Below are 70,837 nucleotides of genomic sequence, written 5' to 3' on the forward strand. Positions count from 1 at the left end.
GCTTGCATAATTTTCACAATTGCACCACGAGGCACTTATTTTGGGACCGTCTAAGTGAAAGATAAGAGCCATGGCCCATGTAGCTTGGTTTGCTGGATGCTATTTACTTGCTACACTCTCTTGCAGCTAGTAGTGCTGAGAACTTGTATTCTCTTGTTTTACCACATGATGACAAGAGTACACGAGGACATAGAAAATAACTTTTCTTGCCAATAACTTGTTTATCATAATTGTTCAAAATCATAGATCACGCAGGAAGGAAATCCAACGTGGTACATCAGCAAGTCAATATCCCACATGATCATACAGATATAAAGATATATTTCATCTAAAAAAGCCTTTTCCATATAATTATTGACTTGACTCCGCCCTCATCATATCAATCCACTTTCACTATTTTCTACTTCCTCCGTTCATTTTGGTTTTTTAAATGCATACTCCCTCCATACTAAAGAAAATCGTTTAGGACAGCATTAAGTATACCAAGGAGTGATTAATTGGGGTAGAGTTTTTCCTGTCTACCCCTATTAAATACGGTTGTAGATCCTTCATAGATAACAACCTCACGCAGCTTGATTGGTTAGTGCAGCAACTCCTGAGACTTGAGGTTCTAGGTTCGATTCTTCATCTTCCTATGCTCCTCCAACTTCTTCAAAATGTTCTCAGGCACAAGTATGGTGTAGCCATCCATTTGAAGTTTCTTGATATTAGGAATATAGATCTCTTAATCAAATTTTTCCATGTCATCCATTATCCTTGCTGTGAGATCGTAGTCGCGGTGAACAAGACTGCAACGGGCACACCTGCTAGCGAGGGCGGCGAGCTAGGCGGCAGCCTTCATCGTCATTGTCATCGTGGATCGTGCCGCAGTGAACATAGAGAGAAGGCTTGGACTCCGGCAGCAAGGAGTATGGCACGAAGGACTCCGAAGTCATCTCCATGGCGCCAACAACGATCGTGGGTTCCTGCTCGAGGTCATCCTCCGTCATTATCTCCATGGAGTCCGCCGGCGCTAACTCCTCCGACGTCACAGAATCCGCCGCTGCATCCATGGAGTGACGAAGCGGTGAGCACGGCGTCGGCGAGGAAGCAACGAGCGCAGCGTCTGCAAGGAAGCGTTGGCGAGGAAGCGACTAGGCCAGGATAGACGAGCGGTTGAGGACGAAGGGAGGCGAGCCGGCGACGCGGCATGAAGCGAGGCTGCACTATTATTAGTAGCGGTGATTAAATGAGCGATAAACGGATGACGCGGTGTGCGAAGCGGTAGGGGCAAAGCCATCCCAAATCACGCATGCAAGTGCTTGGCGACATCCTTTACAAACGAGCAGAACGCCTTCCTTTTTCTATGCGGAGGAGTACATCTCAATTAAGCGATAGAAAGATTCGCTGCCATTGTTAATAGGCTCCGTTTGTTGGTGGGTGTGGACGACAAATCTAGGCATAAAAGTATATTACTAGTAGCTCCGTTGGAGGCTCCACTCCCACTGAATGCCACTCACTTCAGTTCTTGCGCTGCTGAAGAGGTTTCTGCTTCTCCTCCGCTCCACCCACCACCATGCTCAAGTTCCAACCCAGGTACTCTCTCTCTCTCTCTCTCTCTCTCTCTCTCTCTCTCTCTCTCTCTCTCTCTCTCTCTCTCAAGCTGTTAGTTCAGCAGGGTCTCCGTGTCCTCCAGCTGGGCTGTGGATCAAAACAGTCCTTACACACTCCAGGTTTTGTTGGAAATTTCTGTAGATTTGAATACTCAATTGCAAAGGGAATGAAACCATTGCATCATTCAAAATAAAAGGAACCTTTGCATATACTGGGGAGAGCTCTTACCCGACAGCTAGAATAATTTGCGCATCAATCTCATGTGGTGGGATTGTGTGAATGCCGGCCTTACCTACCAGACAATTAAAGCAGGAATAATTAAAGTCGGCCTTTTCTCGCTATATTTCTGTTTTGGGACTTGGGAGGAATCATCGCTCCATTGCTCAGCCGACCAGATGGCGTTGCTTGCAAGAAAAATATTTTATGTTCGCAAAAGTGTCATTTGATCAATTCTTATTATATCTACAAGGCGACGATAGCATTCTGGTGTCTTGACGAAATGAAAAAAAAAGAGCATATGCTGCAAGAATCATGAAGTAAAAAAGAGAGCGAATTACAATGTAAACATTATTTTGAATAGAGTGTTTACTCATCTTCTTGTCCTGTTCTCATGTCACTGTTAGGCCGGCAGCAGAGTAACCAACTGACCATATTATATATGTGTAGATTCTTTTGTTGCAAGTTTAAACGTCCTCTGGATTCCTTCATCGACATTGCCCATAGGCTATAGCCTTCTGAGTACTGACCTACCATGGAAGCAGCTGATGAGGAGACGCCATTGATTCACTACCTGCCTCCACAGGTAATTCTCTTGCCTTGTTAATTACCGTGCTTCCATATGGTAATCATGTTAAGTAGTCGCCTAAATGTTGCTACTTTATGGTTCTGAACAAAAGTATAGTTGAACTATGGTCTATTAGAAAAAAACACCTTTCTATTGGAAACACACAGAATTGATTCTTTTAGCAACTATAGGCAAGAATAATGTATACACTTGAATTAGCGTAATCAGCTTTACTCTTTGTATTATCATCCAGGATGAGGGTTCACAATATACTAGCGACGGAACAGTTGATGTTAACAAAAAGCCGGCTCTGAAACGGAGTACAGGGAATTGGAGAGCATGCTATTTGATTTTAGGTACTACTGAAAAGTTTGCATATTCTACTCTTTCAACATACAAATTTATAATCTAGCTAGCTATTGAATCCTGATCGAGCATCAGGTTCTGAAATCAACGAAAGCCTGGCCTTCTCTGGGATACAGAAGAACTTGGTGACCTATCTCACGAGCGTGCTCCACGAAAGCAATGTCGACGCTGCCAAGAATGTGTCCACCTGGATCGGCAGCTGCTTCTTCACGCCGCTTATCGGAGCTTTCCTGGCCGACACATACTGGGGAAGATACTGGACAGTGGTGATTTTCATCTCGATCCAGGCCGTTGTAAGTTGCAACAAGCTAAGTCGTAGTAACTTGCCAATTTTTATTGTGATGCTCCATCTGCAACTCTGAATAAATTCGTTCTGTCAGGGGATGATCGCCCTCACCGTTTCAGCATGGCTTCCACTGCTCCTGGATTCATCCTTCAACAGCACCAGCATTCATCGTGCTGCGGTGTACGTTGGGCTCTATCTCATCGCTGTCGGGTCCGGTGGCATCAAGCCCTGCACCTCGGCCCTTGGCGCCGACCAGTTCGACGGCGCCGACCCGGCGGAGCGGGTGAACAAGGGCTCGTTCTTCAACTGGTTCTTCTTCTCCATCAACCTGGGCTCCCTGCTGTCGTCGACCGTGCTTGTCTGGGTGCAGGACAACGTTGGGTGGGGGGTCGGGTTCGCGATCCCGATGGCGCTCACCGTGCTCGGACTCGCTGTGTTTGTTGCCGGCAGGAAGGTGTACAGGTACAAGAAGCTGGAAGGGAGTCCTCTCACGAGAGTCTTGCAGGTGGTTGTTGCAGCGGTGAGGAATTACAGTTTGACGCTGCCTGAGGACAGCTCAGCTCTGCATGAGATGTCTTCGCCAAATGAGACGAATCGCAAGACTGCCCATACCTGCCAGTTCAGGTACTGGAGTGCGTCCAAATTACCGTAAAAATTTTGCAAGTTGAACTTGTTTTAACTTTTGAAAAATTGAATGATGTCTTGTCCAGATTCTTCGACAAGGCTGCCATTGTAGCGCCGTCGTCGTCCGGCGAGAAAGGCGCGGCGTCGACGGTCAGCCCCTGGAGGCTCTGCACTGTGCCCCAGGTGGAGGAGTTGAAGTTGCTGCTCCGGATGTTCCCCGTGTGGGCATCGATGGTGCCCTTCTTCGCGGTGACCTCGCAGGCGTCGTCGACGTTCATCGAGCAGGGCATGGCCATGGACAACCGCGTCGGCCCGTTCACCGTGCCGGCGGCCTCCCTCGCCACCTTCCACACCATCAGCATCATCGTCGGCATCCCCATCTACGACGCCGCGCTGGTGCCGCTGGCCCGGCGCGTCACCGGCAACGACCGTGGCCTGTCGCAGCTGCGGCGCCTCGGCGTCGGCCTCGCGCTATCCGTGGCCGCCATGGCGTACGCGGCGCTGGTCGAGGCGAGGCGGCTGGCGGCCGCGAGCGAGGGGGCCATGAGCATCGTGTGGCAGGCGCCGTCCTTCGCGGTGCTCGGCGCCGCGGAGGTGTTCACCACCTCCGGCGTGCTCGAGTTCTTCTATGACCAGTCGCCCGGCGGCATGAAGAGCCTGGGCACCTCCCTGGCGCACATCGCGATCGCGGCCGGGAGCTACCTGAACTCGGCCGTGCTGGGCGCCGTCGCGTGGGCGACGGCGCGCGGCGGGGCGGCCGGGTGGATCCCCGACGACCTGAACGAGGGGCATCTGGACTATTTCTTCTGGTTGATGGCGGCCCTCAGCGTGGTGAACCTGCTGCACTTCGTGCACTGCTCCCGGAGATACAGGGGCAACAAGACAGCGTATTGACACGCAGGATGCCCCTTTTCTGTTCATGTGTACAATCCCCATTGTTCAGTTACTATCTACTACTACTACATTGCAGCCTAGAGTAGACATCCAAATGTCATTCACTTTTTCCAGGACCAGATCAACAACTTGAAAAGAAAAAACGCCATGCCCCCTCTGTGCGTCTCGCTCCCGACGACGGCAACCCCGCCCCACCCGACGCTCCTCCGCCACCCCAATCCACCAGCCACGCTCCACCGCTTCAATGCCGCGCCCAGGGCCTCTGCAACCGCCTGGCCGACGCTGACGCTTGTCAGAATCCCCAAAATCAAATCCCAGCGAGATCTGGGGGCCCCTACCCGCAGATCCACTCCCCCCACCTCCCGCAGATCTTTCCCCCCAAATCCAGGAGCGGTGATGCTTCCCAGGTATGCTCCGTTGTGCAGGAAACACCGGAGTCCCGGCAGGGCTCCTCTCCGTCGCTCCGCCGCACCTTCGCCCAAGTTGTTTTTGGAGACGATGATCAAGGGCATGTTTAGTTCCCAAAATGCAAACTTTGGCACTATGAAAAAAAGATTCCCATCATATCAAACTTGCGGTATATGTATGGAGTACTAAATGTAGACGAAATCAAAAACTAATTGCACAGTTTTGTTGTACTTTGCGAGATGAATCTTTTGAGCCTAATTAGTCAATGTTTGGACAATAATTCACAAATACAAATGAAATGCTACAGTTGCGCATTTATGGCAAAATGCAAACTTTGTCACTCCCAATTTGGGAACTAAACAAGGCCCAAGATCCGCCGCACCAAGTTCAAGATCCGCAGCAAGCTCAAGGCCCGCAAGGAATATTTACTAAGGCCGCCCGGCGCAGTAACTCCAATCGCCACAGCGCCTCCTCCTCACCCACCCGTCGTCCGTCTGCCTGTGAAGCCGAGCCTGAGTTGACTGGTGCGCGGCGCAAAAACGATGCATTCACTACCTCGGGATGGTTGGGAGACTGTCAGGCGCCCGTACTGGTGGAGGAGGGAGCCACATTCATCGCCTGTTCGCCGGCCAGCGACGCCTGGACGCGACCCGCATTCACAGCACAACACCAACACCCGGCCGCAACACCAGACCTCCGCAAGCCTGCGCGCCTTCCAGGTCAGAACAGAAGGACGCTGCTTCAATTGCCTGGCTTCCGACCACCGCGCCGCGACTTGCCGGGATCCAATCCGCTGCTTCACCAGCCACCGCTTCAGCCACTGCGCAAGAACCTGCTACTACAACCGCCACAACAAATTCAACTTGCCTCCTGTTCGCCAACAACCAGTGCGCTGCGACAGCAACCGTCCTCCTGTTCAACACCAAGCAGCACGAGCTACACCTCCACTTCCTCCTCCACCTCCGACGCCAGCACGTAGGAGCGCCATGTCCAGGCTGGGTGACCCCGCGACCAGGCCGGAGCAAGCGGACTGCCTCGTCCAGTCCACCGGCGACATCAACGCCGATCTAAAAGACTGGGACTCCACGGCAACGTCACATGCGCGGTGCGTAGCCGAGACCAGTGGACCCACGGGACATCGAGAGGGCCATCAGAGAAGATTTCAAGCTGCACCACGGTGAGGTTACTGTTTCACGACACTTTCCAGAAGCTTTTCTCATCAAGTTCAAGCACAGCAGCCATTGCACTTAAGCGTTGCAGAGGGCAAGGCTACAGGCACTAGCGTCGAGGTCTTCTTCACCAAGTTGCGGAGCCTGCACGATGCAGAGGGCGCTGCTCTTCTCTTTAGGGTCAAGCTATGTCTAGATGGCGTGCCTATGCACGCCTGGAGGGCAGACATCGCGGAGCGGATCATCAGCAACTCATGCGCGCTTAAGGCCATCGACACCAACCTCGACCAGCCGGAGGAGACGAAGACCATCAACTTGTGGGCTTGGACCGCAAATCCGAGCTCCATCCCCAAGTGTGTGTGGCTCACGTTCACTGGCCGTGCGCGGGATGCTAGGCTCGAGTCAATAATGGTGTCCAAGATGCCACCCAGGCATTGGCAACGTGGCGTCAAGCACTGCATCATCATACACCTTGAGGAGATTCAAGACTACACCCTCTCCTCGGTCAACCTTGATGACAGGACGTCGTGCACGCCCGTGGTGTGCCGGCTACCTCCCTAGCATCTCAGCTACATCGACGGGGAGACAACGCCACGTAGAGCGGTGACCGGCGAAGCAAGGTAGCGCTCACCCCTGCGCTCGGACCAACTGTGACTTGGCCCGAGCAGCACAGCGGGGGAGGACGAACGGTGCCAAGACAGGGAGGACCGCGATCGCCACTGGTGAAGCTACAACAACACCACAACAGCTCCAAGTGGAACATCTGGCGGCCAGCACAAAGATGACGACGATGACCAGGATCATCATGCGCGTGGTGACCACGCTCGCCGCGGCCACGACGCGCACAAGCACACAGGAGCAGACTCCTACCGCGAGCGGGAGCATTTGCCCAGGAGTAGGATAGGGGGCGGTGGGAGCAAGAGCGTGTCACGAGCCAGAGGACTGATGAACCTGATGAATCAACAGAGAAAGACAAGGAAGAACTGGACCACTGAAAGAGGTCCAAGAAGCCCACCAAGAAGCTGAATCTGTAAACGTGTCTAATGCTGGGCTTGGTCCATGTAAGCTGAGCTTATGTACCTGGGAGAGAGAGAGGGAGGGCAGACATGATGTACATCGCTAAACTCTAAACCTTTTACCTCTCTGAAGAAACCTTCGCTGCAATCCTTCTCTGGGATTCAGCCGAATCGCTATCTCTTCCCTTCTCCAATCCTTGATTCCAGTCCATCCATGTCAATTCTGTGACATTTGGTATCAGATTAGGTCGATCCCTTGGTCCTGTGTTCGGATTTGGGTGTTCCGGCGGCGCGTGGCAGCGGTGAACAGATCTGTGTTGGCAATGTGCGGCGGCGGTGATTTGTTCCAATCTGGCGAAGGGCAACAAAGCTCCGACGCTAACATCAAGGATGGCGGGGGCGGAAGCGGAGATCAAGGACATCAGCAAGAAATTGGACATCATCCTGACATGATAGATGGCGTCAACAAGTGGCGTCCTACCATCGACACCGCGGTGGACGAGCTGTCCCAGGTGGTCGGCATGCTCACATCGCGCGTTGAGGTACTGGAGCAACCCAGTGCTCAGCTCTTACCTCCCAAGGTCCCGATGCGCGAGGAAGAGGGACGGGCCAACGGCCACCGCGTCGAACAAAGTTACCAGGGGTCTGCTGATAGGGCCCTTGTCCCTAAGCATCCCCTGGTCAAGGGTGAGCAATCACAATTCCATCCTCGCAATATACTTGAATGTGGTGACTCTATAGGCCGACCATATGCATCATACCATTCTACTCATTCCAATCACACCTTCAAAATGCCTAAAACTGATTTTCCTAGTTTTGATGGAGATAACCCAAAGTGGTGGAAAGATAGGTGTGAGAAGTATTTTGACATGTACCATATTCCTTATCATGCTTGGGTTGGATTTGCTACTATGCACTTTGTGAAGGGGGCTGCTTACTGGTTTCAGACCTATGAAGCTATGCATAGAGTTGAGACATGGCCTGAATTGGTGATAGCTATTTTTGACAAATTTGGTAGAGATCAGTATCAAAAATTGATGGATGAACTACTTAATATTAAGCAACTGAGTACTGTTGAAGCTTATCATCTAAAATTTGATGAACTCCAACATAGAGTATTGGTTCATAATGGGAATTTAGATGACACCTTCTTTGTTACTAGATTTATGCAAGGGTTAAAAGAGGACATTAGCTCTGTCATTAGACTGCATAAACCTAAGAATGTTGATACTGCTTTAGCTTTGGCCATCACACAGAAGGAGATTATGACAGCTCGAGATATGTACAAGAAGAAGTCCTATTATAAGCAGGAAGTCAAGGAATCTTATAAGAAAAACTTCAAGTTTCCCAATCCAGCCAAGGGGATATTGGGTGAAGCTCCTGGTGATCCTGGTTTTTCTACAAACAAGCCACCACCCAAGAAGTTTGAAGGCAAATTTGACTCTATGAAGGCTATGTTGCGAGCTAAAGGGTTATGTTTCAAGTGCAGGGAGAAGTTTGGACCCAACCATAAGTGTCCAGAACATGTCTCTCTACACATTGTGGAGGAAATGTGGGAAGCCTTCCAGCTTGAGCAGGAAGGACAGGAGACAGTCACCTCTGATACTTCTTCTGATGTTGATGAGATATTGATGCAATTATCTGAGGCTACTCAAGAGGGGACAACTCATAAGAAGACAATGAGATTAATTGGTACCATCCAAAATCAACAAGTGCTACTCTTAGTTGATTCTGGCAGTTCCAATACTTTCATTAGCAAGAAGATGGTACAAGCTCTGAATTGTCCTATGCAAGCAGTAGCTTCAACTCAAGTCGTCATAGCAGATGGCACAAGGCTGAAAACAAATATGATGGTGCCACAGGTGGAATGGTACATTCAAGGCCAGGCTTTCACCACTGACATGAGAGTGTTAGATATCAACTGCTATGACATTATTCTGGGCATGGATTGGTTATCTGAATTTAGTCCCATGTGGGTCCATTGGAAGAAGAAACTTATGAGGTTCACTCACAACAAGCAAAGGGTTACTATCAGGGGCATTAAGGACAAAGTTCAGCATTGCAATATGATTTCAGCAAAGATTCTTCAACACCTTCTCAAAAAGAAACAACTAGCACAAGTGGTTCAGTTATGCAGAGTAGTGGAGCCAAAAACTTCATCAGAACAACCTGTGGAGATTCAGCAGTTGCTTCAGAAAAATGCTGCCATTTCTCAAGAACCACAAACATTACCACCTGCAAGGCCCATTGATCATACTATCCCTTTGCTACCTGGATCCCAATCGGTGAACATCAAACCATACAGATATGCTCCGCGGTTGAAAGATGAGATGGAAGCTCAAATCAAGGATATGCTCAGGCGAGGTATCATACAACATAGCACTAGTCCATTCTCTTCTCCTGTGTTACTGGTAAAGAAAAAAGATGGGACATGGAGGTTTTGTGTGGATTACAGAAGGCTGAATGCTATTACTGTGAAAAACAAATACCCCATGCCAGTGGTAGATGAATTGTTAGATGAGTTGAGCGGCTCTAACTGGTTTTCTAAATTCGATCTGAGGTCGGGCTATCATCAAATCAGGTTTGCACCCTATGACATTCACAAAACTGCATTCAAGACGTATAGTGGCCATTATGAATTCAGGGTGATGCCCTCTGGGCTAACAAATGCCCTAGCAACATTTCAAGATACTATGAATAAGATCTTTGCTGAATTCAACAGGAAGTTTGTCTTGGTGTTTGTAGATGACATTCTGATTTACAGCACATCATATGAACAACACTTGCAACATTTGCAGTTAGTATTTGATGTTATAGCAAAGCATGAGTTTTTCTTAAAACCAAGTAAGTGTTCATTTGCCCAACAACAGCTGGAGTATTTGGGTCATATTATCAGTGCAGAGGGGGTGGCCACAGAACCTTCCAAGGTTCAAGTGATCCAAAATTGGCCCACTCCCAAGAATAGCAAAGACTTGAGGGCATTTCTTGGATTGGCTGGTTACTATAGGAAGTTCATCAAGAACTATGGCGTCATGAGCAAGAGCTTGACTGAACTGTTAAAGAAAAACATGCCATATCAATGGACCGCAACTAACCAAGAGGCCTTTGAGGCTATTAAGGCTGCTCTTACATCTGCTCCAGTCCTCAAATTACCAGATTTTCAACAAGAATTCATTATTGAAACTGATGCCTCGACTCAAGGAATTGGAGCAGTCCTCATGCAAGGCTCTCATCCTTTAGCTTTTCTCAGTAAAGCATTGGGGCCTAAGAACCAGGGACTATCGACATATGAGAAAGAGTGTTTGGCTGTGTTAATGGCAGTGGCTAAATGGCGCCAATATCTTCAACATGCTGAATTTGTCATCAGAACAGATCAGAAGGCTTTAATCCACTTGGAAGAGCAGCACCTTAACGCACCTATGCAGCAAAAGACTTTTGTCAAATTGCTGGGTTTACAATTCAGGATACAATATAAACAGGGAGCAGCAAACAAGGTGGCAGATGCTTTATCTCGACTACCATATCAATATACTGACACCCCTGATCCAGAACAAGTAATGGCAGTTTCAGTGGCAAAACCCACATGGTTGTCTGCAGTAGTGGATGGATATTTCACAGATGCTCAGGCCACTAAGTTGCTGACTGAACTAACAGTTCAACCTACTGGGGTTCCTCACTATACTTTGCAGGATGGTTTAATCAAATACAAGGGATGAATTTGGGTGGGCAACAACACCCAGGTACAAAATTCCATACTCTCAGCTTTGCATAGTAGTGGGATTGGTGGGCATTCTGGCATCACTGCTACTTACAATAGAATCAAATCCCTGTTTGCTTGGCCAAACATGAAGAAACAAATTGAGACATTTATTCATCATTGCCAAGTCTGTCAACAAGCTAAAGTAGAACACACTAAGCTACCTGGTTTATTACAACCACTTCCTGTACCTGATCAAGCATGGTCTATCATCAATTTAGACTTCATTGAAGGGCTCCCCAAATCTCAGAGTTATGACACCATTTTAGTAGTCATTGACAAGTTCTCCAAATATGGACATTTTATTCCATTATCACACCCTTTCACTGCCCCACAAGTGGCCTAGTTGTTCTAATCACATGTCTACAAGTTGCATGGTATGCCCAATGTCATTATTTCTAACAGGGATAAAATATTCACAAGCTCATTTTGGCAAGAATTGTTCTCCTCAAGTGACACAACATTGAACATGAGCTCTTCCTACCATCTACAAACAGACGGTCAGACTGAACAACTCAATCAATGCCTGGAAACTTATTTAAGGTGTTTCATCCATTCTTGTCCTCACAAATGGCATCAATGGCTTCCCTTAGCAGAACTTTGGTACAACACATCCTACCATTCAGCATTAGGTAAAACACCATTCTTTGTGTTGTATGGTCATGAGCCATGCCAATTGGGGATAAGGGCAGTCACCATTTCTACAACATCCAATCTGGAGGAATGGTTGTCTCAAAGGGCTCTGATGACAACTGATCCAACAACAGTTACAGCGCGCTCAACAACGCATGAAACATCAAGCTGATAAAAGCAGGTCAGAGAGGAGTTTTCAGGTGGGTGATTGGGTGTTTCTCAAGCTACAGCCATACATTCAGATGTCGGTTGCTCACAAACCCAATCAGAAACTGGCCTACAAGTATTTTGGACCTTATTTAATTGTTGACAAGATTGGAGCAGTAGCTTACAAGTTGCAGTTACCGGCTGGGAGCAGGATTCATCCTGTGATACATGTCTCTATGTTGAAGAAGGCTATTCCACAAGATACACAAGTAAGTATTGACATTCCTGATGCTTGCTCATCTGATAACAATTCTAGTATGTTCCCTGAAGAATTTCTAGAGCGACGGCTGGTGCGTCAAGGTGACAAGGTCACAGTTCGGGTGCTCGTCAAATGGAAGGGACTGTCCAAAGCATTGGCCACATGGGAAGATCTCTCTATCATGCATGACAAGTTTCCTGATACCCTAACTTGGGGACAAGTCATTGCTTATGGAGGGGGGGATGTCACGAGCCAGAGGACTGATGAACCTTATGAATCAACAGAGAAAGACAAGGAGGAACTGGGCTGCGGAAAGAGGTCCAAGAAGCCCACCAAGAAGCTGAATCTGTAAACGTGTGTAATGCTGAGCTTGGCCCATGTAAGCTGAGCTTATGTACCTAGGAGAGCGAGAGGGAGGGCAGACATGATGTACATCGCTAAACTCTAAACCCTTTACCTCTCTGAAGAAACCTTCGCTGCAATCCTTCTCTGGGATTCAGCCGAATCGCTATCTCTTCCCTTCTCCGATCCTTGATTCCAGTCCATCCATGTCAATTCCGTGACAGAGCGGGGGATGACAATATGATGACACCATCAACAACGACCGGCGCCAACACCACGACTCCACCAACTACGGCAACAGCGATGGCAACGCCAAGGCCACAAATTACAAGCCGTCGTAGCCTCCGTCCCTCCGCCCTCTCCGTGACAAGACAGCAATTGAGCTATAGTTTCTATTTTCTAACCGCGCCTCCACTCTGAAGGAGGCAGCCAGAAATTACTTGTGCAGGAATGAGGGAGTGGACCTGACCAACATCTTCCTCGACTACGACAGCAAGGCGGTGGCACTAGCAAACAGGATTAGCTTACCCCATGAGGAGATGAAGCCTTGTCCGAGGAGCGCAACATCAACGAAGCCAACAACGACCCGACGATGGTCAAGGTTGCAAATGCGTTCGCGTGCATTCTGGACGACATTCAGGACGCCGGCAACAGGGAGGTCACTGTCCAAGAGGTGGACGCGGCTCTGCAGCAACTACAGGTTCAACTGCATGCACATGCCCAGGAATCGTATTCCTGTCCAGAATCAGTCTCTTGGCTATGCTAGTAACTCCTCGCCTCACCAACCTTACTCTGATTGTATCCATCATGCACAGATGCAGCCCAGCACCAACCATGAAGTCCAGGGCACGGCGGGGCTTGAACACGGCAACGATGGGGACCTGATTCATGTTATCAACAACAGCCAGAACTTTCAGGTGCAGGCAGTGCAGCAACCCCAGGAACTAGATAGCCTCCCAGTCTCACTGATTTTGGCCAACGGCCACAACTCACGGATCCATCAGTGCTGCTCTGATCCTCTTGGAGCAGCTCAGGTTCTAGCCAACGGCACTGACGACGTGGCTAGCATCGTTGTCGGCACAGGTGATAGAGCTTCCACCGACAGCAATATCCATGGGAGTCAGGAAGGAGGCACCCTCAGCGGCAACACCATCGTCAAGGCACTCTTCATCACGCCACAACAAGTGTTGCAGGAACCTCCTAGAGAGGGCCAAGGGGCGGAGTAGAACCAGCACCTGAACTGGGAGAGGACCAAAAGCCGCCATCCACGACGCGTCTTCGACATGTCCACAGTATGCCGCAGTGCGCGACTATCCAACAGAAGACCAATGCCGGCAATTCAAAAGGCACAGCAAAATTTGTGCCGAAAACTTGGTATTTTGACTGAGGAGATGCAGCCCATCGAGGCTGCACTGCAGAAATTTTTGGCCATGTTTCAGGACCCCTTCCACAAGATATAATCGCGGCGTTAACAACGGCTTTCAACCTGGATGACCCGGCGGCGGAGGCACTTGATGAAGCGATGGCTGCGGTGGTAGGTGAAGCCATCGATGACATCCATGCAAAAGATCTTCAAGTAGGAACTCCCCAGGCGGAACCTCTATAGGAGGCCAACTGATGCCTGTTTATCAATCTACCCAGAGTTGTTTCTTTCTTCATGTTATCTAGCAGTACAAGAAAGCGCTACAAGCTTCTGTTATCAAGCACTCTACCTTTCATTTGGAATGTAATGTTAAAGCCGGAACACTTTGATGGCCATCTACCGTTCAGCACTCTACATTTCATTACTCTACTTCTGCATCGTTGTTCTTTCACCTCCTGCCTGTGCTTATGTTGGTTGTGCACCTGGAGCTTTGACTGCCATCTCCCTAATGCTGCATTGTTCAGTGCCATACGGCTACATCAACATTTTCTCAACGCCTGCCTGTGCTTATGCTTGTTGTGCGGCTGCCTGTGTTTATGCTTGTGTGCTTGGAAATTTGTCTGCCATCTACACACTGCGTCGTCGACGTTTTTTGTTCACTTCCTGCCTATGCTCACGCTGCTTGTGCGCCTGGAGCTGCATAAACTCCTTATGACAAACTGTCCATGTGGCTCATCTTGTTGCGGCATCAAACCAAAGCTACTGCCACGCCGTGCATACGCTGCTGCTGTCAAACAGCAGCATTAGAAGTTCATGGAGTTTAACCAGATTGCATATGAATCTTGAACTGCTGTGTTGGAATGTGAGAGGGCTAAACCAGAGAGCTAGGAGGGACACTGTCAGAGAGACAATAGCCGCCACGCTATGCCACATTGCCTGTCTACATAAATGAAATTAAGCGAGATAGATCATTTTACAGCCGCATATTTAGGAGGACATAGACTCGACAGCTATGCCTACAAACCAGCAGGGGGTTCAGCGGCACGAGGGGCGGTATGCTTCTCTTGTGGAACAGCAACCACGTCGCAATCGATGATGTTGTGATAGGCAACTACCACATAACAGCAAAGGTTAAAATGAAAGAAATGCCAAATGACTTTACACTAACAGTGGCCTACGGCCCAACAGGATCCAACGGGAAGGTACAATTCCTATTAGAAGTTCAAGCGCAAAAGCCGCAAGCAGGCGCTCAATGGCAGTCCTAGGCGACTTCAATCTCATCTACAAAGCAAATGACAAAAACAACAACAGATTAAACTTGAGGCTAATGAACTTGTTCAAACAAGCTCTAGACGACTGTGACCTACGCGAAATCAACCTCCAAAATAGAAGATTCACTTGGAGCAATGAAATCCTACCCTTTCTAGGCTTGACAGAGTTTTCGCTAATGAAGAATGGGAGCTTGCTTTTAGTAATCACGTCCTGCACGCCCTCTCAACCTTGTTATCCCATCATTGCCCACTGTTGCTCTCCAATCAAGGTGGACCGATTCAAATTTGAAAACTTTTGGACTTTGCTTCCGGAGTTCAAGAAGACAGTAACCCAAGCGTGGAACGAGCAATCATCACATGTAGAGCCTTTCCAGAGACTCTACCACAAGCTTCATACCATAGCCGTAGCATTAAGGGAGTGGATAGTTGTCTCATTCCAGATGCGAAGCTGCACATGCACATGGCGCTAGAAGTAATATTACGGCTCGACATCGCGCAAGAACATCGACAGCTTATAGAGGCAGAGCAGCTACTGCGCCGTCGGCTGAAATTAAGGGCCATGGGACTAGCTGTCATCGAACGTGCAAGAAAGAATCAGGCGATCAGAATAACAAACCTTAAGCTAGGAGATGCCAACACATGCTTTTTCCACCGCCGAGTCAACCATAGGCAATGCAAAAAGTTCATACAAAAGCTAAAAACAGGAAATGGATGGGCATGCACACACGAAGAAAAATCAAATGAGATACAAAATGTCTTCAGAGCAATGCTGCAGGAACCTCTACCTTGCCGCGCAGATTTCAACCGGGACCTCCTAGGGATGACCCAACACGATCTATCCTCGCTAGACTCAACCTTTTCCGAAGAAGAAATAAAGCAAGCCATACATAACATGCCGAGTGATAGAGCACCAGGATCGGATGGATACACGGGGCTGTTGCTAAAATCGTGCTGGGATATTATCAAGCAGGACGTCATGCAAGCAGTAAATGCGTTCTACTCCCTACGATGCAATAATCTCCAACTCATCAACACAGCCATTATTGTCCTACTGCCGAAGAAAGAAGGAGCTGACACCGTGCAAGACTTCAGGCCAATAAGCCTCATCCATTCATTCATCAAAACCATCACCAAGGCGTTGGCAATTAGGCTGCAGCTGCACATGAACTCTATTGTCTTTAAATGTCAGAGTGCATTCATCAAGAAGCGGAGTATTCATGACAACTTCATGACGGTACACAATACGGCTAGATGATACCATAGAAATAAAATACCGACCATCTTCCTCAAGTTGGATATTGCGAAAGCTTTCGACTCCATCAGGTGGGATTACCTGATATCGTTGCTACAACACCTAGGCTTCCCGACATGTTGGCGTGGCTGGATCGCTAGCGATACTATCCACTTCTTCTGCCCGAGTACTCCTAAACAGGGTACCCAATCAGCCAATTAAACATGGCAGGGGCTTACGACAAGGCGATCCCCTATCTCCGCTGCTTTTTGTCATAACAATTGACCCACTGCAAAGGCTGCTCGAATTGGCAATGAAATGGGAGCTCTCAGCAAGATCCGTGGACGAGCACCATCATGCCGCATATCGATGCATGCCGACGACGCGGCGATGTTCATCACACCAAGAAAGGACGAGATTGATGTGTTGGTCCACATGCTAGACATGTTTGGAGAAGTGACGGGACTAAAATTAAACTTCCACAAGTCTACCGCCGTACCTATCTACTGTGAGGGCATTCAACTGAGGGCGGTACTGTAAAATCTTCCGGCAAAGCAAGGCATGTTCCCTATCAAATATCTAGGTCTACCGTTGTCCACTACGCATCTAAAGATGGTCGACTTCCAACCTCTAGTGGAAAAGGCTATTGGCAAGCTTAGCAATTGGAGCGGCAGGAACATGACGATAGCTGGACAACTCACGCTTGTTAAATCAATACTGACTTCGCAACCAGTCTATCTGCTCATGGCCCTCCAAGCTCCTAAAGAAATCATGAAGCTCATCGATGCTAAAAGGAAACAGTTCCTATGGGCGGGATCAGACCAAATCACAGGAGGGAAGTGCAAAGTAAATTGGACACGGTCGGCAAGACCTCGGAAAGGGGGTGGACTCGGAGTGCTCCACTTCGGAAAATTCTCCCGAGCTTTACGTCTTCAATGGCTATGGCAGGAATGGACAAATGAAGGGCCGCAGTGGGAGGGATGTCATATCCCTTGTTCCCAAACTGACCACAAATTATTTGCTGCGGCCACAAAGATTACAATTAGAGATGGAAAAAAGACATCATTCTGGCATAGCAGGTCAATGGGTAGAGACCGAGGGATATGGCGCCCAATTTGTATAGCATCTCCTGGAGAAAAAACAAGTCCTTCTATGAGGCGGTGACTAGTGGCAGATGGATTCAGGATTTAAACCTTCTGCATCGTGGTTTCTCAGTATCACATTTTATCGAGTACCACCGTTTATGGGTAGAAGTAAACCGGGTGCAGTTAAGCTCGGGTTTCCCGGACACCATCGTATGGAAGCTCACAACAGACGGACAATATAGTTCATAGTCGGCCTACCGTGCGCAATTCCTAAGATCCATGATGACTAATTTCAAGAACCTCATCTGGAAGACGTGGGCACCACCGAAGTGCAAGTTCTTTTGCTGGCTTGCTATCCAGGATAGGGTATAGACAGCGGATGGACTGCAACGTCGTGGATGGCCCAGCAATACACATTGTGCGCTGTGCAGCACAACACAAGAGACTGGCCTTCACCTCTTTATGGATTGCACCTTTGCGAGGACAATTTGGGCGGAGATGTCTGCATGGCTAACCTGTGGAAATTTAGCCCTGAGCAGCTGGGATAGACATGACTCCCTGCATAGTTGGTGGACAGAACGGGTGGCCACTAACGTGACCCATAAGAAAGGCTTGCGAAGCCTCATTATTCTGGTCCAATGGGAAATTTGGATGGAGAGAAATGCCAGAATTTTTCAGCATAAGGAGCAAACAGTGCATCGCGTATCCGATAAGATCAAAGAGAAGGTGGCTACGTGGATCGCGGCAGGAGAAAAACATTTAGAGTCTTTCATTTACGCGGCGTGAAATTGTAGTTTTTTTTACAGAGTCCTAGTGGAGTTTTTTTTCCTCCATGAGGATGTAAAGTGTGTACAGTTTTTGTACTTGGCCCGTCGGACCTTCCTCTTTTTCAATATAGCAGCAGCTCTCCTGCTGGCTCGTTAAAAAAAAAGAGTAGACATCCAATTATATATAAATGTCAGGATAAGAGATGCAAAGGAAAATTAAAAACACACTAGCAAATTCATCCACACTTGATATACTTCATAGGTGACTGAAGGGTGAAGACACTACTAATATCAGTTCGATATCAGCGCCGACGAGGTTAATGTGGAGGATTTCGGGGTTTCGGATTCTGGTGCCGTCTGGCTTCTGGTCTAGCTACGGTGGCGAGAGGGCCTGTAGTAGGCTAGTAGACCATGGCTTGAGCCTTCAGGGCGGCCGTGTTAGCGCTTTCAGGAGAGAAAGCAGTGGTCCAGTGGAGCCAGCACCACTATCCAATGAGAAGAATAACGCCAGCTCAACTGAGTTGGGAGGGTGTGAGGGTGGCAAGATAAGATGGCGAATTGGCGATGATGTCGCATGGCAAGATAAGATGAAGGATATATTTGGTTGACGGGATCTGAAGGGAGAGCGACAACAGCCATCACGAGTTCACGATGGTGGTCGGAGACAACAATGGGCAGGGTAGAGTATGATGGAGGTTGGCACATAGGCACACGCGCTAGCGTCTCGTCGGGGCTACAAGCGGTGGGTAGAGGAAAAGAAGTTGTACGGGAAAAAGTAGATAATGAACGGTCGTTAGATTTTAATCTGACGGTGGGAAAAATTGAGTGTGAACATGCACAGAAATACACAGGTAAGCACCAAATAGCCTTATTGTTTTTTTAGTACAGTAATACTACATCCAGATAAAAAATATTTGTCACAGTTGGTCATGACATTTGACCATTTACCTTATTCAAAAATTATGTAAGTACCATTTATTTTGTTTATAATTTACTTCATCATCAAATGTATTTGAAGCATGATTTATCTTTTTTTATATTTACAATAAATTTTAAATAAGATAAATGATCAAATACTGAAAGGAAAATTATGTAACTCTAGTGTAATTTGCATATCACATGCAAGGATTTCTCATAGACGGAACTAAAATAACAAATGGACCACTAAAAACGTTTTACGGTGTAAACGGTTTAGGACAGTTCCAACCTAAGACACTGGTCATAGTTTTCGTAAGCTTTACATCATCAAGAAACTAATACTAGACACTACTCTTCCAATGCAAACACCGCTATTTCATACTTAAATTTAGTACTATTCATTTCTCATTATATCTTGAATGGTGTATGGAAACCAGATCTCATGCAAGACTCGATTTCTTTCTCTTTATTTATTTACTCCCTTACCACATCATCTTTTATCTAATTGACGGTTCGTTTAATTCTATGAACATCATCCTGATCATTGGGTTGGGACCGTCGTGGCAGGTACTGAAAGCCCTTCTTCCGCCGCTTTTCCATGGTTCCAATACAATCTCTCATTCTCCCCACCTCGGGGCGTCGTTGACCCACAACGGCCACCTCCCTCCGTACACTGTGTACACATGTCAGCGCTGGAAAAGAGTGGAGTGGAAGCCCTCGTCGCACCAGCACCGACAGTTCCGCTCGCAAGCACGGCGAAGCGGTGGCCTCAGGTGGTGGCCGTCGAGCCGGTGAGCTACTCCTGGAGTCCTGGTGCGCGAAGCAACGGCTTCAGGACCAGCATAGGACAGGGCGCGCAGGCCTCGCCGGGTCTGTGTAGCGCCCACCAACTGTTCGCTATTTTGCTTCACAGAGTAAGAACCCTCTCTCATCAATTGTGAAGCATGGGTTCTGGCGTTTATTCACGAGTGCGAATAGTTCTATAGATTTTATGTTTTACAACTGCATGCTAGTTCGAGCCAATTGTAGAATGTTATGATGTTACTGTCCTTTTTCATAAATTGTAGAGCATTTATGTACAGTAGAAACAATCATGGCTAACAAATTCACAAATTGTTTGGTTACAACCAGCAGTGTTGGTAGCAGAAGAATCCCCATTTCTAAGATTGCCATGGTTGCCAATTTGATATGAACAAACACCACCAGAGGCTGCCACTTTCTGCTATCAAGTAACTATCTTTATGGTCACTGGTCTAGTCGTCATGCACTTAACAAAATTTCCTTGTTACCTGGTGTTCTACACTGTCATGGTGCTTGCACAGGTCTATGTGCCGTCAAATGGTTAATGATTGCTTGATGTCTTCGTGTTATCTCTGGTTAATGTCTTCAGTCCTTCCTACAAACTCCATCACCAACTTTGAAAAAGCGGATGATTCATCTCTCAGGAGGTTGTTCGGAGAATCATACTCTAGTATCCTACCTGTGGTAGAAAACATAGTTTTGTTTAGATTCATCTCAGACCCCAGAAGAAAATTAGTAAACAAATGTTGTTAGTTCTTTCCGATTTATTTTACCTTCACCTAGTACAAGAACCAGGTCACTGTCAAGCACGGTGGGAATCCTATGTGCAATTGTTATGACTGTGGAACTTTTTGTTTCTTGCCTTATAGTCCTTTGGATTATATTGTCAGTTGCAGTATCAACTGAAGCTGTAGCTTCATCTAAAACGAGTATTTTCCTTTTCATTAGCAGCACTCTGGCCAAGCAGACAAGTTGCCTTTGACCCCCACTCCAGTTCCCTCCATCTTCAACAACTACAAAAATGCATTGTAGTTATAAATCAGGTTATATTAATAATAAATTTGGGAAGATGGAGTAGTTAAATGAATGGCAAGGAAGGCTGTGATACCTGGTGCTTCTAACAGTCTACTATCTTCTTTAATAATCTCCTCCAAGCGGCATTTACACGCAACCTGTAAATACTCAAAAGTTAGAACTGGCAAATAAAAACCTAACCTAAATCTGCATTTTCGAACAAAGGTAAAGAACTGAAATTAGAACTACTTTCCAAATAGCCTACAACATCATAAAGACACTGAAGTCATATTAGTGTAGAAATGCCTACTATTAGCACAACCGCATTGTTTACCTCCCATATTTCAGCATCCGTATGTTGTTGTAGAGGATCTAGGTTTGATCTGACAGTGCCTTGGAAGAGAGTTGGTTCTTGAGGTATAATACCTAGTCTAGACCGCAAATCATGTAATCCCAAAAGTGATATATCCACTCCGTCTATGATTATCCGTCCCTCAGATGGTTCAACAATCCGAAACAAAGCCTGGATGAGAGTTGACTTCCCACTCCCGGTTCGCCCTACCACCCCAATTTTTCTCTCTCCTGGAAATGTGCAGCTTATACCTTTGAGAACCATCGGCATGTCATGGTTGTACTTGATTTGGAGACCATCTATCTGAATGGTTCCGTACCATGGCCATGTTTCCATTGGTCTGTACTCTTCAATAACTAGAGGAGACTCACTTGGTATGTTTGAAAATTGCAGAATTCTCTCTACTGAGATCATCTTGTTCTCAACATCGCACAAGTTCCATATAACCCATGCTTGTAACACATTAAGGTTGAGACCGTAGGTTGCTGCAAGCCCTGCAAGGCCTAAAGAAGGAGAAAACCCAAACAGTTGTCATTTCTATTGGAACTATCGAAGTAGTTTGAAGCAATGTATGAGTTATGGGAAAACTTACTTGGGTCAATAGTATCACGAGGCAGGGAGACAAGGATGACTAGCATCACAAAGAATACAAGGTTGAAGAGGAAGTTGATACGGAGACACAACCATTCGATTGCTGCTGCATTATGGAAAGTGATGCAGGAGTAGTCATCTACTAGTGCAAGGCTCTTTCTCAAGAAATTTTCTCCCTGATTAAAGCATCTAATTGTTGCAGCCCCTGATACAGTCTCAGAAAAATGGTGGAGAACTGGAGCCTTTTTAATGCCAACCAACCTTGCTAGCTCTCTCGCTGAACTGATGTAATAACTCTACATAAATTTAACAATTAATTCATTATGCATTTTATATGTGTTAAATCAGAAAATGTCTTTCACAATATGTGAAGATGTACCTGATAGCAAGTGGACAAGGAAATTATTATTATGAATAAAAAGAATATGGGCCAAGCGATTTGGGACATGATGAAAATGATACTGAGGAGCTGAATTAGTGCGAATATCAGCCCTGCTACCCTGTAAGGAATGTCTATGTCAACTGTGCTTTGATCTGTTGAAACCTGAAAAACAGAAAAGCTGAACTGTAAGGACTAATTGGAAGGAGAGTATTTGCTATGATGTTACATCCAGGAAAGTAGTATGCTGGTGCTCACCCTGTTTAGGATTCGACTTGATGGAGTAGAATCAAAGAAATTCATTGGTGCTCTGAATACATTTTTAATCATGCCTAAGAACAGCTGCTGAGCAGTTTCGATTGCAATTGCTGATAGGACAAAAGCTCTTCCCAATATAAATGCGGAGCTTCCTGCAGATAACAGCACAAAAATACCAATCATCTTCTCTCTGCTTACTCGTTCTTGACTCTCTGAGGCCCAAGCGATCCAGTAGTTGCTACATATCTGCAGTGCCTGGAAAAGGACTTGGCATGCAAGAACAACAGGAACGAGAGCTCCCCTATAGGCTGAGGTAACAAACTTGCGGTAGATACCCCATTTGACCCGTCCAGATTCACGCTCTTCCTCACTTTCCCTTCCTAGCACATTGTGGTCTGGCTCTATCTCTGTGAGCTCCATTTGCTTCTTCTTGTGTTTTTTGTTCCTAGTCAAGCCATGAACTTTTGCAGGGGTGACTTGACTAAGGGACTTGTTATGCGCGTCCATTTGCTTTGAGAGCTCGCCATCTTTGTCTGCTATTAAATCATCATATTTTCCGGATTGAACAATTCTTCCTTCTTTCATGACCTATAACTAATGAGTCATTAGCATCAATAGAATTGTTTTTTTCTGTACATGCACGTTTTTAGTAATTTTTTTGACCGAAGCAGCAGGTAGGTAGATTTTTCTATAAATATATATAAAAAAGAATATGTACAAGTACAGGGCCTCAGGCCCAAAGACAGACCTTTAGCAAAACAAAAGTTAAGTGAAATTACATAACCAATTCTCTTAGTAATAGTAGATATCATTACTTACAGCAGTTTTAATTAAGCAATAGGCAGTTTCTGTCTTTTTAGTACCAAAAGACTTGCAATATACTATTTCATTACTAGCAAATGAAAGTTCCACTGAAATTTGTTTTTGCTATATTTTTTCTCAGGGTTAAGAAGATAGCTGTCTTACCAAAACAAGATCCGCATCTCGCAGAAACTCTAGCTGGTGAGTTACATAAATGACTGTCTTTGAGGACATTTGCTGCATTAAGCATTCCTGCATGAATATATAACATGATATTATTATTCAATTTATTGTTATTAAAATATATTTTGAAGGTTATGTTTGGTTCGTAAAACCAGTACGTTTAATTCTAATCATCTAAAGAATCTGGAATTGCAAATAATGATGAGATTCCAATAATTGATGCAAGTGCTTGATTGCTTATCGCTGCAAAGACCTGATTTATTATATATATATATATAGTCAGGGATTCCCCAACAGAGAGATTATGCATATTTTTTGTTTTGTTATGATTCTTGCTTTGCATGTTAGTGCTACAAAATTTCCTGGATTGCGGCACCAAAATTTGCTTTAAATTACAGATAAATCTCATGAAGAAAGATACATTGTTGCATATTACTCATCTGCACTATACCTTGAAGAGGTGTGCTCCAGTGTGTGCATCAACAGCACTAAAGGGATCATCCAAGAGGTAAACATCAGCATCACTGTACAATGCTCTGGCGAGCTGAATCCTCTGCTTCTGGCCTCCACTCAGGTTCATGCCTCTTTCCCCTACCAGAGTCATGTCTCCATTAGCCCATAGTTCCACATCTTTATCCAAAGCACACCCTTGTAGCACCTCATCATATAGGGCCTTGTCCATGGCCTTCCCAAAAAGCACATTGTCCTGAATTGTCCCGGTTTGAATCCATGCACTCTGCGGGACATATGCCATTGATCCAACAACTGTTGTTTCTGCACCGCTGACCCTTGGAATCTCACCCATGATGGCACAAAGGAGACTTGATTTTCCTGAGCCAACTGACCCAGAAACTGCAACCTTTTGACCCTTAATGATGTCCACCTTTCTATCGATCTTCAGTGTGAACTTTGTCTTCTTCAAGATGTTGTCAGGGGCTTCCCAGCTGTATTGTCCTGCTTCAATCTCTACAGTGCCTGCCACAGACTGCTTCTCTATGCTACTTCTATTTCCATAGCTACTTGGCTTCCCATGGTGGTCTTCTTTGATGAACTCTTCGATTCTATCTAGGGACACCTTGGTTTGTGTGGCCATTGACACTAGCTCTGGAAGGTTGTGGATTGGATCTTGGAGGATTCTGAAAGTAGCAAGGGCTGATAGTACAGTTCCTGCCGACAATGGAACATCTACAAGAATGCAGATGCCAAAGGTGACAACTGAGACTAGCGTCGGTGATGCCCAGAAGAGGAAGGCTATCGCTGAGCATGTGTACAGATACCTTCTGAGCCACGCCCTCTCCATATCCCTGAGCTTCAGAAGCTTGTCCAAGTAGGCTGTCTCCCATGCATGCAGCTTCAAAATTCTCATGCTTTTCAGCACCTCAGCTGTGGCCTTGATGCGTGAGTCCTTTGCCTCCATGATCTTCACGTTGAGGTTTTTCTGTGACTTCGCCAGTGGTGTGTTGCTCACCATCACCAAAACTGTCGCAAAAAGTGCAGAGAGCGAAGCCGCCATCCCAAGACTATGGTACAGGATGACAAGTGCCAGTGAGACTTGCAAGGGAAGCAACCAAATTCCATGGATGTACCAGAAGAACTCACCAATCTTCTCTATATCGACATCGAGGAAGTTCACAATTTTTCCTGTCCCTGTGGTTGAATTCTTTAACAGCAGGGATTTCTTATAGATGGACACCATCAGTGCTGCACGCACCCGAAATCCAATTCTACGAGCGCCAAAGTACCACAGACGCTGTGACAGTGACTCTATTGTCTTTGATATAAAGAAGAGGCTTACAAGTATGTATCCATGTCCATGGCCTCTGTCAGGGTTCTTGTCGGAGAGCAGCGCCACTAAGTAAGTGATCAAGAATGGCCCCATATAAGAAGCTAAAGTGTTAAGCCCTGGTAATTAAAGCCATGCACTGTATTAGTAAACTGTGGGGGAGAAAAGAGTGGCTCTGTTTCTGATAAATTTTGTCGGGACAATTACCTGCAAAGACTGCATTGATGACCAAAGGTGCCCAAACAGAACAAATGATAGCGTTTTCTAGCGACATCGGCTCAGGTTTTTGCTTGTGCAGTGTTTCTTGAAGCAATGCATACGACTGCTCTGCTGTATCTGACTGAGGAAGAGATGGGAGGTGTTCTAGCTCGAGCCGCACCTTGTGTCCCTTCTCAAAGACCGGGTTCAACCACTGGAATGTAAGATGACTCCACCACCCAGAGCTGGAGAACCTGTCCCTGCTGCTGTCACCACTATCTTCTCTGATGAGCAGTGGTTGGTTCAGTTCTTCTTGGCTTGTTTTAGCTCTCATGGCTGTTGCAACCAGACACAGACATATGATAGCACAGAAGGGTAGTGAAGTGAAATTAACGACAGTTGCAGAGTTGATTAGGTGTAGCAAATGCAATGAAGTGAGGAGCGATTCTAACAGGGAGCTGAAGACCCACCAAGAACCAAGAACTGCAGGCCAGTTTAATACAACTCCTGCTCCTTTGTGTTTGCAGTAGAGTGAGAAGAGAGTCACCAAAAGCCACGACAGTGATGCAAAGATCAAGCCCAAGGAGACAGTTCGGTGTTTCCAAACTCCAAGAACAGCAAACCCGATATTTATTGACGTAATGGAAGCATTGCAGACTGCAATTATATGGGATGGGAGTAGGGCCACCCCCTTCCTTTCTGCTGAAACCATGGCACTATTTCTCTCATGTTGTCTCTTCTTCAGTTTGATAAAGTTTGCAGGGATCCAAACCAGCAAAATAGCAAATGCTGATATGCGCACATAAAGCAGTGCTAGTGATATCTCCATCGAATGCGGAAATCAACAGAATATGACAAAGAGCAGCAGAACAGCAGTATGGAAAGAATTGCCCTGTCACAATGAAGCAAGATGGAATCAGAAACAGAGAAAAAAATTAAGTGAAAGAGAAGCCAAGAGGGGAAGATCGTATGGGCAGACCGAAATGCAAGTCTGGGGGCGCATGACCGCTATGCTACCTCTGGGCTGGGGGCTACCTACTTTCTTAATCAGACCTGCAGCTTACACACATACTGTGCATTGGTCTTCTAAAAGTGATGCGTCATGTTACTTCTCACCTAAAATGAGATCTGCGACAGCAAAGAGTTGAGCGGGCAAAATGTTAGTGTTTGAACCAAGAATCTTGTTTGTGTTTGTTTGATAGTATTTGTCTGGCACTCTTTTAGCATAAAAACAAGTTGCCACCATTTTATTATCCATGTCCAGGATATGTAACTGCACCAGTGCAGATGAACCTGGCTAGGACATAAGTATCAGATAAGCATACAACATTCAGATCTACTTCATTTATGATTTAAATGAATTCACGTCATATATGAGTAGAAATATATCATAATGTACTGAGGCATTGAACGGTTTGAACCTGTTGTTTGCCTGATTTTTCTTTATGTATGCCTAATAATGTGCTCCCTCTTTTTTGCATGAACATGACCGAACAAGTAAACATACTAGAGGAAATCAAGATTCAGCAACACTCATGTCATTTCAAGGGGCACAGAGCTCAGATTTAGGTACTCGTTGTCTCCAGTGTCGTTGCTATACCTGATCAAGAACTCTGGAGTGAGTGACCGACCTCCCGGTGGCCGTGCAAGAGGCCACATGATATTTTGCCCCTTTCTTGAAATGACTTGGCCACACGACTTGCAACGTCTCTAGCCCTATCTATGCATAGCATATCATGCATGTGGTACAGGAGCCCGTTGGCCTTTGTGTAGTCGGTACTGCATGGTGAAAATTTACCCAACGATTGAATTTTTATCTTGTGAGCTCGAGACATTCAGATATCACTAGAAAACTGAAAGATGGCCCTCCATCCCCATCGGTTATTGGTGCTCCAAAGCCGTACGTCCAATGCCGGTACTATATGCCATTCCGTGTGTTCTCTCGAGATCCATACGCGCTATGCGTCATATGCTCACATACTGATCCGTACACGCAACCGCGAGGGTCGACTCTGATACCACGTAACATCCTGTACTCCAAAGCGTCCAGTTCTTCCGATGGACGGTCACACGTATACGTAGCACCCTACTTACACTTTCACCCTCGCTTCGTGTAAAAAGTTAACCTGAAGGTGCTATAGTTGGTGGACAAAGGCTTATCAGTTGGCTCCACCCTTACTCAATACCTAACCATGCGCATCTGCACTCATGGGCAGGGGCGGATCCAGGGCCCGGGCTGCAGCCCGGGGCGAGACCATGGAGTCCCTTTAACCTATGTGCTGTTTAGCCTAACAAAATGAGACTTAGGAGACAAAATTAGACTATTTTAGGTGTGATTCAACAGCTCAGCCCGGGGCGCAGTCCCGTTCTGGATCCGCCCCTGCTCATGGGTCAGTATTGGGCCATCCAAATTTAGGCCGGTGGTCACGTCAGCTGTCAGTGTAGTTTTTAGTATTACGATCTGACAAGTAACACTTGCGCTCCTTTTTGTTAGCTGAAGTTATGCGAAGATGTGTGATATAGATGAGGCTGAGGTACAAGGCAAGGGATTATGAGTTCAAAGCATAGTTGTGTTGATTCAGTACAGTTATCTACCTCCAACATTTCAAATGTTTTGGCCACTCGTTTTGAAGTTTAAATTAGTCTACCTAGGGCTGCATCTCCAATATTTGCGTTTGTTGTTTCAAATGAGTGGGATGGCCTGGCTTTATAATTTCATATTTCTCATAAAAGGTAGCTGCACAGTACCATTATAACCACTGTGCGCTCGTCAGTCGTTTGGGTAAAAGAAGGCGATACATCTAAGCTCGCATACGTCTCGTGAAGTTGTCATTGGACACGACTTGGTTTGTCCAGCAAAGGACGTAACGTGTCGCCTCTCGTGTCCTATCTCTAGACTCTGCTGCCCCCCGGTCCTTGCTGCCCTTGGTTGGAGATTGGAAGCTGGAACGCATGTGCGTACAGAGCTCAAAACGGAATGTGGATGGGATGCAGGGTTTTGAGCTCCATGTTTCAGTATTTTGCAACTTATGAGACATGCATGCTCACTCCCTGAAACGCTGCACATGGTGCAATCGTGCTGCAAGTTAAAGTGAATCTCGTCTTCACTGTCCATTGGCTTAACTACCAGCTATATTAACGGTAAAACTAAAAAATGTACTGCTACTACATTAACTCGACAAATTAAAATGTACTGCTACTACAACATGTACTGTTGCATCATCAATCATATTAGCCTTTGCACATAGGTTAACAAAGAACTGCATGCTGGATCACATATTTGCGCGCGTGTAGTAAGAAACGTAATACAGAGGAAGCAAGAAATGCTGTGAAAACTAAGAAAAAAAAAACTAAACCACAAACGAGGATGGCCACCAGTAGCAGGCGCACGAAAGATTCAAAGCGGACGCCTGAACACCAAACGAACTCGGTTTCATCTTACTCACCGCACTGTCGCCAGCTCTCAGCTCATTCTTCTGCTGGTGAACGACGCTCGTATTGCAATCCTTCGGAGGAAGAAGTAACCCAGGAGGCAGCAGGTAGCCGAGCCTCACTTCGATCACCCTGTTTATCTGTTCAAATGAAAACATGCATGGAGGTTAAGCTTGCGATGACAAACCTCTCTGCTCTCACACTCACAAAACAACATCCAGGGCACAGATGTGTTTTGCTCACCACGAACAGAATCGGCTCGCGGCGATGGATTGGGCAACGTCGAGGAAGAAGAGAGGTTTGCTGCTGGGGGTTTCAGGAAAGATGAGATCGTGTGATGCGGGGCTGCGGGCTGGGCTTGATGGAGGCGAGGCGGTGGAGAAGAGGAGCCGAGGAGGGGGACGGTGGAGGTAGTAGGACGCGGCACTTTTTATAGAGGTGTATGATGCGACGGTTCCTTGCTCTGTTCTGTACTTCTCTTCGGCTCCCTGTTCTGGATTAGCCACGCCACCGCAGAACTTATAAGTAGGCCCGTGTGAGTAACATGCTTTTGGTGAGCAACATACATTTTTGTTTTCTTCGAAATAAGCCCTAGGCATCTTATAACTAATTTGTATTAAGAAAAACAAGATCAAGTATGAAATGTTGTGCCAAAAAGAGAAAATTACAATTAAAAATTTCAAAATCATCTTCTCCCCGCATCCATAGTACGTATATGGTTACTATGTGTTTTTCTTGATCATCACCGATAGTGGCGGCAATAGAAAAGAGGACAAACAGAGAATCTGATAAGATCTGGATAAAATGTGATCATATAGTGGCTTTTGAAGTTTGAAGACCACAATAATCGTCTACATGTGGATTCCACTTAAAGATAGGCCGATAGGGTTCAACTGCTAAGGGTTTGTTGCTCGGCTACATGTGGAGGGTGATGGAGCATTTTCAAGCATATGTCTGGTTACTATGAACGTTTTGTCAGAATTCCTTGCTGGATTTTGAGGATGCAGCACTTTTATATAGGTACAATGCGACTGTGCGTTCCTTCCTTGCTCTGTTTTGTCGTCCTCTTCAGCCCCTCGTTCTGGATTAGCCACTGCAGCACTGATATGTGGGCCCTGTGTAGGTAACAAGCTTTGGTTCGCTGGTCCAATATGCTTATATTATAATCTAAAATCTTCCCATAAATCCAAGGACGGCTCACTTGCTTGGTTCGTACACGGCGCCGTCAAGCTTCCCGAAGCTTAGAAACTTCTACAAGCTTCAAACTGTAATCAGCATACTAATTGCATAACCTTTTGTGTTGAGAGGATTATTGGTACTTAGGTTTGCCATTGACAAGATATTGCAGCCACTTTTTGTTGGTTGGAATGAAAGTGGAAAATGAGGTTTGAAATACTGGGGTTTGTCGAGTTCGCAACTCCCTGTCCATGGGTTCATCACTTGGTTCTTAACACACTAGTACTTTCAATACTCTATTTTTTATATGCATATACACCTATATGTCAAGGTATTGTTTCAAGTGTGAGCTCCGATCGATGGATCAGATATACGGAGAGAAGGTTGTGCCATATTTCGTAATCGTTTGTGCCTACTGGTGGCAGCGCCAAAAAAAGAGCAGTGCCGTGCCTAACTGAAAAAAAAAATCACTTTTTCTTGGACAACCACCGATCCAACGCGCTATTTTTATCATCCTTGAATGATATTTTTATCTGAGAAGCCACACAAATAATGTCACAAGATGCCTTACACTATGTCATAGAAGCTCAGTGCCTATTTGGTTTTTAGTATCTGTTTTCTTTGGCATCGCCTCCGTGATACGGAATGCATAAGCTCTCTCTCACTGCAGAAGGGGACTCCAGATAAGCTCTCTCTCACTGCAGAAGGGGACTCCCACTCAAGAAATTGCTTGACTTCAGATTACATGATTTTGAGCTGAAACTCCTGAAGTTGTTTAGGTGTGCAGCAATGGTTTGAGATATCTACTATTCCAGTCCTTAAAGATGTTATACAAAATATGAAAAATATGAGCTGTCTTGCAAACCGAGCTTAGCTCGGTTGGTGTGCCTCCCAGGTGAGGAGCGCACCAGCATGGGCTCGAACCCAACTGTGGTGGGCACGGGCTTAGTGAAAAAAATGAGCTTCCTTTTCTCATCTTGATTTCAATACTTATTGGTCATTACTCCCTCTATCCTAAATTATAGGTCGTTTTGCTATTTCTAGATTCATAATTTTTGTCATATATCTAGAGATACATTATGTTTAGATACATAGTAAAAATTATAAATTTACAAAACAAACATACAATTTGGGATAGAAGGAATACTAGAAAATACGGTACTCCCTACAATTTGGGATAGAGGGAATACTTTCCAATCAATAGGTATTGTAAAGCTTTCAAGTGTGAGCTCCGATTAATGCCCACATCAGATATGGAGAGAATGTTGTGCCATCATTTCGTAATCATCGGTGCCTATTGGTGCCAGCACCAAAAAAATCAAGGAGCAGTACCTAACTGAAAAAAAATCACTTCTTCTTGAACAACCATTTATCGATCCAATGCTCTTTTTATCATCCTTGAATGGTATTTTTATCTGAGAGACCGCTAATAATGCAAGAAGATGCCTTACACTATGGCATAGAAGCTCGGTGCCTATTTTGGTTTTTGGATTTGTTTTCTTAGGCACCGCCTCATTCGTCTCCATGATGCAGAAGGGATATATATATATATATATATATATATATATATATATCTTGCTTACTGCAAAAGGAGACTCAAGCTCAAGAAATTGCTTGACTTTGGATTACATGAAATTTTTAGCTGAAACTCCTGAAGTTGTGTAGGTGAGTCGTAATGGTTCGAGATATCTAGTCCTTAGTTTTAAAAGGATGTTGTATAAAATATGAGCTGTCTTTTTCCCATCTTGATTTCATTACTTGTTGGTCATTACTAGACAGTGCAATGGTCGTGAAAATGATTTCATTACTTTTCCCATCTTCATTACTTGTCGTGACTTGTTGGTTAAAACAGATTTCCAATCCGTAGGTTAGAAGGATGTTGTGCACATTACGCTTGAAAACATTTCCAGTTCCAGAGCCGGTTAAAAATCATTTTCAGGGCTTTACGACCAGGGTATCTATGTGCTCGAGGAGTACCCAAACTTTGGAAAAAGTCGGTTGGCAATGCCAACAGCCACGACCACAAAAGGTACCTGTCGCTGCCATGTCACGTCTCGGTTGGGTTTTTCCAAATAGTCTTTCATATCAAAGCACTGTTTACGTTGCTCGGCGTGTACCTACTTCTCATATCCGTACACACTCAGCGCAGCGTCACACAAGGCTCGAGGCTAGGCGCCGGTACAGTACAGTGCGATTGCAGTGTCAAGGGGCGATCAGCTAGAGCCTGGACCATGCTACACGGTGGGATCTTCGCTTTGTCTCTCGGCGGCATCAAGATCCGTGCTCCAACCGGAAGCAGCCTCGTCGGGGCACGTGAATGCCCGGCCTTTTCACCTGCGTCCTGTGCATATTGTCAAATCTTGTCATGTTCTCTCAATCCTTTTTGTGATGCGAGCCTCACTTAATTTGCTACTAACACAGTAGCCGCGTCGCGTGATCCAACTAATTAATCCACGAGGACGCGACATGCAATCTCTTGTCTCGTCACTTTGTTTTGAGCATATTCTCTCTCTATATATATCTTATATCTTATTCTTTATCTTAGTCTGAACGTTACACATATACTATACTATAACATAAGATCGTATACAAAGCTGTGCTTGTTCATCTTAGATTCATCACAGTTGTACTATGAGAAGGCTGAAAGAAAACCCAAATTAAGAAAAAAAGAACGAAAGGATTATTGGCATGTAGCAAGTACAGTATAGCTGGGTGACAAGAGAATTGTATTTGCTCCATCCAAAAAATACAAGGATATTTTATTTTATTGCAAATCTTTTAAAGACAGACATTGATTATTCTTAAACTCACTCCATTCTTCACAAAATACAAGGATCTTTAATGTTGTTTGCAAACCTTCTAAAGTCATAATTTGATTATTATTTTGCTTTAAAAATATATCATCTCCAGCTATAGAATCAACGTAGCGTGGAACTATTTTGAAATGTGAAACTAACTATAGAATTTTTTATAGACTAAAAGAGAATTACATTCTGACTACACTAGCTAATTAATTTAAAGTTTCCAATGCATTAGTAAAACAAATATGCTTATATTTTCATCTAAGGGAGGATAATTTACAACACACAATATGAGGATTGGACGGGGTTTGTTTGTTTCATCCACACACCACATATGCCTGTACCCTGTAGCCGTAGGGCCGCTGTCTCGCTCATTCCCAGCTTTTCAAGGTGCCCATGTTCCAGAGGCTTCGGAGCAAGATGGCAACATCCACTACTTCGCGTCCCTACCCGCGTCGTAATTTTTGCCGAGGATATGCCTCGTCACTGCGTACGTGTCTCCAAAGCAGGCAGAGATCAAAGCGAAATCGATCAACGACGATATCGCGCTCGTCGTCGCAGCTCTAGCGTTGCGCCAACCTCGACCGATGATCGAGAGAAAACGCCGTCGCTGTATCGGTGCCCTCATGAACGTCCTCGCCGTGCGTGAGCACATGCATGTAGACACGGTGTCGACATGACACGCTAGCTGCTGCTGGAGCTAGCACTAGCAGTGCATGCGGCGTACGGACGGGTACTGCAGTGACAACGCTACCAGCGTACGTGGCTTGGCCTTGGCGCGGTTCCGCCTGGATAAGGAAAACGGCGGAGCGCCACGCCGCGATGCGTATGGTTGCACTTGCAGAGCCTTTGCTCTTGCATGGCGCATGCATGATGGGCATTGGTCCTGGCCTGCGCAAAGAAAAGATTTTATTTTGACCACAGGTACACTGACTCTGGGAGACAGACAGACAGTGGACCACTACGTCTCATGCGACGAACCAATCCGATCGACGACAATTTCTATTGTGGTACGTGCTGGTACGATGCTGCACCATGCAATGCAACGCTGGAATTTGGCGTAGCATAAACTATATTAAAGGAGGTGCATGCTTCCACTGAATTAAGGGTACGTTTGGAGAGGGGTGCTAAACCTTAGCATCCCATTTTTAGTCCCAAACAGGGATGCTAAAGGAAGGGTGCTAAAGTTTAGCCCCCATTTCCTTTAACACCTCCAAGGGGTGCTAAAAGGTACTAAACTTGCTAAAAGTGGTCCCCCGTTCAAAATTTCCCCTGTTGCCCTCTTCCCCCTGCCGCAGCGCGTGTTTCTCCCGCAGCCGCCCCTTCCGCATCCACCCCTCCCGCCACCATCTCCTCCTGCCGGTCATCCGATCCCCTCCCACCTCCATCCCCTCCTACCGGTCCCCTCCCGCCGGCGTGTCCCCTGGTCGTCCCCTCAAGCCGGCACGCGCCATCCCCTTCGGTCCTCCCCGTCCCGCCGCCAATCCCTCCCGCCAGTCCTCCCCGTCCCGCCACCGACCCCTCCTGCCGATCCTCCCCTCCCAGCGCCATCCCCTCCTGCTGGTCCTCCCCTCCAACCGGATGAAATAGCTAATGGTTTGTACAATAGATCGTAGCTAATGTGTATGGTTGTGTTGTAAGGACATTGACAATGCATTGTATTTTTTGTGTTATTTCATGTTTATTGGACAATGGAAATATTTGAATGTGTATGGTTGTGTTATTTGAATGTATTTCTCATTCAATATTTGGAAATGATGCGGGCCAAATGAGAAAAAAAAGAGACAAGTTGGAGGGGTAGCGCTACAACCGGCCAGAAAGTTGACGCCAGAAAAAGAAGCAGCGGGAGAGGGAATAGCGCGGGAGGAGGGGGTAGTGCACCAGCCAGGGAAGAGGGAAAGGAGGGGCACTGTTATCATTTGTCACTAAAAGTGCTAAAGTTTAGCACTCTATCCAAACATCTCAAGGTGCTAAACTTTAGCTCTCGTATCAAACGCAGCCTAATTCACTCTGTAAATTAGTTAAGAGGATTCTTAGCCTGGGCATGTCCGCGACAGATAACGGTGGTCGCGCGGTATTCTGTTTTTCAAAATAGATTTATAGTACTATATATGAGATTGTTGGGAAGCATATATAGGAGCTGTACCCTGTGTGCGCGTGCCGCTGTGCGCGTTGCCTGTCGACACCGTGTGGCCACCGCGTGTCAGCCCGTGCCCGCGGCAGCAGGCCGCCCGGGCATCGCGCGAGTACCAAGGCCGCGGGCGGCGTCGCGCGGATTGGCCTCATGGTGTGGGATGATGGACCTGTCGTATGTACTTGGGTTACGGTCATATGCGGCGCCCCCGGACCACGCGCGCAGCAGACCGCCCGAGCGGGCCGTGATAGACGACGACGTGCGCGCGCGCATGCACACAGGACCACCAAAAAGCACCACAGCGCCGGCCCCGGCCGTGGTTGGCAGGCCACGGCATGCAGGCGTGCAGCTATCGCTCGACCGGCAACTCAATGGCTCCTCCGATCCGCCATGCTCAGATCAGCGCTGCAATTCGACCAAGGAGGCGGCCATGGCCAATGCGCCGAGCTAACTAGGCTTGCACTACCTATAGCTGGCCTGGTATTATTGGTATCGAGATAAAAAGAACAAGGGGGGAAAAAAGAAGGTAGAGGACAGGGCGAGGTGCTGTGTCACCATGCATGCGCCCACAAACCCGTCTGATGGCTCTTTTAGTTGTTGGTAGATAGGGTCGGGCAGTCACTGATTGGTCTGGAACTTTGGATCGGAGCCCTCTTTTGTGCTTCTTTGTTGCTGGGGGGCAGGCACGTTGCGGGGCACGGCGCGGCCTAGCTTTATTCCTAGTCGAGGGATGCGTCCACGGAGATGGTCCAGTGCAAGCCGGCAAGCCCCTACTGGCCGGATATGGATCTAGTCGATGTCATGCACGCAGCTCTACCAAAAAGCTTGTATAGATCACACCGCCGCCCGGTAGGTCGGGTTATTACTACATGAGACAGAAGACGAGCAGCCTACCCTACTGTAACACATCAGGCGGGCTTTTTTTAAGACAACAAACAACATCAGGCGAGCTAATCAGAAAACTGCCTGCACCGCAGCAGACCGAACGTGCTGTGGTGTTGGTTTGGTCTGGGCGCGTGTGTGTGTTGAAGGGCCCGATCCGTTTCATCAGGTCCGGCCTGCAGGAAGATGCGCGCGGGTCTAACACTCAGGCCCATCTAGAAATTCACCTAGCCCATGGGCTACTTTCATTATTAAGCTGGTGGCCAATAGTTGCAACACACTATCACATCCCCGAGGCCGCGAGCCCGGGACGCCGACGCCCAGGCGGGTCCACCGCGGGAAACTATATAACTTTCATAAGAAATTTTTTATTACATAGCTTTCGATGTTTGAGAGTAGATGGATGACTAAAATAAGACTAGAGCCTGGGGTGCCCTCCAGCACGCCAATTTTTTGACCAAATTTTTATTAAAAAGATTGATGTTTATGTATTAGCGTCAAAGTATGATATGTCTTAGGAAAAAATAAAATTAGTGGTACTAATCAGGCAGTTGCATGCGTTTATATTTAGCTGCATGCAATTAATGTCTGTATGCGATAGTATAAGTAACGAGTTGCGTAATTAATTCTACGTATATTCATCAGTGCGGAGGTAAGAGATTGGAATGGGAGTCGAGCAGGATAACTGCATAATAATCACATTCACGTTGCCTTTGCTCATATGGAAAAGTAAACCAGCTGTTACTGAAATAAGTGATATAGTAACATAGTACATAATTACATAGTAGTGATAAAAGGTGAGTATTAAAATAACCAAACACATCTAACAGCAGTGCTTGTTGATTAAATGGACAAATTGGTCAGTAAACATCTCAAGAGTAGATTGTGGAGGAGTATTTCCTGTGTATGTAAGTGTGATGACGTTCGAAGCAGTAACATTGCTTGTATTTGGAAAAATTGCAAGAGGAAGTACGTTGTTGTAGTCAGCGGATAGCTCTGCGATTTCAGTGATGAAGTTGCGATGTTGATTTTCTATCTTTTTCAAGCGTTTCATTTGAGCGACACATGTGTCCTAAAAAATTCATACCCAAGACATAGCTGATTCCTTCTCTTTCTGAGTCTTCAATAGGTTGGCGTGGTTGTATTCTATTGCTCCACCTACGGTATCTACGAAATTGCTGTAGTAAGTTACTTTCTTATATGCGGAGGAGGTGTTCGTTGCGTTGACTTAATAGTAATGGAGGCAGTAAAGATAGAATGACTCATTTCTCTCACATCTATTCTAGATACATAAAGGCCTAGGTCTTGCGCAATTTGATCGAAAAATAGCTTCTTTGGTATCTGAACAGACAACATAGTTCTACGACATTTAAAGTAGTTCCTCAACTTTCATGTTGGAGTAGTAGGGATTTGTTGTGTTGTACAAAGGAAGAAATGATTTGAACAATGGAAAATTCATACCTGCGCTTTTGGTTGCGATTACACCTTCGTGTTTACTTCATTCTTAAAGTGGTTACCATGTGGAAAGCTCATAGCTTGAAGAGATGAAAGTACGTTGCATCTTGGATAGCTATTTATATAAGATATTCCTAGTTACAAACACCTGTAGGCAAAGGTGGACACGTATGAAAATATCATGGCAGCTAATCTTCTTGTCGTGTATTCGTCGTGTCATGCAAGTGCTGCGCATGAAAGTTCTATTTATCTGTGTGTCTATGTCTTGTATATGTGTGATATCCTTCAATCGACAACGTGGTTTCCACTTATTGGGCCGGGATTGGTCCATTCATTCCAAAAAGCCCAGCAGTTGGTGTAGCAAAGAAACATGAGGTCACCAGTAGCTTCCACTGCGGGCGTTTGACTTCCTGCGTCTTCTTTCTGTTGGGATACGAGGTAGGCTACGCTAGCGTAAATCAAAATTTTCTACCGCGTATAACCAGGAAGAACTGCCGTATAAGGATCACGGGATTACCACTCGACGCACTACTGGTGCGGAAGATGTAGATTTGCGTCGATGCAGTGAAGACGATCACGTAGTCGTACGTAGTCGATCAACGTAGTCGTACGTAGTCGATCACGTCCAGCAGCTCCTCAACAGCTCGTCCACGTGCAGCAAGATCGCCTCCGGTGCCGCGGCTCGTCGTTGGCTCGTCGTGGCTCGTCGGCGGCTCGTCGATGGCTCGTCCAAGTGCTGCAGGCGCAACACCTCCAAGGTATCCACACGTGCAGGGAGGAAGCGTCGCAAGCCGGACTGCTAGATCCGCGAGTTGCAACAGGCGAGGGCGTGGGGGGCGCGGCAAGAGTGTTCAGCCAAAAGGTGTGCAACCCTAGGGCGCCCCCACCCCTCTATTTATAGGGGTTCCTGATGGGCCTCTGGATCCGAGGCCCATTAGTACTCCTAAACCTAATCCAACTCGGATCAGATCCGAATTGGGCTTCCAGCCCCTTAAGTGTGTGACCCTATGGGTTCGGATACGTATAGACATGGCCCGAGTACTCCTACTCGGCCCAATAGTCGGTAGCGGCCTCTAGCAAGACGTGCCAACTCCTATACGCATACGAAGATCATATCAGACGAACCATCACAACATAATATACATGCTATTCCCTTTGCCTCACGATATTTGGTCTAGCTTCAAGCCAACCGCTCTTTCTCGATCCTGTGATTCGGAATCCCTTTGTAGGTTAACTCTTAACCGTACGTAGCATGGCCATGCATTTTCTGATCCGATCACTCGAGGGGCCCAGAGATATCACTCTCAATCAGAGAGGGGCAAATCCCATCTTGATTGACCATGTCTCATAGCATGCTTCTTGACAAACCCGAAAGCTACCTTTATAACTACCCTGTTACGGTGTAGCGTTTGATAGCCCCTAAGTAGGTCAATCCACATCTAGAATACATGCGACAATCTCAGGTCTAAGGACAAAGCGTATATGTTGTTTAAAGAGAGAACTACTTCTCGTGTTGGGTCAGTCCTAACACATGTCTCCACATGTGTCCACATTATTAGTTCAACATCTCCATGTCCATGACTTGTGAAACATAGTCATCAACTAATACATGTGCTAGTCTAATATTCATGTGTGTCCTCACATGAACTCCGACCAGGGACAACTTTAGAATAACCATACAAGTAAAGAGTTTCACATACAATTCACATAATTGCAAATCAATTCAAGTAGCCTTTAATGGATATTCAATGAACACAATATACAAATCATGGATACAAATGGAATATCATCATCTCTATGATTGCCTCTAGGGCATACCTCCAACACTTTCATGTGTACTCCATGCGGAATCGAGCGTTGACGGCACTCAACATCCTCAAAACCTAGGTCTAGAAGGGGAGCGTCGATCTGGACAGCGCCCGAGGGGCAGGTGCACGGCGGTGGTCAATAAGAGAGAGGAAGTTGGTTGGTATGTAGTGGATAGTTAAAAGCTATCAAATGATGCTTGTTGGATTTGATTCAACTAACTGATCCATGTTTCATTTCGAACATATCGGAGTAAGGAGGATGGGGAGGAAAGGTACGTGGGTCTCTTCCGATTCTCGCAGTAAAGTGAAACTTTCGCTGGTACTATGGTAGGATTATCGCTGGAACCCAAGTGATTCACAGGTTAGTTCATCAGTATTTAGTCTATGCATACAAAGATGGGAGTAGATCTGTATAGTTTTGCTTACTCTATAAAAATGGACACGAATATTCACTGTAAAGAAATGGAAAAGTAGTTGACTAAGTAGGAAACGCCATTACTTGAACTGAAGGGGTCATAGATATATGAAGGTATGAGTTATGACCACAATCGTTTCTTACATGTTCTTCTTAAAATGATCATAGCATGATCAATCTAAAGATAGATTTTGTCATTGTACTTACAGTTGCTAATATATGCAGAAGTGGAGAAGGATTGTTTCAGTTTCAAATAAATTCATCTTCAATAATATAATTGATGGATCTCGAAATGAAAAGGCAGAAGTGGAGATAATACAAATGGGAAATCATGCGTTTGTCAGTGAGATGGTACTGCATGTAGTAGAACATGACAATAGAAAAGAAGATGTTCTATGCAAGAGAACATTGGAAACTAAAACAAAATACGACTTTGCAAGTGCAGAAGAAGATGTGTATAAAGAAGGCATTGCATCCGTCTAAAATGTGAGGAATGGTGTTTATTTTGGACATAATTATCGATCAATAGCTATTGCTATGGAGGACAAAATAAATGAAAACAAATTGAAAAACAAAATGGTGGAATTTGGATCCAAGATGATTTCGAAGTGGAAGTCCATGGTTGTAGCAATACAATACATTCATATAGTTTGGAGTGAAGCTCATAATCAAGTGGCCTAATATCAAAACATCATAGGTAAACATGAAATGGCATCATAAATAGTAAACAATGTTGCTGATCTACTCGCAAGGAGCTCATATGGATTAGAACCTAATATGCGTAGATTTGAAGCAGCATCTATATGAGGAGAATGTAAGAGTGAATATGTATGTATAAAAAAATTGTAGGCGTACTTGGTGTAAGTGTAAGTTTTGCAATTGTACGCTCATCTAAGCATCATTCATATTGTTGTGGTAAAGAATTAGCTGTACTGAATTATATTTGCGAGATATATGTTTACTTATAAGTTATAGTGCATTATATACTAACGGTAATCAACTATTCGCCTCATGATGTGATGTTTGGAATGACACCAATCTACGAATTTATGCATGTATCGCCTCTTTGCGATGGAACCTTCACAAATTTGATGTATGTCGGTATGTGAAGTAACCGAAAGAAAATAGAGGACAGCTAAAGTCGTAAAACAAGGCCACCTGGTGATACGTGGCTTCATTTGATCAGCTGGGAAGCTACATCGTGTCAAGGCACTCTTAAGAGCAAATGCAGATATAAATAAGACCCTGCTCTTTACTTTCAGAATAAGATGGCCCTGGTTCACCAATTTGGCTGACTCTACTGTTTCCCAAGTTTGGCATCGCGAACAAGCCTGACTACTCAGAGCCTCAGAACGACACATCTAAAAGTTACTTGACGACGCTTGTATCAGTTCCAAGATGTCTGTAAGCATCTAAAGAGTATGAGTATTACAATTTGCAGTAAATATGTTTTTGTACTTTCTCTATGCAATTTCAGCATGGTGCAAGTGTTTCATTGTGCATACAATATTTACGAATGAAGTGATGAAGTTTCTTCTTTATACTGATCATTGCAGATCAACACAAGCAAAGTGGTAGTCATTCATTCTCGTGTCATTTTATGCGAAGCAGTCAACGGATTCAACGGATCTGACCCTGTATTTACAAACACGTTACACGTCTACATGCGCAGATAAATTCAGGTATTCCATTTCATTTGATCTTCCAACCTCTGCAGAAACAAATGAACTGGTAAGAGTTGCTGCTAGTGGCAATCTATTCTTTAATAGACACAATGCTGAAGATAGCGCTGTTCAAAATGTTTTTATGAAATTGTACGAAGAATATGGATATATAGTAGAGGACTACAGTTCTATCCAAGGCAACATATGTAGGCTGAGGTACTAGGATTTCATTCATAAGGTAGATAAAAGCAAGGCCAGATATCAGGAAATCAAGGATAACTATCTGAATGTAATGTAATGGGACAATGTATAATAGTGTCCGATATGTTCGACACTGTAGCATGCATTTTGGATCAATCCGAAGTAAATAAAAAATATGGAGATGCACTCATATCTTGTTTCGAAGAGTTTCAAAGAATCCATGATACTGAAATGAAGCATATGGATGGACTCAACACGCGCGTGTTCCTAAATTGCGATGCAGAAAATTTATCATTTCCAACTCATGATGCAGAAAATTCATCATCCAGTGCAATTAGTGGTGCTGAACAGGTATCCATTATACTAGGTATTCCTTTTATAATTATGAATGGTGTGGTAATATAATAGGAAGTTGTTTTACAATGTACCATTTGATTATTAGTGTAATGCAAGTATTCTTCAGTGCAGGTTCACAAAACTGAGATTAAACATGCTCTGAAAGCAATCATATAACTACGTGGCAACCGTGATCATAAAAAGAAAAGATGCAAATGAAGCAGTGCTAAAAGGAATTGGGGTAAGTACTTCACGCAGAGATTCCTAATACAATGCTATCTACGATGCATTACTTCTATTAGAAACGGAGTTCCATGTGGTCATAAAGGACATGAACTATAGCTATTATTTGACGATGTTTGGTCGCGTGAAGGATATGGAAAATATATTGACCTTAATTGCTAGTACCTGCAACATTGTTGATGGGGATCTTTGTTAGATAGGTTCTCTAGTTAGCATGAATGAATGTAGTAATAGCATGCTTGTTAATCATAGTGAATTTGGTCATATCTGTACTCAGTGGTTTCAGATGGCGAAAACAGTATTGGAGATAAATCAGGAAATCACGAGAGCAAAGGTTGCTATGGTCATGGAAAATGCTCGTATTGAAACTATCCGGTTTTGACAAGTGACGGTATCTGATGAAAGCAGCATTCTCTACAATGATACGTGGTTTCAAATTATATACGTAGTTTGTATATTGTAATAAATCTGAGTATAATTAAGCCCAATCATTAATAAAAATGTGAGCATCGTGTGTTGTTTGATTTTATTTTACATTGTTTCATATTGATTAATTCCATGTGGTATATGAATTAATTAGTAGTTATGATTCGTCAATTATTAATATGCATTGTACCACAATGTAGGTTATTTTGCAAAGATGCTACATATATTACAAAATCATAAAATAAGATGTGAATGCAATAGTAAAATTCAAGGTCGCAATCTGATTAGCTATAGCATAGAAGATCTAATTTTCTCTGAGCTTAGGTAGCTGGCGGGCCACACAATTGTTGAACCTGTTTTAGATGCTATCTAGTTAAATACGAAAGTGGTTTAGATCTGGATCCAACAAAATCGCAATTCTGTACCCAATAAGATACAATGCCATGTTACTTAACGATGCAAAACTATCTGTGAATAGAATCGTCTTTTCCTTCGGCCCAATTGAGGTGGTACTTAGTTTAACGAGCCAAGAAGCTATCCAATCCAAGAGACATATACTCGTAACAAATTTCAAAATTACCTAATTATTTACACTGAAGTAAATATGCATAGAATCTAACTATCTGTTCTTGGACATATTTTTATTAAGCATTATTAATCTCTTTGTTTCTATGTAATGCACTATGTTTTATGAAAATACTAAAATATCCTACGTATGGGATTGTACAAGATGGCTTCACAATCATACAAGTAAATGAATTTTTTTTGTATATCACGACATTACTCTTAACACCAGATCTAATTTACCACAACAGAACTTGGCTGACTCACCTGTTATTTACCGCGTGTCGTAATATGAGTGAAACGCCGTTCTAAGGTGACACGCAATGCGTGGTGACAAAAGTGTCATTGTTTTTAGAATTGAATTAGATGTGCATGGCTAGACGCATGTCGTCCTATACTGCGAACAAATAAATATATAGCGTTCCTGATCTAGCACCGCTGAAACAAATCATGTGCAAGGGAAAAGATAAACTTGGCAGAAAAACGGAGAGTTCAAGGAAAGAAGAGTCGAAGTTGGTTTTGCTGAGTAGCATCCAGCATGGCGCCTCCACCGCACTAGGTATCAACGCTCGTCGTGTCTCGTTGTTAATTAGCAATCACATGTATGCGTGCCAAAAATATTTTCCAATTCTTTAGTTAATAGTAGGAGAAAAATTAGAATCCATTATTGCTTTAGATTCATGTGCAGGTAGTAGCGTTATTTTTTGGTTGACTATTTAACTCAATAGTCAATGCTGATTGAGTTGTCTATGATTGAATCGATGAGTGGTTGATTATTTAATTCCATTATCAACGCTGATCGAGTTATCTATGCTTGAGTCGGTGAATGCAAATGGTGGAACACATATCTACTGCTTTTTTTATACGTGGATCTATACAAATGAGGTTTAAATAGATGTTCCAAGTCATGTAGGCTACTCGAGTTGTAAAGATTAGTCATCAACTTTTACTTTGTGAGCTTTGCAAGGAGCTGAAACTGGATGCTTCGAGTTTTGGAACCGAATCCTCTAGTGGTACTAGTGTTGTTGGTTGGGTTTGGATTACGTATCGCAGGTCTGATGAAGAAACCGCATTATGGCACTACAAAGTTACTGGCTCGGTAGAACCGGATGCATTTGCTGCTCTGGAAGCTGTCGCTGCAAAAGCAATTGAATGTTTAAAGAGCAGAATGAGCATCGATGTAGATGATTTTAACTATCCAAGATTTCAGTCTCTGCTTTTTATGCAGATGTGCCTACAAAAAGATGGTGAGTTTGCGACTCAGGGTATTATAAATATAAATGAAGATGTAAAGAAGCGGCATCATGGGTGGACAGAGACTCTTCGTGAGTTGCATGTCCTCCAGCGTGCCTATGCCAGTGGATCAATTATCTCAATCAAGTGGAGATTTGCTTCCTGCTCTTGCTGTGGGAGGAGTCACGGAGATACAAGCATTACTACTTGGTGGTGTGGGTGAAAAGATATTTCATACGCAATGCAACTCAGCGAAGAAGCATCCATCGTTTGGATTTTTTTGAAACATAGATGCACGCGTGCAGTGTGTCTATATAGAGTGCTTCAGTGTCCTGATGTTTTCCTTTTAGCAGTAGCTAGAACCTGTAAGATTAGTGCTTGACTTTATGTAGTGGAGTCAGAACGGTATTATATTATGTAGTGTGTGTGAATCAAATGTGAATCGCTTAGTAAAAAGTACTTGCAATATGTAAAACATGCAAATCACTATCTTGGTTCGATCGTTTGCGAAACAGTGTAAAATAGAGTAGTAGTAATAAGAAGCAGTTTATAATTTTAATACCTTTTCTATTATATATATGTATATATGCAACATTATCTAGCATTTTTTTTACATAGTAATGAATCGTCATACAATTGTTTGCTACATTGCTCTGTTTTCCAGTGATGAAGCCTAAGGCCTAAGTGCAAAATTAAACATGAATTTGAGTATAATTCGGGGACTTGAGCATGCAAGTACGCACATTAAGATCTAACCTATTCACATTAATATAAATACTCAAGAACTTGGACTTATAGCCGAATTTAAGCATAAACCCCAAATAATTTAGAGCTAATAGCACTTGAAATTGCGCTAGTTCATTCCAGTGTCTTTGATTTTCTAATATACATTGTCTATATTGTACTAGTCGTACATCAAATCAGGAACATGCTAATTCCGGAAATCTAAGTGTGCCATTTATCTCGAATTGTACTATGGTACTATTGCTCATTGTGATAGGTAGAAGCTTTTGAAGGATCATGGCCAGCGAAGAAGGTCACGCGGATTAGTTGAAGGATTTTACTCACCAGTTTGAATATCTATTCACCTTTATACAATTTAGGATTAGCTTCTGGTGGCATGTACTTTGGATCGGTTGTCATCTGCATTTGGAAGACTGGAAGACCGGATGGAATGCGATCTTGCAGATTGATCTCGTAGCCTGAAAAAACCCAGGAAGAAGCGCTAGAAGCTGCAGCTGGTCTAGCTATTAAGCACATAAAGTGTGAGCTTAACATTTGATGACCTAAGCTATGAAGCAAAAGAAATTGTTGAAGAAAGGCAGAAAGTTTTCAAAACTCAGATGTCAAGGCTTGATGCAACATCAACTGAATTCATAGAGCAGGGAAGGTCAGCAAGGAACATATGGGAAACTACGCTCAAAGAGATGAAAGGTGTGGCTAATTTGTGTGCCAAAGGTTCCATTGTGCATCAAGAAACAGATGAGAATGCTCCACTACACTATGATGTTGTGGATGGCGGTATTGATCCAAATCACATCAAAATCACCCTTAAATAGTGTGCAAATCCTGTAATTGAAGCACATGGTCATCTCGAAGCTGACTACAATAATAGTGGGTTTGTAAAGAGGAATGACTTAGATTTTCTTTCGATACTACACTAATTAATTCAATGTAATGATACGTTAAAATAATTGCATATGGATCCAGCAATGGGAAGGAAACGAGGAGGGATACACTGAAGATGCATACTCTATGAAGTTCTGTCGTATAAACATGAAGTCAATTTAAATCGTTGTCGTTGTATCTACATGTACACTGCATCCTGTCTCAAATACTCTATAGTTTGGGAGTCTATGTATTCTAAATAACGTAAACTCCGCAGTGGAGTAGCTAATTTGTTATGTCTATATATTATACAATGTGTGTTGTGTGCACACCTTAGTATTGCTACATCAGATGCTACTGTAAAATTTCAATAAATTAGTTTGCATATTCTCGTAGCTGCGCAGATTTTATGCGATTTTATTATTTATTGATTGGAATTATAAGCACAACCAATTTAAATGCAATACGATTATAATTTAGATTGTTGATGTAAGTATAATTAAATTAGAAAACTGTAACAAAAAGGTGTGCACACAAAAGTTCAAAGGATGCGCAGAGTGTGAAAGTCAAAGTTTGGTAACACAAACTTGGAACGTTAATTATTAATTCAAAATAATATTTCAATACACCCTTATAAGGTACTCAAACGAAAGATAAGGAAAATAGGATATGGATTGGCAGGGAACGGCATACTGTTCGTACAAGTAACTTAAAGTTGAAACTTATATTTTCAAAGAAAAACTGAATCAATTCAGAAATACATCACTGATAAAGCGTGGATTTTACAAAGACATCAGCTATGAAATAATTACTAAGATCCACTGAAGGGATATATTCCATTCCCTTTCCGCTCAGGCTAATACTTTCTTCTTCATGTGGACATGATTCCTTCTCCCTGCCATTTGCAAAAGCATACGAAGATGCAGTTTTCCTATGCTGTCTCCCATAGATTGAAATAAAAACGCTTATTCTTCAGATTTTCATTATCCAATTCCAAACTTTGCTCGTCTTCAATTTCACCAAAAACTGCTTAATACGAGTAATGTAAAAATTAAATAAAGAAATGAAATTCAAGCAAGTAAAGTAAACGTAGCTCATGGTAACTTGTCAAACAATTCAAAGGAAATACTCTTGATTGTACTAAAAAGACATGGAAGCTAGAGGACAATTATGCAAACCTATATAAGCATCTAAACTGAAACTGCTAGTGCAGTAAAAAAATAGAGAATAGAGTCGAAAGCTGAATCATTGTAGATCGGTAATGGCAACACTGTAAAGTGAATTGGAGTAAGTAAAACACACACAACTCATGATAACCTACCAAACAATCTAAAGGCAGTACTTCTGGTCCTACTTCAAAGGTGCATAACCCAAAACACAACTATGTGAACCTATGTAAGCATTTAGATCCAAACTGATGGTACAATAAACAAACTAAAAGATAAATCGGAGGCTAAATCATTGCATACCATTAGTGGTGCCACCGTGAAATGGAGTATCCATAGGGAGTACAGTACCATCACTATTAAGTACACCAAGTGAGAAAAATTGTCACTTTAGGCCTTGGTGTTGAGTGACCACTTTCTTTAAATCCAGGGTATTCGTCATCAGAATCACTCATAGTTGGATCTGATAAGTAATCGGCATCATTCGACGAGTATGATGAATCATGCCAATCATGAACATCAAGAACCTTAATAGCAATTTGATTTTGCAGCCCACGCTGTTCATGTTGTATAATGTCCTCTGGTTGCAAATACAACTCTGAACCAGCATTCGGATCATCTGACTCTGGTATAAAAAATATCAACCTCGTTAGGCAATTTGTCAGGATCACCACACCAGGTAACACCTCTAAAAATCGTCAAGTCAGCTTCTGATAATGTGCCTGAAGTTGGCTTGAAACCACTGCGTGAAACTAAAAAAGCACTACATATCAACATGTTGGCGGACACATGTGCGTAGAAAAGAACACGTCAGCGTAGCAAAGAACTCGTCAACACTGCACTGATGCACACGTATACACCACCGCTGCCACCTGCAACAAATTTTATGTATCTAACATAAACAAACACAAAGCAATCAAGTGCATCCTTATCCTTGAGGCTTCCAACCAGTGGGACGAAGACACATATCCCAGCGCCTCGGGGCGGAGCAGCTCCCCTTGGACCCAGAATCGATAAGCCAAGAACCTGAGGGGCTTCTCGCAAAACTGTGTGCTCCGGTGGCAGCCTCGGACGGCGGCCGTCTTTTGAAGGAGACGATAGTCTGAATTATTATTAATTCCAAGTATATTATTATTAATTATTATTAATATATATATATATTATTAATTATATATTCCATTTTATAAACTTCCATACCCCATTATTCGATTAATTCCAAGTCTACTACTACCAAAGGTGGTACATGGAGTTCACGCTCTAATGTCTGGCACTCAGAAAATATAATCAAGAAATTTTGGTCATAGTAAAGATGCAGAGTTTAGTCATTCTGTCTGAGTGCATACCTCTCCTAGAGAAGTGTATGTACTTCACAACTGTAAATGATGAACAGTCTCCAATAGCAATGATAATAAGAGCATTTTGCAGTGACTCTGTAATAATCTGTGGCGCTCTACGGACAACACAAACTTCCAATGCTGGACGTCGTGATGGATGTCCTCTTGGAAGAGGTTCTGAAGATGGTGACCTCTCCCAAGAGTGCCGAGAAAGAAATTCCTTGTCATCTAATTGTGCTCTTGTCGATGCACCAACCGAAGACAACGGCTCAGGATGTGGAGTATCATAGGGTAAAGTTCGCTGAGCAACTACTTTTGATTCCATCAAGTTGGGGATCGATCTTTGCATTGATCTTACAAACAAAAGATAACAGCATAGCAAAGATGGCTAGGGTTCCAACAAAATCTATAGTTACTAATTAATAGCATAGCAAAGATAACAGTATTGATCTTCTACCAGTGTGGCTCGCTCACTCTATCCACCCCTCGTTCCGGGCCACGACGCAGTGGCGGCTCCACTTCTTGTTCTCGCCCCTCAAGGGTGCGGACTCTGCCATCCCAAGGATGTGGTCCTTGACCTCATTAAGGATCCTCCACCGATACCTCTTGCCAGGGCATATGAGGCACACGAAGGTGTTGTCAGCGCGGCAGAAGACGCACAGAGTGTTGCCTCGGGCGAAGGGCGTGTGGTAGCTACGACGACGATCATCAGATGAGTCCGTCTCAGTTTGGGAGTTGGAGTCGAACGCATCAGCTGGAAGGGTCACCATCAAGGTCAACTTTTGAGGCAGCGACGAGGGTGCGGGGGTGGAGGAAGCTGCCCCCACCACTGAAGGAGGCTGGAAACGCTCCGGGGAGCCCCCAACGGCGTTAGAGGATCACTCGATGTGCGAGGGGGAGCTGGTAGAGGAGAGGCGGAGCGATGGGGAGCCGAAGGAGGCAGGGGCCGAGAGGGAGGCGGACGCTTCATGGCGTCGGTCATGTTGCTGGGGTGAGGCGCACTCATTGGGGATGAGATGGTAGTGGAACTGGCGATGATGCTGATGGTGGGGGAAATGGTGGTTAAATAAGGAGTTCCTCGCCTTCCACGGGAAGTTGCGCCGGCTTCCCTGGAAAGCTAGGCAATCGATGCCTCTCATTAATGAATAATCATTTAAATGAGGTCATGATCGACTGGGAACCATGACGCGCTGTGGCCCCCTGGCCCCGCGGTCGCATCGTCGCCGGTGAGCGAGTAGGCGATGAGGCGTGAATTGTCATTTTTGGCAAGAACAGGTGGCTTCATGTTGGGCTAGTAGACGAACTTGCCTTGGGAAGTTGATGTGATTACAAGGCCCTACTGCAGACCTGATAAAGGAGTCTCCTCATCTGGGTCCAAGTAGTAGTCGATGTCCTCAATCATATCCGTATCAGACTGTGATCTGGATAGGGTAGCGTGATAACTAGTGGTCGTGTTGCGAAATCTGAACGGGAATCAACTTAGGTGGTAGTATGACTCACACAATGGCATATGTTCCGGCTCGTGAAAGTTAATCCGATTGGCAGAAAAAGTCGAGTTGAACTTGGACTTGTCTCTCCAGCCTCTGACTAGGTCAAAAATTGAAAATTTGTTGAAATTCTCGACGAGATCCTCTAGAGCTTGGTGCTGGAGCTTCATAGTTTGCTGCTGCTTCTCTAGGGTCGACGCAATGTGGTGTTGGAAATTTCCAGTGCCGTCTACAATGCAAACCTAGGAGCCGAAGACAAACATCACGCCTGCTTTGAACGCGATGATTGGCTTGATGATGACTTGTGCCATCGAGTTCGCCAGTGGATTCTTGACAAGAGCCTCCATCTGACGCGCCAGCTATTAGGGTTTAAACCCGGCAACCTACCAAGGGGGTGCCCGAGGTAGCGTTTTGGTTAGTGGGCCTTGCCGAGATCAGGAACTCGAAGGTAGCACATGCCTGAGGAGACTTTGTCTGGTGGGTCCGCTTGTAAATGGTACTATATAGCAGAAATAGATGAATTCTTTGAAAGGTGTGTGTTGCTTGCGTTGTTTTTCCTTAGATATTTTAAATTTTACACTTATCCATCGATGTTGTGTTTATTTTTATTTGTGTTTGTTAGGCTTGGTGATAATTTCACGAAAATAGATTGGATTATTGCTGAACAAGGCGGTGATCACCATAGGTCTGGTCAATTGCCACAGAGGAGTGTGTCTGAACTTCGAGCTTTAGGTCCTTGGGAGGTCGAGGTAATTTAATGTTTCTATTTCCGGGTAGTTTCAGTATTGATGTATGCCGTAGTATTTTATTACAGTGTGTATCTATTTCTCTTGTAGGCTACCAATTTTCTGTGTACTGTGATAGTTGGGAGGATTAGCACTGCTCAGTCATGGTGGTTTTCGTCCTATGCTAGATGCCATAAGGCTTCCGCTCCGTATGGATCTGAGTACCACTGTAGCGGTGGTTGCACTTCTACTGCTGCTATTCCTAAGTACATTTTTTAGATGGCAATTGTTTTGTTACTATTGGTACTATTTATGTTTTTCGTATTTATGTATAATGCCATCTGATATGGGTGTCATCACTCCTTGTGGTTGCATCAATGACAGCATAAATGGAGTGGTGGGCTGTTCTCTCTATTCATGTGGGAGTGACAATTATATCTGCTCACCCTACTTTCCACTTTTAGCTGATCCTTCATGTTACAAATAACATCAGTGTACTTAATGCCCTTTAACTTTTGCATGAGTTTAATTTCATTAGTTGTAGATTGTCGCCAGGTATCACCGTGTTTACTACTTTACCATGTTCTACTTGCTGCAGATAGTAGATGACTTCGACTGGAAAATGGATGAATACGAGGTTTGTATTGGAGTTTGTTTTGCTCCGCTCCGATACACTAGTCACCCATAGAAGTACATCTGTGTTAGTCACCATAGAAGTACATCTGTGTTGAATGACTTGAATCATTGTGTTGCAATGCAGGACTTTACTGATCAGAAAGTTAAAGATGAGGTCCTACCGAAGGATGAGAAACAAAAAATTAAGGTACAACATTAATTTTTGTGGTTAATAAGCTAAACTTACCATTGTTCACGATAGTTCCTTAACCTTCCCAATTTTACAGGAATTTTTAAAGGAGAAGGATAGAGAAAGGAAGAGAGAACTGAAGCAGGTCCACAAACACCCGAAATATATTTACTATATTTACAAGAGATCTACTTACATTAGTATTCTCTGTTTCATGAAACTTCTGCAGGCTAAAGAAGCCAGGAATAAAGCTATTGATGATATGGATCCTAAAGAGAAAGAGGCATTTGAAAATATCGAATTTTACAAATTTTATCCTATGAAAACCCCGGACACACCAGATGTTGATAGTGTAAAGGTATGAAGTGGTGTTCTGTCTTCAGTAGTTAAAACATCTGAACCTGCTTTGGACAGGATCTAACTTTGTATCTATTGTTTTCTGCAGTCAAAGTACATCAACAGATATTACCGGCACACACATTATCTGATGTAGGCATTCGTGATGTCACATGTTTGGTGAGTTTCGTGGATTGAGCTATCCAAATTGAAGAGTTTGTTCTAGAAAATTTTGAAACCCGGAGAAGATCAGCTTGGCAACATCTTCTAATGTGGTTTCTTATGGGCCCATCAAACAGCATGTTGCACCTCCTGTCTGTTGTGCACTTCAGCTAGAGTTAAACTTACCGAGTAACCCCCTCCTTAGGCAGGGGCGGAATCAGGATGAACACCTCGGGGGGGGGGGGGGCTAAATAATAGAGATTAAGGGCTAGAGCTAGAGATTAACGGTGATTTGAGGCTTTATCTACAGTATTTTACAGGTAAAATCAGGCTCTCGGGGGGCTGCAACCCCCTAGCCCCCCTGGATCCACCCCTGTCCTTAGGCATCTTCCTTTGTTGCGGGCGTATAACATCTTGAGGATATATTTATTGTGTAACAATCAGAGGGTTAAGGTAGTTGTTGGAAGAGTAAACAAGCAGTTCATGAACAATTTGTTCCCTTTTTCATTTAGTAAAGTTTAGGCAGGGAATTCCTGGATTTTTCTGATACCTTTGCACAACAGTTTGTGCCCGTGGTACTGTATTACTTTTACTCTGGGTTGTGCAGCCAAGTACCACTTATACTACATGCAAGGTATGTTCACCTTGATGCTACATGCACAACAGTTTGTGCCCAGGCTCGCACAACCTAGAGTTAAGGATCACCATAAGAAGAGGCATCGCAAATCCGTAACAGTTAATTAATGACCAGGCTTAGAAAATTCGTAAACGAGTTAAACAGTCGCAGCTGTGGATCATCCTCACTACGTTTCCTTCCCCCAATCCTCCTCCCATCCAATTCTTGTCTTCCCAGCTCCACCAAGGAAGAAGGCGCGGCAGCTCAAGCGCAGCCTTCCTTTGTCCGGTCCAATGGATGTAATGGGCTTGGCCCAAGTCGAGAACAGCAATGAAGGCCCGCCACACTACCGTGTCCGGTGAAATCTGATGGCCGCCTGCAGCACTCCCTTCTTCCATCCCCTCTGCTGCGCTTCCGGCGGCGTCCAATGCACGGCCGTCATCGGGAATCGAGACGCAGGGCCCACATTCTAACCGCCGAGTAACTAACTCGGACGCCACCCGGCCACCCCCTTCGACCTCCTACAAATATCCGCGGCGCCGATGCCCAAGGCTTTCAATCGCGCACCGCACGACACAATCCAAAAGCGACGCTAGCGAGCGAGCAAGAAGGCCAGAGCGTGAAGAGAGAGCGAGAGGAGAGGAGGCAAGAAGCAAGAAGAGGGGGGCAGGGGAGCGAAGCTGCCATGGCCACCGACGACCTCAGCCTCGGGAAGGCCTTCGCCGTCCTGCTCGGCGTCTCCTCCCCCGTGATCATCTTCGCGGGCTACCAGGCCTACCGCACCGGCCGCCTGGCGAGGGGTTGGCGGCGGCTGCGCGTCTGGGCGCTCGGCGGCGCCACGACCCTGGAGGAGGCGCTGGGCTACACCTGCGCCCTGTGCGGCGGGAGCTTGGACGCCCGCGAGGAGGTCCGCACGCTCTCCTGCGACCACGTCTTCCACCGCTGCGGGAGCGAGAAGTGCAAGAACGCCATCGACGACTGGCTCCTTGAGAACCGCATGGCGTGCCCGGCCTGCCGCAAGGTCGCTCTCCCCGTCTTGCCGTGGAAGGAGCCGCCGACATCGGCGCCGACGTCGTCGGATTTGGAGGATCCGCTGGTGCGACAGGCGCCGTCACCATCGGCTTCGTCTTCGGGGTCGCAGGAGCCGCCACTGCCGCTCTCGACGATGGCGTCGGGGGAGGAGACTCCGCTGTCGTCGCCGGTGTCGGAGGAGTAGTCGCGGCCAAAGTCGTCGCCGTCGTAGACACGGATGATCGGGCTTGGATAGAACGGTGTTGGCGCGTCTAGCGTATTGTCGAGAAGTCTGGATCAGTTCTTGGAGAGGTGCTTGAAGGATTCTTTCGTCATTTTTGTTTCTGCATTCTTGGAATTGATCGAGGGTAGTGCCTCTAGTCTGATGGTCTGGGTCAGTTCTTGAAATTGAAGGATTCCTTCGTTGTTTCTGTCTTTTGCTTTCTTGTAGCTGATTGAGCTTAGCTTGGGTTCCTATTTTTCAGAGCTGTATTCGCCTCTGATGAACTAAACACCTGTATTTGGCCAAGAAACGGTGATATGTTCGTTCCATTGTTCTGACGAAAGCAGCTAATACTGATTCTTGTTGATTGATTTGTTAGTCTGTAATATTTCTTTGTCCCCAGTCTGGAATTGAAACTGGCTGAGTGGGCATGTTGGATGAAAACGAAGGATTTTGGTATAAACTGTTCACCAAAATGTTTGCTAGTAACTTCTTGCAGTAGTTCATGGCATCACTTGCTCCTGTTCGTAATTTGCTCGAGTGCCAAAGCTCCGTAGATTGGGCTGTTAACCATATGACTTGTTGTTCTGCAAATTTTTTGACCTTGTCTGCCTGTTTTTACTCTGAAGTCTGAATGCATTTCTGTTGGCTTCATATTGTTTTTCTTGCATCTCGATTCAATGATGCGTACAGCAGCTGTGACTGTTATGAAAATATGATAACTGAATTGCTATAATGCTGCTTAATCCTCGACTCTTCTGCTGTATGCAGCGCCTAATCTGGCAACAGTGCTAAGATTTAGCTTTACTTTGTGTTTCTCCCCATTCAGCTAGTAGTACTAGTACCAGTAGCAGCACGATTTGCTACTGAAAAGCTCTTCTGTTATGGCTATGTTTCTTAAGCAGCTCTCTCTGCTTGCCCATTTGTTTCTTAACTAAATTCCCGTCATTTGCTGAACTCTTCATTAACAGTTCGTTTCGTCGGAAATTCAGTTTTCAGTGCCACTCTGTTTTACAGCGACTGATGAAGTGGCGATGTTTCTTGCTTCTGTCAGCCCTTCCATTGTGTAGTGTGTGCAGAGACTCGGACAGAGTTTGTAGGATCTGAATGTCAAGGCGATTCAGAATTTCAGGGTTTGTAGGCTAAATTGCTTCGCTGATGTTAAATAATGTTGCTACTAGTACTCGATTCAGACTTTCAGGATTCGTCAGACTGTCAAAGCGATTAAGATCTTGTGGTAGATAGAGGTCTCACCTTACCATATTTTTCCAGAGTAATTCATGCGCACTGCAATCCTGTTTCTGGTTTCCTCACCAATGTATGACGGGTGGAACTCCCATAGATTTTGCTAGCCAAACCTTTTGAGACCTTCAGAGTTCGTCAGGCTTAAAGACACTAAGAAAAACAAGCGCTCGATTTTGACACAAGAGAAAACGAGGCAACTCCCGATCCATACAGCAAACTAAACGCCATCATCTGCTGTCCAATCCGCATGGCTCCGCCGCCGCCCGCGCCCGTCGGCGCCGCCCCGTACTCGCCATGCCGGCCTACGACGACATTGCGTTTGGGTGCTTCTGCCCGAGAGCTGTTTGACGAAATGATCGTTACGCGTAACCACGCACAAGCCAAACCCAAGCACCCGATCGCCAGCGTCCTGCCCTCCATTCCAACCGCCCCCGTACGGTCGCCATGGGGACTCGAGCCCCGGGGCCCACTTGGTACCTAACCGACCAACGAACTAATCAGCCGCCGCACCAATGCCTAGCCATCCCAACACGCACAACCCAAAGAGAGACGCGAGAGCGCGAGCAAGAAAGGCAGAGCATCTCGAGAGAGAGCGAGAGGAGAAGAGCCAGGGGGGCGCGCAGGCTAGGCACCATGGCCGTCGGCCTGGCCGTGGGGATCTCCGTTCCCGGCGTCATCGCCGGGAGCATGCGCGCGTACGCCTACCACAGCAGCCTGAAGAGAGCGTGGCGGCGGCTGCGCGTCAGGACGCTCGGCAGCGTCACCACCCTGGAGCGGAAGCTCAGCTAAAACTGCACCATCTGCATGGACAGCATGGACGCCCTCGAGGTGGTCCGCACGCTCTCGTGCAACCACGTGTTCCACTGCGGCGAGAGCGACAAGTGCAAGGACCACATCGACAAGTGGCTTTGTAATGAGCCGACGATGTCCTGCCTGGTCTGCCACAAGACCCCTCACCTCGTGCTGTCGTGGAAGGCGCCGCCACCGGCGTTGCCAGTGCCCGCAACTGCGCCCGCGCTGCCGGCGTCGGCGGACCAGGAACAGCCGGAGTCGTCGTCGGGGATGGAGGACACAGCACCGCCGGATTTGGAGGATCCACCGCCGCCGCAGTCGTCGCCGGTGTCGGAGGAGCCACTGCTGCAGCCGTGGCAGTAGGCATACTTGATCGAGCTTGGATGAAACGGTGTTGGTGCGTCTCGTCAGGCGGTGGTCTGGATCAGTTCTTGGAGAGGTTTTTGAAGGATTCTTTGGTTTAATTTTCTTGTTTCTGCATCATTGGAACTGGTAGGTTGGTGCGTCTTGTCTGAAGGTCAGAATCAGTTCTATAGAAGGATTAATTCATCATTTCTGTTTCTGAATTCTTAGTAGAGATCGAGGACGGGGTTGTCTAATGGTCTGGATCAGTTCTCGAAGGTGTCTGTATTTTGAATTCTTGAAACTAATCGAGATTAGTTGGTTTCCTGTTTTTTTTTCATAGCTATGTTTACCCCTGGATTAGTTCAGGCGTTATGACGAAAGATAATAGATTCTTGTCGATTAATTTGGTTGTACTAGTTTGTACCATTTCATTATACCCCAATGTGAAAATATATGCTGATATGGGTATCTTAGCATGAGAATTGCAGCATTTTGGTATAAACTGTTCTTAGCAATGCTTGCTAATTTCTCGCAATAGTGCTTAACATGCGTTCCTTCCTCTGGTTGTTATTTTCTTATGTGCCAAAGTCTCATATTGATTTGGATGTTGAAAATATGACTAGTCATTCTGAAAATCTTATGAATTGATGCTAAGTCTGTCCCTGAATATTACTATGTCTAATTCTCAGCTGACATTAAGTTTTAACCTAAAAAAGGTGATGTAAAACACCATTCCAGTTTCTTGTGTACAATCAGCACTATTTCCTACTCAAAATGTCATTTATATCAGATCTGTGTTACTTAGCACTTTAGTAGCCCTTTATTTCTAGAGTTGATGAGCTTTCATTGGATTCTAGTGTTCATCTCAGATGCATTCACTTGCAAAGGTCTTGTAGCACCGCCAGTATGTTCTGCCTGACGGTATCTTGGTTCTGTTGTAAAGTAAATTGAGAGAGTTGGAAATTCCGGCCAGTTTCTTTTCTCAAAGTGTCAAAGCAATTCATACTGTATAGTTATCGGAGAGATTCTTGAAAGATTCTTTAGCCTTCATGTTTCTGCATTCTTGGAACTAGTTGTGGAATGTTGTCTGATCGATGAGATCAGCTCTGAGGGCTGAGTTCTGTCAGGCTTGAGTTACCGAACAGCTTTCTATGCTTGCCTATTTGTTTCTTCACATATTTTCCATTAGTTGATGATTTTTGTTTCTACTGTTGACCTCAGACACAATCAGTTCGTTTTGGTGTGAATTCGATTAATCTGTGCTGATGCTAACTGATGTTGGTTGCTAGTGAACTGTGATCGGTGACTTGGGCGTTGCAACCAATGTGATAGTGTTAAGTTTTCAGAGTTGCATTGCGTTCAGAGTTGCTCATGCACATTGCATTGCCGTTACTAGTTCTTCAGAATGTTTTGAAGATTTTGCAAGCCGGACCGTTTCATTTCTACAGTTCGGTTTTGGATCAAGTCCATATGATGCAGCGATGCAACACTTGCTGACTTGCGTTTCTCATTCAGTATTTCAGTACCAGTGTTCGGAGCTGTTTAATTCACACTGCACTGCCGTCTTGCCGACCACCCAATGCACTGCCGTCTTGCCGACCACACAAAGATTTTGCAAGCCAGGCTGTTCAATTCTTTTGCTCAGTTCAGTTCTGGAGAGAATACTTGCGTGTTGCAGTTGTAGGAATGGGAAGCTAAGCTACACCAGGCTCCAGGCATCAAATTAAGCGGCATGCGAACCCACAACAGTTGTGCCCGGTCGCCTCGTGCTGCCGTGGAAGGCGCCGCCGCCGGCATCGCCAGCTCCCGCATCCGCGCCAGCGCCGTCTACAGACCAGGAATAGCCGGAAACGTCGGGATTTGAAGGGTCCACGTCCACCACTGCCGCGGTCATCGCCGGTGTTGGAGGAGCCACTGCTGCGGCCATCGCAGTAGACACACTTGATCGAGCTTGGATGGAACGGTGTTGGCGCGTCTCGTCGGGCGGTCTGGCGTACAAGGTTGGACTGTTGGAGTCTTTAACCGCCACGAGACCATTACCATGTCATACGGCGAAGTCTGATTATACTCGTTGCTGAATATAAAAGGATCAGGAAACCGCGCAGGCGACGTAGAAACTTGCTGCGCACCGTCGCGTGTTCTTCACGATCGGCAATGGCTGATCAGGAACAACCCGACTGATTGAGCCTTCCCTCAGGTCTCCTGCAGCTCATTGCATGTACGTACATTTATCTAACCACATACCTATTCTATTATATTCTCGAGAAAAATTGAAGTATTTCTATAAAAATTTACACTTGAATAATTTCTCTGTCTGCCTGAAAATACCTTAGAAAAAAGATCCGTGAACCTCACCACGTCCTTGTTTCTTAGTAATTCATACTAATTAAGAACATATTTAACGATCATATTGAAACACTCATGTATGTGGGTCCAACAGCAAAACACTCAGAAACAAAAATCCAGGTGGTCACCGGTAAAATAGGTAACCTGGATTTTATCTGATGTCATGGTTTTCCAGTAGCATAACTTTCAGAAAAAAATGTATTGTGAGCGAATTTAAAGTATTTATTTCTAGTAAAATTGACACTTGAATAAAATTTGAATTGAACGAATTTGTTTCGACCGGTATGCGAGAAACCAGGTTTCCTGGCAGCACCGGCTGAGACTTTTCTTCTGAACAGCATCATCCACGTGATATGGACGCGAGGTATGCAGCCCCATCCATTTCGTACCCGACGAAGTTCCTCCATGAATCGCAGTCGACGCCATCTGCCACCTTCTCGACATGCTCTGTGGCCATATTGAGTACAAAGGTTCCAGGACTGCCGGTGCCTTCGCCAAGGGTAAAGAGCAGGTTGCCACTCTTTTCGCAGAACCATCGAACTAATCGAAGGTTAATCTTTTCTCCAAATGGCAGTACCTTGTCTTTTCCAAAGCCTTCATAGCGCACCTTCATCTGTTTCAGTCTGATGCATCTTCGTCTCGGTTCCCACTCGCCGGAGCAGCCGTCATCCCCGCTGCCAGGACAGAAGACTGACCTTGTCACCACCCCAAGGTAATACGAATTCAAACGAAGTGCAGCGCTTAAATCAAGCGCAGCGACGTCTACATCATTAAAAAAACCAACGTCGATGAATATAAGCTTTCCGTCCGCATCCACGCCGAGCGAGCGCCAGCCCGGGCACAGGTCGCTGATGCCGGGGCCGGTTGGCGGCATGGGCACCTCCGTCGGTTCTGGAGTGTCCACCCGCACCGCGAACGCCGAGCGTCTCAGGAGCCAGTAGGCCACGCCGCCGACCACGATGCTCTGGCCAAACTCGTGCAGCTTCTCGCTGGCGATCTTCGGGCCCCATGACCTCTTAGCCTCCGTGCTCCAGCGGCCGATGTCCGACGAGTAGGAGCGCATCGCGGTGAAGGCTCGGCGGTTGTAGACTATGAGCAGGCGGAAGAAGGCCGACAGCGGCCGTGGTGAGTCGAGGTCGTGGCCGGTGTAGAGCGCGCACGCGTAGTCCCCCGGCTTGTCGGTGCCGGCGAGAGGTGGAAGCATGGCCATGTCCCGTCGCATGGGGTTGCACACACAGAGGCTTAGGCCATCGGTGTAGCGTTCCTGCCTGAGCTCGAGCACGAGCCAGCCGTGGCGGGCCGCGACGGGCCGGGCGTGCTCGAACAGGCCGCGGCGATCGTCGTCCAGGCCCAGCACGGCATCCGCTAGCGCGGTCCTGGACGGGCCATTTAGGCCGATCAGCCTCGTGGCGGCAGCCGTCAGGACGAAACATGGCTGCGCAGCGGCGGCTGAGGCCCTCCGCCTGCGCGCGGTGGTGCGGGCGTTCTCCTGGTGGAGGAAGCCGAGGGTGAGGCACGGCAACTGCGGCAGGGCCCTGGAGAGGACGGCGGCATCCTTGGCGACGAGGTGGGCCCAACGGCGGCACGTGGCGGCGGAGCGGACCACGTCGGCGGCGCTGGGGAGCCTGGCGAGGACGGGCGAGAGTGCGTCGTCCGGGACGGGGAGGGACTCGCCGTCGTCGTCACTGCCAAGGCCATCATCGTGCAGACAGCATCTGCAGTAGGGCGCGGCGCGGTGGGCGCCTCGGGCGCGGCGCGCCGGCGGCATCGTGCGCGTGGTCAGATGTCGTGGGTATTCACGGTGAATTGGGTTGGGAATTCATCTGGGTGCAACGAGCACAGATTTATTGCCGCCCGCACGTGCTTTTCCGTTTCCGATAAACAAGAGGAGTCGAGTCCGAGAGTCCAATTCTTCCCAAGCTGGGGCCGTGTACTAGGGTAGTTTTATTTGGGCCTGCTGCGCGTGCCGTCCGCTCGGCCGACGAGGGTGTAAACATAGCTTAAATTCTCCATTGTTCTGCTGCTAATTGAGCTCACGGTAAAAATCAGTAGCCGGATGTAGAATGAACATTCTTGACTGAAGTCAGCGACCTTTTCTCTTTAATTAACTGACGAACAAATAGTCTGAATGTAGGTAGTCTGACGAAAGTAACGAAAAGTTTTGAATATGCTAGACCTTCAGAGTTCATGACAATGGCGAGATGAATTACACTCTTGATGCGTGAATCGTTTTCGTGCGATCAACACAACGTCATGCAAGCGGGCAAACCATGTATACATCTCACTTCGGTCTTCTTTATTTGCTGCATCGCCGTTTGCTCTTCCATCTGAGGACCGTAAGGCTCTTCCAAGATTCCAGGCCAGCCACGCGGGGCAACCGTTGGATCACTAGTGGCATGGGTGGACTGGCCGTATTTCCCCAACTTGGACTGCCCTTGGGTGCGCCCGCCGCCGGCCGCCGTCACCAGGTGTGAAAAGCTATCGAGATTTCATGTTCTTACTTGCTGTGGATTGATGCATCACCGACCTTATTTCTCAGTTGCAATTATCTCCATTAAAGAAAGTCTTGGTTCTATTGCTGTATGTTTGTTGCAGTGATAATTGTCTAAATACAATAGATGAAGAATAAAGGGAGAATAAAAGGAAAGTCACTGCAAAATGGCATGCCATTGCACATAGGGCATGGATACAAGGGCTCTTGAATAGCTTAGGATATGCTAACCTTGTGGCCAAGTTTGAAGAACAAACTGGCAGGAACTACCGCAGTGAAATGAAAAATAGGTGGGATCCCCGAAGAAATCTGCTATCCCGGTGATAGTGCAGGCCCCACACCAACCAGTAGAGGGAGGAGGGCATCGTACCTGTCCGGCTCGCTCCACTCTATATCCTCGCAAAACCTGAGCAGTACCACACGCCATCCAACGGAGGGGTTGCCGCACGCACAGCACATGACCCTGCAGGTCACCCATAGCCTGCCGAGGTCATCCATGGGCTGGAAGGAGGTCACAGCAACGTGGCCGGCGATCTTAGAGACCACCTCCATGGGGAGATCTACGAGCGATCGGCATTGCCTCCTCGATGCCAGGAACGTGGGAGGCGGAGGGTAAGGAAGTTGAAGGGGGAACAGTGGAAGGGGGTGACGGTGGGCTATAGGTCGAGTTCTTGAAAATCTCCTTTTGCAAAATGGCGATGAGACTGCGGAGAGGGGGCAAGGGTACAGGAGGAGTTATAGAAAATCCCCGCTGCGGCTGCCTTGGGAATTGCCGAAGAGCAAGCGAAGGAGACCAGGAGACGGGAAGATCAGGCGGCGCAGCCATTTCTTGAGTGTGGTAGGCGACCGCGGGATATTCCTTTATCCCCCTCGTGTAGCTTGCAGGTCTGCCACGCTAAAAGCCTTCTAGGCCTAGCAACTCATTGAATTGCCTTTAACTCTCATTTTGCTTCCAGTTGTCCTATGAGCACTTGAGTAGTGCATCTGCTTTCGTTAGGAAATAGAAATTGGGGAGCAAGAGGATAGAGAAAACGAAATGAATGGGATAGGAATTGCTAGTACCATGCAAGCGAAGACTTGCAAATATGAAATGAAAGTAGCAAATATATCCATTCAAAGATTCTACATGCTTGAGCAGTTAGTACAATTGCGAAGGCACATAAAATTACTGCTGGTGCTCCTTCCGCTGAGGTGCCTCCACTCAGCCTTGCGACGGCGTCGTTCCGCGTCCACCGCGAGACACTGCTCGGTCTCCTCCTGGTGGCTGCGCTCCTCCTTGGCCGCATCTTTGTTGGAGATCTCGCATACACACTTCAGGATGCAGTCGTCGGTCTCCTTCAGCGTGATGGCACAGAGGCACCGGTCCTCCTTATGCTTCCGAGCCGTCTCCAACGAGTTGAAGATGGCCTCCTGCACCGGAAGAGGTTCTAGTTCCTCCTCTGATTTGGTCTCACAGTCCGTATCATCCTCGAGGTTCACCTCAAGGTCCGACTCGAATGATGGCGTCAGCGGAGGCGTCGGGGGGCAATGTGAGGAGGACGATGGGTTCAACATCGCCCATGTTGTCTTCAACTGGCGAGGCATTTTGGTGGCACACCGAGAGGCAAGGTATGCGTGGGAGCTGGACTTATATAGGCGTGTGGGTGGGTGGAACTGATGGTGCATTAAGACGCACCCATCGGAAGACATCGCGCCTGCGTTGGGAAGCAGCACGAGCAGCCGATGGACTCCTGGGTAAACGCGGCGTCTCTGCGTGGGGAATTGAAGGGCTGCGACCAGTCGAAGGACTGGGTAAAACGGCGGCTCTTCGTGGGAACCGCGCGACCAGCTGAAGGACCGGGTAAAACGGCAGCTCTTCGTGGGGACCGAGGCTCTGCGTGGGGAGTTGAAGGGCCTATGCGCAAAGCAGCCAGATAACCACTCAAAGGAATAAATTCCTTCAAACTTACTGAAATCAGGTGATAGCTCATTGGTTTGTTCGCTGCTCTGGAACTTGTAGGCTATGGTTCAATTTAGGGATGCGACACATTTTTTTTTTGCATTTGCTTTCAATTTATATTCCTTCATTTTACCAGTTTTTTAGTCCAGATTTTTTCCCAAGTTAGGTTTATACAATTCCAATATATATTTTCTTAAGTTCTAACACAATGTGCATGAGTGAATGCTATCACAAATACAAAGATAAGTGTATCACTAGCTTTGTACATGACAATTCCATATGGTTTTCATCCCGCAATGGTTTAGTATCTTGGTGTCATGAACCCAAACCTTGGTAAAAATGTCACACTGCAAAAAGAACAAGTAGCTCAATGGTTTGTGCGATAAATCCTTTCATTGAGGAGCTTGATTACCAATTTGCACTGAAACATTGTGTCTTAGCTCCCACATGAAATCACCTCAAGGCAAAGGTGACATTGAACATGATACACCTATATGATATGCCATATATATAGATTTGATCAACCAAGATTCCAACTTACCAATTCATATGCCCCTGGTACCTTTGACACATTCAAAAAAGGTCCGTTCATTGTAGAGTAAGTACTGAAGCAAATGCCAAAATGTTAATACAAGGGGTCGAGTAACACCATATAAATAAAACCATGTGATAGGAAAAAGTTTTTCGAGAAGTTGGAAAAAAGAATCACTTGACTTGGACATCAAATGCGAAATCTAAACATGTTTAACATTTTTACAAAGAATCAAAATAAAAAAGAAGAACACCATGAACTGAACTAGAAGAGCATATGAACCCAACGCCGACAAGTGGGTCCCGCATGTCAGTCGCACACCAGCCCAAAACTATGTATAAGAATGTTGAAAAGCAAGAAGTGAAACAAAATAACTAGTAACTCAATGGTGTCTGCGACGGTGATATAAATCATTGTTCCAGGTTTGACCCCTTCCCTCCACCCTTTTTCCACTTAATTTTTCTAGTTTTTTTTTACCGAAAATTGGCTTGGCGCCGGCATGCAACCATTTACCGCCTAATAACCCGCCCATTATGCAAACAAATCGAATCTTAACCTCCCTACTTCCTCATTATCCTCCCCATCTTCAATTCTTTCCTTTCCCTCCTCCAACTCGGTTCCCACCGGTGGTTCCCGATCTACACCCGCCGCCGCCACTTGTCTTCACCGTCGCGTCATCATTGGAGGGGCACCGGTGCAGGACACCCTGCACCCGGAGGCTGCCGTGACGTGCCTCCCCACCACCGTTGCTCAAGCCTCAAGGACTGCCGGACTTCCTCTTCATCAGAGTTACGGCAACCCTTGGCCCATTGACCTATTCACTTTTCACTGACGAAAGAGTAATGCATGTAGCTGTGTGTCTATGTAGTTAACTTGTGCCATGTAGTTGGACTGCAGATTGCATCAATGGAGACTGAATTGAGATCACCTGCATTCAACATGCCAACACCTATGTCGACAATGTCCAGACCCAGGGTGACGATGTCGCTTTTTCAAACACCTTCGTCCAGGACGGCGACACCTCTTGCCGATGAAGATGGAGGTGACAGCATCCAAGCACAAGAAAACCTCCGGCATTCCACTCAGGACGACAACAGGTAACGGCACAATGTCTGGCTGGATGCTACTGCAATAATTTAGAATTCGACAAGTTACTTCAATAATAGTGAGATCCTTCAATAAACGGTAGTGCGATGCTTCAATAATATGAAGGACACATTATTGTTTGCCATTCTCAAGTTGTTCCTTCTTTAAATATTGTTTAGGGTGTGCTTATGTTTTTCATTACTTTCTGTGACAGCTCGGAACAAACATGGACTATTTCTTTCACTTGCAAGGGGGCACCCGGGGGACAACAATTTGCTCAGTATACAATAGCCAGGGATGAGCTCACGTTTGGTAACTTAATAACAATGAAATCAAATTTGGAGTATGGTACCAGGAATTACTTGTACTATGAGAGGAGAAGTGGTAACACTGTAGTAACACTAAACGAGATCGAGTATGATGTTGATGCAAATGCAATGATATCAAGTAAGGCAAAGGAGAGGGATGTCATATTAGTATTGTCAAGGGATCAAATAATAGAGCGAACTATGGACATAACACCCATTAAATTGCCAAGAACTGTGGCATCAAATAGTGAACATTCCATGGATGAGTCAATTGATGATTACAAGGTGTGGCTTAATAATATGCATAGACAGGGCCAAGGCATGGGTAAGTTACGTTGCTGCCCTATTATGAATTGTTATATTATATTATATTGCCATGGCCAAATCATTAATAGCAGCATGGCTTTCACAGATTTTGAAGATATATACAGGGATGACACAATCAAGACTTACAAAGAATAGTTAAGGGTGCAAGGACAACGAGTGAAATTAGTAATATATACCTTCTTTTCCTAAAATGTTAACCAACTTATTATTAGTCCTTCGCAATACATTTATACTTTACACTTGTGACCTATTGTCTGCAGATGCATATGACAACCCTATCAATCAGATAGATTTACTAAATTCAAGTCAAAATAGCAATCCAACACCACCTCTGAACCAGCCATCACATGCTCGGCGTGAGAAAACACAGGGAGATAGTAAGTGATGCTTATTGTGATTTTATTTTGATGTTCAGTTCAGTTTTCTCTATGTAAATGATTTTGTTTAATCTCTTGCACTGTATATTATTTCAATGGACAAGACTCCCAAAAGAGGAAGGCATGAGGTACTATGAAAGGATTGGCAGCTAGCCACAAGAGATCCAAGCAGGGCAGTCAGAAGCTTAAAGTCCAATTCTCTAGACTTGGAGGAGCTGTAGGTGAGAACGCATGATGAAATAGTAGTGTACACAAGGAAAAAAGCACCACTCATTGGGGTGAGAACATGGAAGGATATCCACCAAGATGTAAAAAATTCAATAGTATCTAATATGATGGTAAGTTTCTGATTTGTTTTTGCTAGCATACACAATTTTGTTACCAAATTATTCAAGAAGTGACCTAGAATTTATGTTTTATATGTTGAACGACATAAGTGGGACATTGAGAATAATGAAGAAAATAGGAAAAAGGTATGGACCATCGCTAATGAGCGTTACAAAGGATGGCGAGCAACATTTAGTGCTATGTACACGGCGTACACAACCTATGAGGAGAGAATGAGACATAAGCCAGAAGAGTTGGACATTGTTGAATGGCACTATCTGTTTTTGTATTTTGGCAAGGAACATTTTCAGGTTTGATGACCTTTACTTTATTCTTGCCATTTGCACTTGATGAAATAAAGGCTATGTTACGGTACATTGCAATATTTTTTTAGAATCAACTCCTTGTGCAGAGGGCTAGTTGCAAGAATTCTAAGAATCGGCAGAATGTAAAGGTACACCATCGGGCAGGATCAAAGAATTTTTCTCAGTGTAGCTTTGAGAAGGTAATAACTTGAGAAGCACATGACCATGCTTCCTTACCTTTCAAAATATCGCTAATTTGTTACATTCTGGCCAAATTAGAGGGACCCAATAACTGGTGATGAGCCAAATGATTTGGAGCTTTTCATGTTCACGCACAGTAAGAATGGGCAATGGACAAGCCAAGAATCTAGGGATGTCTATGTCAATATATAACAGTTTGTACAAACCTTATTAACTGATGCAAAGGGACTGCCTACAAAATCATTTTCAATTAACTACTTCAACTGTCCTCCTTTGTTAGGATAATGCAAGCAGCAAAATTTCGGAGAGGGAAACAGATGGAGATGCACTGATCATCTCAGACATGGAGCAAAATCAGATTTTCCAGTCAACCTACCATGAAACAAGAAATTGCAAATCAACCAAGATCTATGCTAATGGATACTTGGCAAAATACCCAACTAGAAGGCAACTACTGTATGAGGATTACCAGTACCAAGTGCGTTAGGAATCGACACTAGTCAAAGCATTTTCAAAGCTACAAGAGAGATTAGAATCTCAAGAGGCTGAAAAAGAAGCTGAAAGGGAAGAACATAGGCATCAAATGGAAGAAATGATGAAGGAAAGGGAGGCCGATAGAGAAGCACTTGGGCAAGAGTTTATGTCAATGATGCAAGCAACACATGTACAAGCATCAATACAACAGGTAATAGTCGGCTAAATCTGATTCAGAAATTGAAACTCCACTCATGATTTTGATGACCAAAATTGAAATGCGGGCTAACAAAGATAGGGGACAAAATGCAGAGGTTGCTGCTACAACAAACATGGATGAAGAAAATGTAACTACAGAAAGTGAAGAAATATCACATCAGCAGGTAGTTTGAGTACTGAAGAGTGTTTAATGTTGTCATGTGATAGTCTTTAGTATGAGGCCTAATTTTCCCTCCATCTATTGATTTGCAGGAAAACCAAGATAGCATCCCACCACAAACACAACTCGTAGCTACAACAGCGACAGGTACAAGTACTAGTCGCACAACTAGAAATAGTGCTGTGAATAAGACACAAACTGGCCAAAACAAAGAAGGGGATACAAGACTTAGTTTTACTACAACTAAAGCACTGAAGGATATTGCGGCTAATAAGAAACGAGCATTAGCCAAAAGGAATCAACAAGCTGGCAAAGCACAGGTGATTTTTAACTCCACTACCCATGAATATTTCTGAATCAGATTTAGTTGGCTAGTTCCTATTATTGTAAAGTGAAATGATACTTAGCTGAATACTAAGTTGTTGTTGGCTGAATATACCAATGTTAATGATTTTTTCAGGAGCAAGATAGAGTTTGAGTGGAGCGCGCAAGTGATGGACGGTCAATGTGAAGCCAACCTTTGCTACAATGCTAGACATAGCTTATTACATTTTGGTCTGTTCAAAGTAACTAGTGTGAGTCAAATACCTTATGTGTTTTAGTTGTTGTGCGTGTGTTATCGACTAAGTTTGACATTGGATGGTTTCATTAATGATTTGTATGAACAAAGTAAATTTTGGATTAATGGATGTCTAAATGCTTCTTTCATCATATATTGTTCGGCATGCAATTATTGTTTGAAGTAAAAAAAGTGTTGCAATATGGACTATCGACCAAATAATTTAGCCTTGCAATATATGATATAGCAACAAACAAACGTTGTTGCAAAAAGCCATCATACCAATGGAATAGTGGGTGTTGTAATAGAGTCTCCAAACTGTAGCAACACAATAGTTAGCATGGCAATAGAGGGTCCAACAATAGCAACCAGTATTGATCATTGCAATAGAGAGGCAACCTCTAGCAACCAAACATTTACCATGGCAATAGACGGATGCACCTATAGCAACCACAATGTTTAGTGTTGCAATAGAGAGGATACCTCTAGCAACCAAATATTTATTGTGGCAATAGAGGGTTCCACCTATAGCAACCACCAAGATAGCGTGGCAATAGAGGGTCCATTTATTGCAATACTATTGATGCATGGCAATAAGGTCTATTGCAACACAAAATATCATTGCTAGTGCACGTATTGCCACACTTTGGGTACGTGGCAATAGGTATTTCTGGCAACACTACAACACCCACGATGGTTGCTTATACTATGTCTTGCAACACTACATGGTGTTGTAACAACACTCCTTTGTGTTGCAATAGGGAAAATCTATTGCAACACCAAAATGAGTCGTTGGGCAAACCTTTCCCACGGTTACTATGGCAATGCCTGCCAACGAAAATTTTCCATTCCAATTTTGTCTTTTGCAACCATTTTTGGTATATTGCAACACTTTAGGCTGTTGCATTAGGGGTAAAACCTTGTAGTGATAGGAATTGATTGATTTACTTATGTTACAACCATAAGGCTAATCCCAATGGAGAGTTTCATTTTGATATTTCCAAGATAGCCACATAAGCGACATGAAAATGAAATTGTGTTTGAAACTACCTCTACAATGCAAAATTTCATGGTGTAGTTTCATATGCACTACATGCAAGACACAAACTGTGTTGGTACCCGTGCATATATGGTTTCATCTAGATTAAACCCCTCTTACCTCTCTCCTCGTTAACTCACTGCCTCATCATAAAAATGGTGACATGTCACCCTAATTAATATCATGAAATTTCTATGAAACCTGCACTAGGATTAGTCTAAGGATGATGGATAGGGCCGGGCTTAGGTTCGGTACTCGGTTGTTTGCCCCGTCTGTCTACTTGAAATTGGACTAAGGTCAAAAAGTGATGGTGTTCTTGATCAAGTGTTTGAAAGTACTAATCTCGTACCTAGTATGGGATGGGAAAGCATAATACCTGATTGAACCAGGACGTGATCGGATCGTTCCACTATCTCTGGAAACTGAGTTTTCCCCTGGTGCATCATGTGGTGACAATCGCGGTCACAGTACGGAAGAGACTGGGACTGTGGAGCCTTGTAGCAAGGGAAGTGGACCCAACACGTATCTGGGGATCGATGGGGATGGCTGACAAGTGAATCGACCCTTCGTGGTGTGCAAATATCGTGGAATTAGGTTCGTCATGCATGGTTAATAAATTCAAATCGATTCATCTGCCTCTCATAGTTTGGGACTACTTGATCGCTATGCTGCACTGAGTAATGATGGAACATGAGGATGATATTAATCTTGATACTTGTCATTGATTGTTTGGAAACCATGCTTGCTTAGTATAAGTTGCAAACTTAGATTAGTTAACAAACTTAGAACTTGTTGCTAAAACATTTAAAGTAAGGACTAACTTTAGTCGCTTTTGGTAAAAACAAACCCCCAGCCAAAAAGCCTGCATGTCTAGAAGTCGATGAAGTAGCAATCACCTGTTGGTTAAGTCTTGCTGAGTATTAGTTGCTCAGCCTTGCTTGTGGCATAACTTTTCAGGCAATGTCGATGTTTCTAAAGTGGCTGCTAGTATCCCTTGGCCTACTCAGCTCCCTCCGGGCTGGTCAGTTGAGTGGGATCCCTCCTCGGACAGCAAGGACAAGGGTCATTGATGTCATGATCGGCTTCGTCATGATATCGTGTACCGACATTTAGCTTCTGCTCATTTTACTTCTTCCGCTGTTTGAAACCTTGCAAACTCTATTTGAATTTCTAAACTCTGATGTAATAAATTGTCAAAAGTATGTTAATGTGATAGGAATGTTGTAATATCTAGAACCACTCACCTTCGTGTGAGCAATGCTTTCTCGATCCTGAGTTAAGTGGTTTATCGAATGAAATCCAACGGACGACCAAGTTAACTTGATTAAAGTACATGATCGCATATTAGGTAACTTGAGTGTTCTTTAGCAAGGTTAATTTGGGTGGTTTCGCCACACTAACCCCTGGACATTCGTGCTAGCTCCTTCTGCACAGTCTTCAATTTTTTAGCTTCTACATTTTGTTGACTATAGTGCCTATATATCATGATTGAGTGCCTACACTGACAGTCATTGTTAATGCAATGCCAAGTTCTAATTCAGTTCTTCCTTTGGCAGAGTATTTGATGGCTGTGGTAGAACCACCCAAATTAACATGGCTAAAGTGTTCTCAACTTCGCCTCACATGCAAACTGACACTTTAATCAAGCCAATCTGGTAGTCTGGCGGATTATACCTGATAAACCACTTGTCTCAGATCGAAATGAAAAGCATCTCACATGAAGGCGAGTCCAGAGATTTCAACATTTCAGTTCTTAATACATAGATCCGAATTTAGTTATTACACAACCATTGTTCAAAAGTGCATAACGTAAAAGTTTCAGAGTTCAAAGCAGTGAAAAGAGAATGGCAACTAGATGTCGAAGCAGATACATCATGGTGAAGCCAACCATGACATCAGTTACCATGATCCTCACTGACCGAGGACAAGTCCCACTCAACCGTCCCACCCGGAGGGAGCTGGGTTGACCAAGTTAAACTGGTAGCAAACTCAAATACATCTAGCTCATTACCTGAAAATAAAGCTACAAGCAAGGTTTAGTATACTAATACTCAACAATACTTAACCGTCGGGTGGTAACTACTCCACCAACTTATAGACATGCAAGGTTTTTTGGCTGAGGGGTTTGTTTTTGCCAAAAGCATCTAAGTAGGTCCTTACTTTCAAATTTCAGCAGCATATTCTAGTAGATTAATCTTTCTAGGTAAGCAACCTGTTCTATGTAAGCGAGTTGAGAAAATAATTTTATT

The 70,837-nt window shown here is 45.1% G+C and overlaps 6 protein-coding genes and 1 long non-coding RNA gene across 8 annotated transcripts; 6 read left to right on the forward strand and 1 right to left on the reverse strand.

The window, feature by feature from the left end:
- Positions 1 to 1,305: 1,305 nt before the first annotated feature.
- LOC101779752 (protein NRT1/ PTR FAMILY 8.3) lies at positions 1,306 to 5,093 on the forward strand. Its single transcript, XM_004968807.3, has 6 exons — positions 1,306 to 1,575; positions 2,260 to 2,395; positions 2,631 to 2,733; positions 2,819 to 3,036; positions 3,124 to 3,653; positions 3,740 to 5,093. Exons 2-6 carry the CDS (start codon positions 2,345 to 2,347, stop codon positions 4,545 to 4,547), a joined length of 1,710 nt encoding a protein of 569 aa, XP_004968864.1. The 5' UTR covers positions 1,306 to 1,575; positions 2,260 to 2,344; the 3' UTR covers positions 4,548 to 5,093.
- A 2,370-nt stretch (positions 5,094 to 7,463) lies between these two features.
- On the forward strand, positions 7,464 to 10,856 carry LOC101768429. Its single transcript, XM_004971825.1, has one exon. It carries the CDS (start codon positions 7,464 to 7,466, stop codon positions 10,854 to 10,856), a length of 3,393 nt encoding a protein of 1,130 aa, XP_004971882.1.
- Positions 10,857 to 12,852: 1,996 nt separating this feature from the next.
- LOC111257173 lies at positions 12,853 to 14,045 on the forward strand. Its single transcript, XM_022826248.1, has 2 exons — positions 12,853 to 12,978; positions 13,094 to 14,045. Exons 1-2 carry the CDS (start codon positions 12,871 to 12,873, stop codon positions 13,502 to 13,504), a joined length of 519 nt encoding a protein of 172 aa, XP_022681983.1. The 5' UTR covers positions 12,853 to 12,870; the 3' UTR covers positions 13,505 to 14,045.
- Positions 14,046 to 19,371: 5,326 nt separating this feature from the next.
- LOC105914504 lies at positions 19,372 to 27,150 on the forward strand. The gene is made up of 3 exons (XR_001164139.2): positions 19,372 to 19,827; positions 23,252 to 23,310; positions 26,772 to 27,150. It is a non-coding gene; the product is annotated as an uncharacterized LOC105914504 (long non-coding RNA).
- On the reverse strand, positions 19,942 to 29,127 carry LOC101780155 (putative ABC transporter C family member 15). 2 transcript variants are annotated; one of them, XM_004968809.2, is made up of 13 exons: positions 28,949 to 29,127; positions 28,720 to 28,845; positions 26,253 to 26,401; positions 25,283 to 26,165; positions 23,744 to 25,194; positions 23,275 to 23,361; positions 22,309 to 22,896; positions 22,051 to 22,215; positions 21,673 to 21,967; positions 21,063 to 21,583; positions 20,823 to 20,886; positions 20,488 to 20,727; positions 19,942 to 20,393 (listed from the first exon to the last, which is right to left on the reverse strand). In XM_004968809.2, the coding sequence occupies exons 4-13, from the start codon at positions 26,100 to 26,102 to the stop codon at positions 20,281 to 20,283; spliced, it is 4,344 nt and encodes a 1,447-aa protein (XP_004968866.1). In that variant the 5' UTR covers positions 26,103 to 26,165; positions 26,253 to 26,401; positions 28,720 to 28,845; positions 28,949 to 29,127; the 3' UTR covers positions 19,942 to 20,280. The 2 variants fall into 2 exon arrangements, with proteins under 2 accessions (XP_004968866.1, XP_004968867.1); XM_004968810.2 differs by lacking the exon at positions 26,253 to 26,401.
- A 21,858-nt stretch (positions 29,128 to 50,985) lies between these two features.
- Positions 50,986 to 51,661, forward strand: LOC101781106 (protein HEAT INTOLERANT 4). The gene is made up of 5 exons (XM_004968811.1): positions 50,986 to 51,000; positions 51,124 to 51,186; positions 51,266 to 51,313; positions 51,398 to 51,526; positions 51,614 to 51,661. Exons 1-5 carry the CDS (start codon positions 50,986 to 50,988, stop codon positions 51,659 to 51,661), a joined length of 303 nt encoding a protein of 100 aa, XP_004968868.1.
- A 1,306-nt stretch (positions 51,662 to 52,967) lies between these two features.
- On the forward strand, positions 52,968 to 53,498 carry LOC101769247 (E3 ubiquitin-protein ligase RNF128). The gene has a single exon (XM_004971827.1). The coding sequence runs from the start codon at positions 52,968 to 52,970 to the stop codon at positions 53,496 to 53,498; it is 531 nt and encodes a 176-aa protein (XP_004971884.1).
- The last annotated feature ends 17,339 nt before the right edge of the window (positions 53,499 to 70,837 follow it).

This window comes from Setaria italica, chromosome V (genome assembly GCF_000263155.2).
Source record: "Setaria italica strain Yugu1 chromosome V, Setaria_italica_v2.0, whole genome shotgun sequence".
In the NCBI taxonomy this organism is placed as follows: domain Eukaryota; kingdom Viridiplantae; phylum Streptophyta; class Magnoliopsida; order Poales; family Poaceae; genus Setaria; species Setaria italica.

Bases quoted from the DNA above. Each gene is read 5' to 3' on its own strand.
- LOC101781106 (XM_004968811.1), top strand. The intron at 51,187-51,265 runs GTACAACATTAA...CCAATTTTACAG, and splicing joins ATGAGAAACAAAAAATTAAG to GAATTTTTAAAGGAGAAGGA. The intron at 51,527-51,613 runs GTATGAAGTGGT...TGTTTTCTGCAG, and splicing joins CAGATGTTGATAGTGTAAAG to TCAAAGTACATCAACAGATA.
- LOC101768429 (XM_004971825.1), top strand. From the start codon at position 7,464: ATGTGCGGCGGCGGTGATTTGTTCCAATCTGGCGAAGGGCAACAAAGC.
- LOC101769247 (XM_004971827.1), top strand. From the start codon at position 52,968: ATGGCCACCGACGACCTCAGCCTCGGGAAGGCCTTCGCCGTCCTGCTC.
- LOC101779752 (XM_004968807.3), top strand. From the start codon at position 2,345: ATGGAAGCAGCTGATGAGGAGACGCCATTGATTCACTACCTGCCTCCA. The intron at 2,734-2,818 runs GTACTACTGAAA...ATCGAGCATCAG, and splicing joins AGCATGCTATTTGATTTTAG to GTTCTGAAATCAACGAAAGC. The intron at 3,037-3,123 runs GTAAGTTGCAAC...TCGTTCTGTCAG, and splicing joins TCATCTCGATCCAGGCCGTT to GGGATGATCGCCCTCACCGT.
- LOC111257173 (XM_022826248.1), top strand. From the start codon at position 12,871: ATGGTCAAGGTTGCAAATGCGTTCGCGTGCATTCTGGACGACATTCAG. The intron at 12,979-13,093 runs GTTCAACTGCAT...CATCATGCACAG, and splicing joins CGGCTCTGCAGCAACTACAG to ATGCAGCCCAGCACCAACCA.
- LOC101780155 (XM_004968810.2), bottom strand. From the start codon at position 26,102: ATGGAGATATCACTAGCACTGCTTTATGTGCGCATATCAGCATTTGCT. The intron at 22,897-23,274 runs GTAAGACAGCTA...CATTAGTTATAG, and splicing joins GAGATGCGGATCTTGTTTTG to GTCATGAAAGAAGGAAGAAT. The intron at 22,216-22,308 runs GTGAGCACCAGC...TCTGTTTTTCAG, and splicing joins CAAGTCGAATCCTAAACAGG to GTTTCAACAGATCAAAGCAC.